Source organism: Eptesicus fuscus, chromosome 22, assembly GCF_027574615.1.
Source record: "Eptesicus fuscus isolate TK198812 chromosome 22, DD_ASM_mEF_20220401, whole genome shotgun sequence".
In the NCBI taxonomy this organism is placed as follows: Eukaryota; Metazoa; Chordata; class Mammalia; order Chiroptera; family Vespertilionidae; genus Eptesicus; species Eptesicus fuscus.
Genome location: NC_072494.1, coordinates 35,435,447 through 35,495,312, shown reverse-complemented (window position 1 = coordinate 35,495,312; position 59,866 = coordinate 35,435,447). Strand labels below are relative to the sequence as shown.

Genomic DNA, 59,866 nt, shown 5'->3' with positions numbered 1-59,866 from the left:
AGTGGGGTTTCCATGGAACAACCGGCGGCGGCTGTGTGCTGAACACCTGCCGAACGTCTTATACTTGTCACATCCATTTCCCGGGATAATCCAGATTTAAATATTTCCTGCTTTAGTTCCTTTAGCCATAAAAGTATCCCAGAAATGGCAATATTCTCAGATCCACACTCCGTTTACACTGTTTTTCCTCTTGGGGAGTAGGACAAAACTCTTCAGGCCCCATGATTTTCACTGTCAATAAATACAGCTGGCAGGTTCCGAGATGAACTCTAGAAGCAACGCATGTGCTAGGCTTTCCCATTTCCACCGTCTGGCGTGAGTAGTGTGTCCCCACTTACACTTAAACCTCCCCGAGCCGGCATCCGGCTCCCAGTGGCTGCTCACTGGTGTGGACTTCTAAAGAACAGTTAGTGACCCAGGAGACAAATACTAGGTCTTATTGCTTCACTGGAGGGTGTGGGAAGGGAATGAGAGAAACGCAGGAGAGAAGGGAAGAATGCTTTGCTGATAGCCCAAGACTGGCCCATTGTGCAAGGGCCAGGACAACAACCCCTCTCTTTCACTGCTGCTGTGTACATCCTGTCTACCTGAAGTCACACCAGCCCTTCCCTACAATGGAGCGTTGGAATAAGCCCTGCATTGTTCCCACTTTACCAAGAAATGCTGTTTACCTTGTACTTGGGCCAACGGTGTGGCTCCCTGTAGGACAGCTGGTTCCCCAACCACTTCTAGGACTACCTGGTTCATGTATGAACAATATATTTGCCTCAAAAACACTAACCTCATGGAAACTGTTCACAAACGGAGAGAGAGGAGGAGGAGGAGAAGAGAGATAAGTGTTAAATTAGGTCAGAGGCAGGAGGAAAGGCCCAACGGGGAGCGGGGAGTAAGTAACTGAGATGTGGCATGCATTAGATATGAAGTTAGGATACTGAAGCCCCAGATTATGTTCCAAGATCTAAATAGAATACCAATGAGTTCTTGTGACTCCTAAAGACACTTAGTATCTTATAAAAGAGCTTTGTTATAACATTATACTTTAGAAGCCATCTATTTTTTTAAATTTATTTTTATTGATTTCAGAGAGGAAGGGAGATAGAAACATCAGTGGTGAGAATCATCAATTGGCTGTCTCCTGCACCCCATACTGGGGATCAAGCCACAAGTTGAGTATATGCCCTAACTGGGAACTAACCCTTTGCACTTGCTTGCTTTTTTCTCATATCCTTTATTCTACTCGGGATTTAACCTTTTGCACTTGGATGTCGAGTGTGACTCGACACGGTTAGCATTAGAATAAAGGAATTGAGAAAAAAAGCAAGCGAGTGCAAAGGGTTAATTTTTTAAATACCCCAGATTTTACAAAGCGCGGCAGTAGAATAAAAAACTGGAGTTTCTTTTCATACAAACTTATTTATTTGGATTTTTTTATATTTCAAATTATTGATACATTCAAAGAGTAATTTGCACTCGACATCAGAGTGCAAAAGGCTAAACCTCGACCTCCTGGTTCATGGTCGATGCTCAACCACTGAACCACCAGCCAGGCAGTAAAGCCATATTTTAAAAATGCTTAGTATTTTAATCCATAGGCTAAATTAGTGTACAAGAGAACCAATTTATAGTCACAAGTGAGGATCCAGTGTATGTCACTGTCTCTGCACACTTTTTGGGTAAAGTCAAGTGTTCCACAATCTATTTTATATTAATTTTATGACTACACATTCAGTTTATTGTTGGTGAGAAGTTTTTTTTTAAATTTTGTTGTTTTACATCTTTTAAAAAATGTTTTGTTTAAAATTTTTTTAAAAAAATATTTTATTGATTTTTTTACAGAGAGGAAGGGAGAGGATAGAGAGTTAGAAACATCGGTGAGAGATATATTGATCAGCTGCCTCTTGCACACTCCCCACTGGGGATGCGCCCGCAACCAAGGTACATGGAATAGAACCTGGGACCCTTCAGTTCACAGGCCGATGCTCTATTCACTGAGCCAAACCAGTTAGGGCTTTTATTGACTTTTTTAGAGAGATGAAAGGAGAGGGATAAATAGGAACATCTATGAAAAAGAAATATCGATTAGCTGCTTCCTGCACGCCCCATACTGGGGATTGAGCCCACAACCTGGGCATGTGCCCTGACTGGGAATCGAACTGGTAACTTCTTGATTCACGGTTTGACACTCAACCACTGTTACACTGGTGGGGCAGTGAGAATCATTTCTTAGTGCATAACCAATCAGTTACCAAACTGGTAGTTATCCTTAAATTTAGGCCATCGTTTTTCTTGTTCCAAATGACTTTCTACCTCCTTCAGAGCCTTACCTAACCCATCCACCCTAATCTCTCGTAGTCAGACACATAGAGTACACATTCTTGTTCGTACCCAAAGTGGAAAAGTGTATCTATTAGATATGTTACATTCCATGTTAGCCAAGGATGCGGTCCCATACGTTCTAAAAGGACGTGTGCGCGCACGCGCGCGCGCGCACACACACACACACACACACACACACACACATATTCCACTTAATAGCTAAAACATTACCAATAATAGTTTAGGTTTATGTGTGTGTAATCTTCCTTGGTCTACTTATTCTGAACATTTTTAAACAACTCATTTCTGGACGCCAGCTTAGACCTAAATCAAAGCAAACTATTACTTCCAACATTTTGTTATCATGTTTTTAAGTAATTATTTGCTTTACTAAGATGGAAATTCTGGCTGCACCCTCTCACTCTCTGACCCCAGAATTAACACAGCATTTATTTCACAATATTTGTCCAGGACTTTAATATTGAAACAGGGGGCACACCTGCAAATAATTATTTCTCCTGATGGTGGCCCAGCCAAAACTTGTCAGACGGGTACCTGTCCATTCTGTCAAGGTATCGAGGGAAAGGGAAGCATGCCATCAAGATAAAGGGATACAAGCGACCACGTTACCTTGAAAACAAGTCTATTCACTGTATGTGAACATGCATCAGTGCTGCTTGTGCAAGAGACAAGTCTTTCTGAGCTGGAAGGCAATTTCAAAAGGCAACACCTGCTTCAAACTAAGGCCAAGAATTTACAGCTGCATTTTGAAATATCAACATGTGTACTTTAGTTTTGGGATGTTATCCACGTAGGATTTGGGAGTATAAAGAGAACATAAGCAGACAGATGTGCATGAACCAGGAGATCCTATTTTGCACTTAAAATCTAGAAAATATTGCTGCTGCATACACTAGGATAGTGGTCGGCAAACTGCGGCTTGCGAGCCACATGCGGCTCTTTGGCTCCTTGAGTGTGGCTCTTCCACAAAATACCACAGGCCTGGGCGAGTCTATTTTAAAGAAGTGGCGTTAGAAGTAGTTTAAGTTTAAAAAATTTGGCTCTCAAAAGAAATTTCAATTGTTGTACTGTTGATATTTGGCTCTGTTGACTAATGAGTTTGCCGACCACTGCACTAGGATGTTGAGTGGGCACACTGAGCACAGAACCTCTAACCCAAGTAGGGTGCCCAAGTAGGATACAGTGGGCACTGTGAGCCCAGGGGAAGGTATCTAAAAATGAGATGGGGTGAGCAGCAGGTTCACTAGGTAAGTATATGGAGGACAAACACTGCCCTCTACTGGCAGAGGGCTGTATAAACAAGATTTTCCTGTATAGTCACTATATTAAGACATCCGAAAATAAAAGCTTTAAACTAATTGAAGCTTCCTATCTAGGGACCACAGGGATTTTCAAGTAAATTTAAGTATTTAATAAGAATTTTTATCTCACTGAAAAGAATTTTTCCCATTGTCTTTGATGTAAGTCATTAGGCTGGTTCAAACATGTTACTCAAGAGATGCTGAAGGACAGCAAATTGCTCAAAAGGTTATTAGAAAGAAGGTTCAAGGGACCCATTTATACAAGATAATGGGAGCTGTGACAACTTCAAGCACACAGAACTAACGGCCTGATTCAAACCCTTGGGCCACACCTGCCATATCAAAGCACATCCTACCTGAACCCGTTTTTTTTCCCCCCAACCAACAAAATTGGAGGAACATCTGGCCAGTCTCACAGTTGTTGGGAAAACTGACCGAGGTAATATGTAAATTGCACTTTATGAATTACAAAGCACTGTACAGCCAGTCTTAAATTCCTGTATAGTAATGCTCACGAATACGAGTCGAGGGAGCTCCAAACGTGTTTTACCAAACCTGTTTGTCCCCTGGGTTCTGAAATCCTTTACACCGGATTGCATTTCTTCAGCATTTCACCGACACAGAAATCTGGTATGTTAACCATAAAACACCCACATATTTATGAGTAAGTGTCTGGTTACATTCTTCCAAAGTCAACTTTCACCTGGGACAAATAACTCTGTAAGAAATTAGCCAGAGGGACAAGAGCATGCAAAAAACATTAAATTTCAAAGTTAAGCTTAGTTTTTATGTTAATTAAATATTTGCATGACAAGCAAGAATGTAACTAAGGGGCAAGGCTGAAAAGAATAAAACCAGAATAGCTACAATATCAGCCCAAATCTAAATAGGACCCTCTACCATATTCACCACCTAAGTAGTATTTTATTCTAAAATTGCAATATAATGAAGTTCCTATGGGTACTTAAAATTGAATGCAAATGTTTGTTTTGTTGAGTATAATTATCCTAAATTAAGAATTTTGCCCTCCACACTTTGTAACTTTTTCACTTGAGACAAGACATACTTTTCTCGTTACCGACAAGATGGCCACTGTTAGAGCCTAAAGAATCCATTCGGGAAGCAGGTTTTCCCCAACAGGCTGGACTGGGAGCTGACAGGCCCAGGCGATCAGCTGTCAGTGTATTTGTGTGAGTATTCCAAGAAGTACACAGAGCACATATCTGGGTTATAAAAGCCCTTTTATAAAGCCATTTTTAAACAAAACAAAGTTTACAAAAGAAAAAAAGATACAGAAAAAGAATAACTTGCTTCATGTCCCCAAAAGAAAAAAAAAAAAGTAAAGGGGACAATGCCAACATGCTCAACAATAAAGGGTTCTTTTTCTTATTTTTTAATACAAAATACAAGCAAAGGATACACATACTTAAAACAGAGCTCAGGAGCAGACACGCAGTCCTGGAAACCCTTCCATAAAGAAAGCAGGAGTTTCTTTTTTCTTTGTCTATGCAGGTACATACAGAGACTGGGATATGTAAAAATTAAGTATCACAAAAGACCATCACACGTCTACCAATGTATGTTGCATCTATAATTCACGAACAAAATCATGTTCATTTCAACCCCATTTCATTTAAATTAAAAAAACAACAACACAACTTTTAAATAAAGTGGTTACATTCAAACTTGAATTTCCTTAGTACCATGCTGCAGATTTCAGCACTGTTAAGGTATTGCAAGAACGCCCAACCTTCTGGTGTCTGATCACATATCTAGCAACAATGCAGTATTAAGAAAGGGATGCCCCGGTCTCAGCCCATGGACTTAAAATTAAACTCATTTACGCAGGTTCCTCTTTTACCCTTCCTGCTCAGAACATAAAAGATTAAGGACTAAAATTAAGGAAGACTGGGAATTTTAGAGCTGGCAAAATGAAGTCTGAAAGATGAATCAAGGCAAACAATTACTGAGAACGTGGCTGCTGCTTAACCTGACAAGTCTTCAAGTCTTTCCTTAAATCTTACAGGAATTAGGTATTTAAGGTTTGCTACAACATGGTCATGGTAAACAAACTAAGTAGAGCTCTTATTTACAAATCTTGTAACAAATACTTCTGGAGGAAAAAAAGAATTCACTAATTTCCAGAAGACAAAGGTTTAATTGCCAGACATATACACACACTCACACACACACCCACACAATACTTCAGGGGTTTTTATACATGTTATTTAGGGGTAAGCTAAGTACTATACCCACTCCCCATCAAAAAACAAAAACAAAAAACAATTTTACCCTCCCCCCCATAAGTCTAGAAAACCCCCCCTTCAACCCTGATGTACAAAGTGTATGCACAATGGTGGCATTTCACCATCCACACAAAGCATGCTCCAATAGATGTCACCAGTTCAGTCACTCCGTTGGCATGGCAACAGGCAGGTTTAGGGGATTTTGTCAATAGTGGTTAATACACAGTCAGCACCTGTGAATTTTGTGAACTAGGCTTTGAAGAGAAAAAAAAAGTGTGACTTAGGGATTTGGAATTCAAAGAGTCATTTTATATCAAGTTTATCCCAAGACCAAGGGAAAATGGTTTGCAGATTGAAATTTGGCTGTAGATAGCTTGATGTCCCAATATTCAAATAAACTAACTCCTTTACAAATAAACCCAGCGCCAAGCACAGAGAAAAAGACAATTTTCTAACCTCAAGAGCAACCAGATTTTTAGCTTTTCTCTATCCCTTGGCAGGAAGCGTGTTACTCGTCTGCTTCAGTATCTACGCCTGAGGGCCATGGAGCCCAGGCTCTCCCTTTGCAAACTCCCGAGGTGTCGTTCCTGCTTCTCAGTGCAGCCCCAGGTGAAGCGGGCACAGAACCATTCCAACTCCCCTCCTTCCCAAGTGACAACGGCCACATGGCCTTCCAGAAAGCTTTCCCCGGCACTCCTGGTGTTAACACTCTCAAAGCATCTTCTAAACTGGTTTCTTTAAAGAACTATTCCCTTTCTCCAACCAGTACTCTAAAATTCACTTGTTACCTGAATGGTCATGGTTAAAAAAAGAAATGTTTTGGGGGAAAAAGTGTCACAAGTTCAGTTCAGCTGACCACATACATATATTCACAAGAGTGTCAAAAACCTTACTGGATTATAACTTCCAATTCCTCTTGATTAGTTACCTATAAGAAAATGCTATTTGAACCAGTACCAAGAATAAGTATTGAAATGAGGATTCAACCTGGGGCAAACAGTTACTGTGGAAAAGAAAATACATTAAACTTCCTTTATGGGAAATCAACTACTATTCGAGATAAAGACTCCCACTCATTACCTCCCTAAAGGAGGACACTCCCATTAACTTTCCTTTAGTGGAGATATGAAAGGCAGGTTTGTGGAAAGCAGGACAAATCTACCATTACTAAAATTAAAATGTATCCTTTGGGTCTACTCCATTGATTCCAATCTAAGGTGGGGAGGGCTAAAAGCAGCAGCAAATTATAGATAGACTTAAATGTAAACTACCCATGTCAAGTTGTGTGTGTGTGTGTGGTGAGAAGTCTAGAAAAAAAATCTTAAGAACTAGAATGTAGTGTCAGTCAGCATAGCTGCCGAAATCCATGTTTCAGAGGTAAACCTAACAGAGCTAACACAGAGATTTCCGTTAGCACAAACAAGCACCTTCAAGGTTAATGTCCCACTTCCTGAGCTCTGCAAACAAGGCCATGAAAGCTATTGCCATCTCACCATAGGCACGCCAGGGAAAAAGAGGGAAATTAGTCAAGAGTGGTGCCAATGGCCAGCCACTACCAGCTTATAGCTTGTAACCCAGCCCGACATCACATCAAGCCTGACTATTGAGCACCGGTTTCCAGTTCAGACACCACAGCTACCCTCCTATTTGCATGCATGATCTGAAGGGAAGACTAGAGTGTTTTAAATCAATAAAAAGTGGAGAAAATAAAGGTCATTCAGAGCCTGTCTCTCACTTGGGGACACAGATCCTTTTGTCCAGTCTATTAGAAATATAAATGTTTTTCAATTTCATGAATTAATTTTTAAAAAAGGGATTGCAAACAAAAAGCCCAACCAAACGCACACAAGGAACTTTGAAGACAAATTACCTCTAAAATATGTGCCTGTATCACATAGATGTTAGTGCAGATTAATATATTAAAGAGACTGTGTTACATAAAATACCGAGGCTAAAGTTTTAAAAGACCCCCTTTCCCACCACTGATTTTCACAAAACATAATCTAAGAAAAGCCCAAATGTTACTAGGAATGTAAGACAAAGTTATAAACCCCTATATATAGAAGTGCATGGTGGAAACACTGAGAGGTCTCTTGCTAGAAGAACACATACCTTGTTAAAATTGGGTACCTAAACAAACCCACTAAAGCAAACAGAATAACCTTTAGATAACAATCCAACTGCTACTTATAGTCAAGCTTTGCATTTTTGGCCAAGTACTAAAATCTTCAAATTCATTAACACACAGTGCAACAGCAAAGGGACTGTCACTAGGTGTTGTTGTGGTTTTTTTTTTAAATCACAAAGAATACTTCTTAAAGTGTCTTAATAATCAGAGTAAAACTATTCCTTAAATAACCTTTTGTTCTAGGAACATCTGTAAGAAAGCTTTGTTGTCCAAGAGTAAAATATGCTGTAATTAAAAGAAAATTGCATTAAGTAAAATATTGAGGAAGCAATCTAGATAAAAAGGCAGAGGTTAAATTTCACAAATTTTTCAACTTCTTAGCACACTAAGGCCCCTAACCCTTGCTTCCAGAAGCTCATGGTATCAGGATGTGGAGGATGGAACGCACAGGTCTATCTCCTGACTGCTTTCATAAGGCATGTCAAGTCTGTTAACCGCACAGAGGTCTCCTGAATGCATGCTTTCTCTAGCCCTGCGGAACCTCTTACACTCCAATCAAGCAACATGAGCAGTAAGCAGACACACCAGTAAAAAGAAAAACAGCAAATTAAACGCGTGGGAGCACCATTTAACACACTCCCATCAAGCACAGGACGTGAAGTAGGTGAAGACAGAGCCAGGAGAAATCATGTCCTCCAGCAGGGCTGGTAGGCACTGGGGGTGGGTCTGCATGGCATCCTACATGGTAGCAGGAAGCCGCGAGATGCGCTTCATACCATGGTTCTATGAAGAAATGGGAAGATCGGTGTATGAAAAAGAAAAGTTCTATCCGCAAATAAAAACAGCACAGTTCATGGAATCTGAATGCACACACATTTATGGCATAAAAGAATTTCAATTCTCTGTTTTCATAAAGGAAAAAAAAATCTCAAGTCTTTGTGAACAAGTTTCACATTAACCGGTAGTTTATTTGCTTATAACCTAAACATTGTCAGTTTGAGAAGAAATCCACTATGATATATAGATCTTGCCATTTAAATTCTAGGTTTCTTATTTTTTTTACCCTTGGTAAAAATTTATCCAAGAAACGGGATACATATATATATTTTAAAACATGAACCATCAGAGAGTAAACTAGGAAATTAAGCGTGATTTAAGTTTTGGCGCTCCTTGTTTTTTCCTTTTCTTTTTTTAAATTCCTTAAAGACGTAGTAGAATAAAAGGATCACTGGCTCTGAATCTCTTTGAGATAACAAGTGATGAAATTTAAAAAACCCCACACTCTCAAACAAGGTCAGGTTACCCACTCCCTGTCCTGCCTTGAAAGGTAAAAAATAAACTTGTATTAGATGACAATTGATTTTTTTTTTTAAGTCCAAGTAGAGAAAGAAGCAATCATTTTTAACTAAAATCCTTCTATGTTTTTTGATTACTGTTCAACCTGCTACTATTTAGCAAAAAGCAACATTTCCATAGTGTTCATCTCAAATCTTATTGCTTTACAACTGTGGTATACCATCCTTTAAAAATAAAAAGATGAAGCAGTCAATCCAGTGATTAATTTGACATGGCTTTCATTGAAAAAGGGAGGGAGAGAGGGTGGTAGCAAAGACAAGACCAATAGACAAAAAGGTAAATTAAACATACAAAGATTTTCTTAAAAAAAAAAAAAAAAAGTTAAAAAAAAGAGAAAGTTATTTTCAACAAAAGGGAAAAAAGCACTGAAAGCCCATGAGTCAAAGCCATAGCCAAAACCATGTTCTATCTTATGTAGTTTTCTTTTTTTGCCCCCCTTTTTTCCTTTTTTTTTCCTTTTCTTTTTTTAAATAAAATCTCTCCCAAACCATCATCACTTTTAATCCTCCCCAGATTGGGCTTCATCTTCGGACCCTTCATCCCCAGACTTCTCGGGCGGAGGGCTGGCAGAGGCTTTCTTCTCTGGAGGGCTCTCCGGCTCCTCGTCTTCTTCTTTGGGAGAAGGAGTCTTTTCCTTTGATACCTTTGAAGCTGTGGGGCGACCCACTTTCCCTTTGCCTTTCACAGGACTTGGCGTCACTGAGAGAAGAAAAACACCAATTTTGGGAAGGGAAGAAAGCATCTTTAATAAAAACTAGCTAGAAATAAGACAATCTACAAGAATAAAATCTATAAAGACAACACTCCCAACTTACTGGTTTCCAACACTTGTACCTGCACTGTAATGTTATGTTAGCAGTAATGCTTATAATAGACAGGATACTGTACATCAAGCATGTCAAACTCGGGGCTCACAACAAATATTTTTGCAGCCCAGCCAATATAACGGTATGTGAGAAATGTTTTAATAAAAATTCCGTAACTTAATTTTTACAATATCCTGTTATACATAATTATTAATAATGAACTACCACGTTCGCTAATGATTGATTACTATAATCGTGTCGCATTGATTTCCCTTATGTGCCTTACGCGCAGGCATGCCATTTCTCTCCACTAATACTAGCAGCGAATATTTTAGCAGCCATGTCATTAGTCTTGGACTGACTTGTTTGGTGTGCGCAATAGGAAATATTTCGCTTTCGGAGAACAAGAAAAATAGATTTATTTGCGCGACGCTTATTAATTTGTGCAGTTATTCAGTGTCTGGTAAGTTAATGTTCAAGAAAAAATATTAATTTTTATTAAAATGTTCTATTATTTTATGTTAACGATTACTCATTTATTTCAGCATGTTTCTATCAAAATAAACATACATTTCTAAGAAAATTGAAGCTTTTTGTTTGTTTTTTTGTGGCCCACATAAACTTAAACCTTGTTTATTTGGCCTGTGTTAGCCTTTAAGTTTGACATGCTTGCTGTACATCATCCTTAGTGGCTTGTGAACTAAATGGTGTTTATGTTTAAAAAGTGGGCTAAGAAGAAAGACTATGATAACCTGAGTAGAAACTGAAGCTATCAAATAACTTTTGACACTTCCAGGAATCCCAACAGTAAGAAGTGATGAGTAAAAGGTTTAAAAATCACCAGTTCCATTAGCCAGAATAAAAAAAAAAAAAAAAAAAGTAAACCTATCCTGGCTGGAGTGGCTCAGTTGGTTCAATGTTGTCCCATGCATTGAAGGATTGTTAGTTCGATTGCTGGTCAGGAAGCAGGTAGAAGGCAACTGATCAGGGTTTCTCTCTAGATATTCCCCCCTTTCTCTAAGCATGTCCTTGGATGAGGATTAAAAAATAGTAACATTAGAAAACAAAAGCTCATATTCATATTCTCAACAAAATATAAGTTAAAAAAAAAGCAAGTTTAGCTTTCTGGTTTAATGACAAACTAGCTCTGATTAGAACATTTGCCGGAAACTGCAAGGCCTCAAGGAAAATATGTGGTCAAGTGTGGTTTTATTCTGCGAGCACAGAGGATGGTGTAGGATCAAAACACAGAACTTAAATGAATTACTGTAGATGTACATTTCCACAATATCAAGTCTTTACTAACTGCTGGAGTTGGGATACTGGTGGGGAAAAGGGCAGTGATAGCTATGTTGATGCAGTATTTCTAACACTGTGCCTGACACATATAGATCATTCCCAAATCTTGCTTATGTTCAGCCATTGTTAAAGAACAGGGCTAAGTCCAGCCGGCATGCCTTAGTGGTTGAGCATCGACCTATGAATCAGGAGGTCATGATTCAATTCCCGGTCAAGGAACATGCCCAGGTTGTGGGCTCGGTGCCCAGTGGGAGGCATGCAGGAAGAAGCTGATCAATGATTCTCTCTCATCATTGATGTTTCTCTCTCTCTCTCTCTCTCCCTTACTCTCTGAAATCAATAAAATATATATATAAAGAACAGGGCTAAGCCACCAGGCTCTTGAATAGTCCGGAGTCCTTATTAATAAATAAGTGACACTTCTAGGTTTAGAAAACAGAATCCTTTCAGAATTCATTTATTCTTAATTAACTATGTGGCCAATGTCAAGCCTTAATGAAGAATTTCTGTAGAGAAAGTTTTTTAGTTCATGAAATTTTTCAAAGCAATAATTTAATTCTGCAGACCTCACCTGTAGCCTTTAGCCTGGGTTTGGGCATTTTCTTTTCTTTTCTCTCAGGTTTGGACTTCTTAACCATCTTTTTGTTTTTCTTTTTTGAACTGCCATAGTCACTATCATCATCATCTTCCATTAGAAAATCTTCATCGCTGCCGGAATCTTCTGAGAGGAAAGAAGAATTTCAACGTCCAACTTAATGTATATATCCTTCCAAGTGAACAAAGGGAGAGAATGCTAAGAATGACTGGAGGATGGGATCTGGGAGTCAAACACTCTTGGATTCTATTTACAGCTATACTACCAGTTTGGTTGGAGTTGTCACTGGCCCCACCTGTAAAATGGGGTTAGCACACACATGAGGGTTACATGACTGACTTGAAGAGTAGGTGGAAAACAGGAAGGGATAAAACTTAATCTGAATGAAAACTGAAGCTATCAAGAACTTTTGGCAATTATATCATTCCCATATAGATCGGTGAGACCAGAGAAATGAAACGGAATCAACTTAAGTGGGTTTGGTTCAACTATGAATAAATGAAACAAGAAAACTATTCATCTGAGTAACCTGTGAAACATCTCAATTCTGTTATTAACACTTTTTGTCAGGGGAGGTCTACACCAGGCCAAAATGCAAATCTTAATCACAACACCTGCCATGGAAATATTATTCTAACAACTGTTTATTAAATATTTGAATACAAACGATGGACAGCAGTCATGAGAATCTTTGAACCTTTACAAAATCAACAGATGTTAAGACCATCATCTCTTCTAACAGTGAATAATTTAAGGGACTGTTTGTAACATCGAGCATCCCCCCCAAAACGCCAAAATAATCAAGATCACATACTGCAATCATGACCAAAGCAACAAGCCAATGTTACGCACTCTCCTGGAACTGTGCCTCGTCCTCTTCTTCCTGTTCTTCTTCACTGCCCACATCTTCCAAGAGCATCTCTCTCTGTTTAGAAGCTGCTTTAGAGGCTGCCTGCCGTTGCTGGCGCACATTTTTATGATCTTCCTTTTCATCCTCACTGTCCTCTGCAATATCAAAATTATGATGCACTGATCTAAGAGTTGTGTTTGACAACTACCTAGAAAAGCCAATGCAAACTAGCTCTGATTAGAAGAATATCTGCCAGAAACCACAAAGCCTAAAAGAAAATAAATGCATGTGGTCAAGTGTGGTTTTATTCTGCGAGCAGAGGATGCTGTAAGGATCAAACTCCCCCCTGCCCCCCACCAAAACCTTCACAGGTGACTGTAATACGCCACCGGGAATGAAAATCACTATGAGCTTTTCAAAGACGAAAGCATCTTTGTAATGCCAGTATTTACAATGCCAGGCGTTACTATAAAACCACTTACTAAAATGTCCACTAAATAAGTACATAAAAAGAAATACTGTTTATTACCTGCTGAGTGAGAATCATCCTTCTTAGTCTTCACATCTTTTTCTTCTGAGTCTTCACTATAAAGGGAAGGAATAAGACATTTAAGTTACTAGATCAAAACCTAAGTGAATATAGATCTCTGGTATCTGACTGAGGAACACTGAAGAAATTCTCCTTTATATATAAAATTAAAATGATATTAAGGAGTTTCCATTATTTCCCTACTTTACAGGGATGCTGGTAAGTAAGCATAATTTTTATCTACTTTTGGAAAATACTGTTTCCAAAAACCCAAAGGGAAAAAGGAAGGCATCTCAACGCAGGCTGAAAATCTCTCACCTGTAGATATTGCCTAGCTAAAAAAATACTTAATAAAAATATTGTTGTGTCCTAGCTGGTTTGGCTCAGTGGATAGAGTGTCGGTCCTGGGTTCAATTCCGATCAAGGGCACATACCTTGGTTGCAGGCTGCTCCCTGGCCCGGGCCCTGTTTGGGGCTCGTGCAGGAGGCAAACAATTGATGTGTTTCTCTTACAGTAATGTTTCTCTGTCTTTCCCTCTCTCTTCTACTCACCTTAAAAATCAATGGAAAAATATCCTTTGGTGAGAATTAACAGAAAAACAAAAATTCTGTTATTAGAGGAAGACTATAAAAATACTACAATTTTATATAAATATGCCTAAATATCTAAAACAAAATATTAACTATATATTTTTTTGCCTCTGATATTTCTACACATCAGAAACATGAGCACATGGGTCTGCCTTGTATCCTGGAGAAAATAAAAGTGAGCTGCAAAATAAAATAAGGAATTGCAAAGTTCAATGAGCCCTGGCCAGGTGGCTCGTATACCAAAAGTTTGCGGGTTCGATTTCTGGTCAGGACACATATGGGAGACAACTGACTGATGTATATATCTTTTTTTTTTTTCCCCAAGCCTTGCCAAAGCAAGGCCTCCAAAAATTAGGTTGCCTCCCCGCCAAAACTGGGAGAGTATGACTGATGTATCTTGATGTTTCTTTCTCTGTCCCTCTCTAAAAATCAATAAAAAAATATCATCTGGTGAGGATTAAAAAAAAAAAAGCTCAGTGAAAAGTACTATAAAACAATTTTAAAGCCACAAAAATGCACATTTTATGTCCTCACAAATTTTAGCTCAGTAATCTGGTTTTCAGTGTCCTGTCTTTGTCATTAATTAGTTTTATGATCTCAGGCAAATCACTTGGTACTCTTCAGTGCTAAAATTTTATGTTTCTATGAGAAATTCTGACAAAGAAACAAAAAAAGTCATACATAAGCTTTTCTTTCTTAAACAGCAAGTCTTGTAAATCTCTTTTGATATTTCCCATAATCTAGACCTCATTCAAAAGACAAGCTACAGAACCCAAGATTCCTAAGCAAAGAGAAAAAACATATTTCTTTACTAAAGCAATCTAACCCTAGAAACACTGTAATTCTGAAACTTGTGACTGTTCTATATAAATGTTTTATGCAAAATGAGCATTTAATCTCCAAGTCTATGACAATGATGAATAATTATATCATTTTTCTCTAGTTCCTTTATTATTGAGTTTATAGAAACCATTGATCCTTGAGTCACATTACAGCAAAGCCAAGTAAAAGCTAAACTTTTACATAGAGACCAATGGAAAAATCAACACAATATGGTCTGAGGGGCCCTACTCAGATGAGCTCAGTGGATATCGAGTGTTCACCTATGAACTGAAGGGTCCCGGGTTCGATTCTGGTTAAGGGCACATGCCCAAGCTGTGGGCTCAATCCCTAGTGTGGGGCATGCAGGAGGCAGCCAATCAATGATTCTCTCTCATTATTGATGGGTTTTTTTCTCTCTCTCCCTCTCCCTTCCTCTCTGAAGTCAACAAAAATACATTAAAAAAATATATATATATATATATAGTCTGAGGGAATCCTATCTAATAAAAGAGTAATATGCAAATTGCCTGCTAAGGCCATGGAGCTGCAGCAAGCAGGAGGCTTGGGTTTCCTTGGCAATGGAGGAAGCCAAGCTTCCCTGCAGCCCTGGCCGGCCCAGGCCTACACTCAAGGCTACAAAGTTTCAATTATAGAAGATAAATAAACCCCAGATACCAGGGCCTTGGCTTGGGTTGCGGGGGGGACGGGGGGGGGGGGGGGGGGGGACGCAGCCTGAAAACCACCACAGGCCCCTCGCCCAGGCCACCCCACATTCCAAGGGAACCCCCACCCTGATCCGGGACACCTTTCAGGGCAAACTAGCCAGCCCCCACCCGTGCACCAGACCTCTATCCTATCTAATCCTATATAATAAAAGAATAATATGCAAATTGACCATCACTCCAACACACAAGACGGCTGCCTCCATGTGGACACAAGATGGCCGTCACAAGATGGCCAGCAGGGGAGGGTAGTTGGGAGGGACCAGGTCTGCAAGGGAGGGCAGTTGTGGGCAATCAGGCCAGCAGGGGAGGGCAGTTAGGGGTGACCAGGCTGGCAGAGGCAGGAAGTTGGGGGCGACCAGGCCTGCAGGGAAGGGCAGTTGGGGGGGCACCCAGGCCTGCAGGAGAGAGCAGTTGGGAGGGCACCCGGCCTGTAGGGGAGGGCAGTTAGAGGCAATCAGGCTGGCAGGGATGCAGTTAGGCATCAATCAGGCTGTCAGGATAGTGGTTAGGGGGTGATCAGGCTGGCAGCAGAAGCGGTTTAGGGGCAATCAGAAAGGCAAGCAGTTGGGAGCCAGCAGTCCTAGATTGTGAGAGGGATCCCAGATTGGAGAGTGTGCAGGCTGGTCTGAGGGACACCCCCGCCTCCCCAGTGCATGAATTTTGTGCACTGGGCCTCTAGTAAACATATAAGTCACTTAATACAAACAACAATCAAACCTGTATTTATTTCAACCACTCCTTACATGACTACAACAACAAAAAATTTAGACTAGATATTAATTACATCGAGGGGACATTATAACAGGCTACAAAAAAGCTCAGCCCTAGCTGGTTTGGTTCAGTGGATAGAGCACTGGCTTGCGGAATGAAGGCTCCCAGGTTTAATTCTGGTCAAGGGCACAACATTGGGGTTATGGGCTCGATCCCCAGTAGTGGTGTGCAGGAGACAGCCAATCAGTGATTCTCTCTCATCATTGATGTTTCATCTCTCTCTCCCTTCCTCTTTGAATTCAATAAAAATATATTTTTTTAAAAGCTCATTCCTTTGGAGAAATATAATCAATATAATAAAAGATAGTTCTAAATTAGGCTGCCATATAAAACAGGATTAGAGAGATATACTATGAAACTATGGAAGACTTGTTTCCCCACAGTACAACTGTCTTATTTTCCCCCAAAATCACATTTCTGAATTCTCTAGAAAAGAAAATATTAGATGTTAGCAATATAAGGAAACATAAGGTACTAGGTAAATGTATATATTATTTTAAAAAAATATTTTTATTGCTTTCAGAGAGGAAGGGAGAGGGAGAGAGAGAGAGATAGAAACATCAATGATGAGAGAGAATCAGTGGTGGGCTGCCTCCTGCATGCTCCCTACTGGGGATCAAGCCTGCAATCTGAGCATGTGCCCTTGACCGGAATCGAACCTGAGACCCTTTAGTCCACAGACCGATGCTTTATCCACTGAGCCAAATGGGCTAGGGCTAAATATATGTATTCAGAATCGTTATGTCTGCAAATTTAGCATCCTGTAAATTCAGAATGGGAAGACTTCTGCCTAGGACTTTATTATAATGACTTTATGCTTGATGGTAAATATCTTTGAATAACTAGGTTAAAAAATAGACCCCAGAGTCCAATAGACATGGTTTCAAAACCTGTTGGTCCAAAAACAAAAACTAAACAAACAAAACCCTCTATTGGTCCATTTACTGGGTAACCTTGCACAAACCACTGAACCCTGCTTAAGTTAATATTACTTTGCCTAATTAGATGTGTTGTGAAAATTAAATGATAATATATATAAATTAGCACATAATAGAGACTAGCACATGGCCATCATAAATGGTAGCTATCATCATCACCATCATCAAGGAATTTTTGCCAAAGTGAGTATGAGAATGTATGTGCATACTTATAAGAACAGAAGAGAAAGCTACAGCATCCTGGTCTCCTGAGGCAATTTTAGTTAAAATTACAACTCATCTGAACTCATTTATAAAACTAAGGGAAGGGAAACTGTCCCAAATTATTAAATTATCTAAACAAAGGAGAATTGATTATAGACAGTAAAACTCGGCAGACTGTATCTTTAAATTCTATAAGCTTTAGTTATGATTCTACCAGTGATCTGTGACTGAATGTGAAAGGTCACTCATTCTTTGCTATTACTACAATGAAAATGTCAATACTAACCTTCGGTAACAAATTACATACTTAAAACAATCTTTCTGCTATGTTCAGAGGTCTGAGGTAGCAACAAAGGCATTCCCAGAGATCACCTTGGATTCCAGGTTGAGTTCAAACAAGCCACATGACTTTAAAGAGATCAATGTCTACACTCAGAAGCCCTGCCTAAGTTAAGATAAAATATGCAAAAACAATATTAAGTGAACCCATAAGTGCCTTCCCAAAAGAAATGAAGATTCTCCCAATTTAGAGATCAGAAATTATCCTATCAGAGTGGTTGACAGAGTAATCAGGAACCAATTAATAATGCTTCTTGCCAAAAACAAAACAAAACAAAACAAAACAAAACAAAAACAATGTTTTTTACCTATCTTCCTGTGAATTCTTTCCAGATCGCCTTTTATTTTTAGCTTCTCGTGGAGATGATCGAATTTTCTTAGCTGGAGGACCCGAATCTCTTCCGTAATCTTCATCTACACAGCATTTTTCAAAAATCAATAAACTATATTATGATTTGTACATGTAGAAATTACCAATGCATTTCCTGAGATAATTATCTCCCATGCTCTTTAAGTAATGAGGGACAAGATTTTTCAAGTAACTTTTTTTTCATGAAAAAATAAAATAGCCTGGCCAGCATGGCTCAGTGGTTGAGCGTAGATCAATGAACCAGAAGTTCACCGTTCAATTCCCAGTCAGGACACATGCCCAGATTGTGGGTCCAAACCCTGGTGTGGGGCATGAAGGAGGTAGCTGACAAATGATTCTCTCTCTCTCATCATTAATGTTTTTCTCTCTCTCTCTCCCTTCCTCTCTGAAATCAATTTAAAACACACACACATTTTAAAAATAAAGTTTTTCTTTCTCAGTCTCACCACCTTATCATTTCCATTTCTGTATATATCCTTAGCCAAATATCTCATCATTTGCATATCCTACCCTTTTAATTTATTAAAGATTCCCATGTTTCCACATCTTTATATTTATTTGAAAACTATTACAGTAATAAGGTATAAGCATTTTAGAATGTAAAGAACCTTGATTCTACAATGCTAATACAAGTCCTATTATCAAGTACATTACTTTTAAATTAAAGTAGTAAGTATAGTATACTCTGGCACTTAAGAAAAATACCTCCAATTTCTTTCTTTTTAAAAAAATTTGATATTAGCCCAACTGGCATAGCTCAGTGATGGAGTGTTGACCTATGTATCAGGAGGTCACAGTTCTATTCCCAATCAAGGCACATGCCGGGGTTGCAGGATTAATCCCCAGTAGGGGGCATACAGGAGGCAGCCAATCAATGATTCTCTTTCATCATTGATTTTCCCATTCCTCCTTCCCTTCCTCTCTGAAATCAATAAAAATATATTTAAAAATTTGATCTTAGAGTAAAAGAGAGGGAGAGAGAACCATCGGTTTGTTGTTCCACTTACTTATGCAAAATAACTTCAATTTCAAAAACCCTATTACACTAAAGAAAATTAACCCACCTTAAAAGGTGATTATTTCCAAAAGTGTTACTACACCATTATATACAGAGCTTCAGCAATTATTAAAAGGTTGGATACATTATAAATTCCATTATGGAATATCATACAACCATTAATCCGAATTTTTCAAGTAATTTCTAATAACAGGAGGCAGATACTAATTAGGGGGGGTATAGTAAGTAGGGGTGATATGATAGAGGGAGAGAACCCAAAAATCCTACAGCAAGACCTCAACTAGACTTTTAAAGGAGTCAGTGTGGTTCAGTGGTTGAGCATCGACCCATGCAACAGGAGGTCTCTGGTTCGATTCCTGGTCAGGGTACAATGCCTGGGTTGCTGGATAGACCCCGGCAAGCACGGTTCAGTGGTAGTAGGCAGCTGACGGATGATTTTTCTCTCTCATCCATGTCTCTATCTCTCCCTCTCTCTCAAATATCAATAAAAACATTTTTAAGGGGAAAAAAGTCAAAAGCTTTTTCAACAAAATGGTTAAAATGGCCATTTGCTGGCTAATGGGTCTTGAGTAATATCTTTGCTTCAGTTTCGTTATCTGCAAAATGGAAATAATATATATCCTATTTTAATAGCATTGTTCTGAGGATTAAATTTATAAATGCAAACATTTAGCAAGCATTTAATAACCAGTTAACTGCCACGCATCCAAAGACACTTTTATCTCACTTGCGTCTATAGACACTTATGGCATACAAAGGAGTAAATGTTAGTATTCCCTCTGAGAGGTTGGAATGTGTGGGTTTAAAAAAAACAAAAACTCTTCCTTATGCATTTTCTAAGTTTTCCCAAAGAGCACATATTATCTTTAAAAAGTAAAATTAGAATAAGAAAAAAGAAAAAAATAGTAAATGCATCTGGAATATAGTAAGATTAGAAACACCATATTCTATAGAAACTTGTTATGGCTAAGATTTAAGATACACTACTCATTCTATAATGAGTCAGTTCACAAATCAAAGTTGTTTCACAAAATACTCATCTTAGTTACTTTATTACACAAAAACAAAAATACTACCTATTAAAAGGTACAAGTTTAAAATGTGATTATAGCAGGATACATTAACTAATAAGCACGGCATTAGAATAATTGCACACTTAAACTTTGGACTGAAAAACCAAAAAAAAAAAAAATATTATTCAATGTCTACATGAGTAATCTACTAAGGAAAACTTAAAATCCATGCAAGTTCAAGTTTTATTTTGGGTGACATAGATCTTGATGTAATTTAGATACATAAACAGTCTAAATATGAAAAATTAAAAACTTATTCCAAAAGCCTTATAAAAAGTGCATAAACCAGTGATTCTTCCACTAGTAGGGTCCAACTCATAATTTATTGAAATCACAAAACTTACCAGCATCATCAGATTCCTGAAACTGTGAATAATCAACGACCTTCCTATTTCTGTAGAAAGAAAAATTCTAATTAAGATAATAAAAATGTAGGACTTTCCAAGATATTAGCATACACATTTCTTTTTCCTAAAACAATTAGAACTATCTCTCCGAAAGAAAATTTTTCAACCAATTTCCATCTCAGCCAAAAGACTTCACATATATTTTTGTTTTGTTTTTATTAATTGATTTTAGAAAGAGAGAGGAAGGGGCTGGGGGAGAGAAACATGGATTTGTTGTTCCATTTATTTATATATTCATTGGTTGATTTTTTATGTGTCCTGACCAAGGATTGAACCCAAAACTTTGACACATCAGGACGCTCTAACCAATGAGCTACCTGGGCAGGGCATATATGTTTTTCTTACTGCTATATACACATATGCATGTATACCTGATAAACAAGGTTATTAATGAGTTGTTTCAAGATTAAGTGATTTTTAAATACTATAATACAATTACATTATAAGATATAAATCGTAGTGAAAGTAAGTTGCCTTACGAAGAGGAAGAAAAAACCTGACCCATTCAAGATTCTTACAATCTTAAACAAACCTTAATTTGAATTTCCCTACTTTATATACAGGGTGGGGCAAAAGTAGGTTTACAGTTGTGAATACTCAATATACAGTTTGTTCGTGTATTATTATTTTCCATACAAACCACTATAAACCAACTTTCGTCCCACTCTGTATAAAAGTGTCCATGTAAGTATCCAGATAGCCTGGCTTTCAAAGAGCCTTAGATGCACTGTAACTAAATGATATTGAACAAGTGAACTGAAAAGATTAAGAGAAACAAACCACCAAACACTGAGCAGAGGGTTTTATAATAAAGATTAAGACACCACTTAAATTCAGACAGGATGGTCAAAATCCAAGGACTGGTAGAACTACTACATAATATGCAAAAATGATAGGTGTAGGAATGAATTCTGATAACATGTATGGAGTGATGTTGAACGGTATAGACACACCCTTGGCTTTAGAGAAAAAAGAAAGACTCTTAAGAAATGTTGCCTTCTGTTTTTCTTTATTCTACCAACAATGAATTACCTTCTCAATTTACTGCCTCAATGAGTCAAGATACAAAATTTAAAAATATGTTCCAATTACAGTTAACCCTTTGCACTCGCTTGCTTTTTTCTCGAGCTGCTACCGATGCTAACCGTGTCGAGTCACACTCGACATCCGAGTGCAAAAGGTTAACCTTGAATAACATGGGTTTGAAATGCATAAGTCCACTTACAATTTTTTATCTTGTAAACAGATGACATAAATTTACGGTATTAATAGTATAGTGCTGTAAATGTATTTTCTCTTCCTTACTATCTATAATAATAAAGCATAGTATGCTAATTAGACTAGGACGTCCTTCCAAACGACCTTCTGGATAAAGCCTCGGCGGCCGGCAGGGGCCCAAGCCCCTTGCACGAATTTTGTGCATGGACCTCTAGTTTTCTTAATAACTTTCTCTAGCTTACAAAAATCACATGATGATAGCAATAGATGCAGAATAAGCATTTGACAAAATCCAACACCCATTTTTGATAAAAATTCTCAGCAAAGTGGGAATAGAGGGAGCATACCTCAACATAATAAAGGCCATATATGACAAACCTACAGCCAACATCATACTCAATGGGCAAAACTAAAACCATTTCCCCTAAGATCAGGAATAAGACAGGGATGTGCACTTTCACCACTCTTATTCAACACTAGAGGCCCGGTGCATGAAATTCATGCATGGGTATGGTGCCTAGACATGGCCGGCAATCAGGGCCAATCTGTGGGGTGACTGGTGGGGCAATTGGGGGGGCTAGGGGTGGGCCTCTGCTGGCACCCACCTTAGCCAGCCTAGCACCACCCGCTCGCCAGCCCTGCCACCTGCCACCGCTGCCGGTTGTCTCCCTCCCTCTGTGGGGCGACTGGTGAGGCAACTGGGGGGCCCCCACCTTGGCTGGCCTGTGGTCTGCAGGCTGGGGGAAGCTCCTGCATTGAGCGTCCACCCCCTGATGGTCAGTGCGTGTCACAGCGAGTGGTTGTTCTGCGGGTTGTTTCGCTGTTTGGTTGATTTGCATATTAGGCTTTTATTACATAGGACTAGTGGCCTGGTGCATGAAATTCGTGCAGGGGGGTGGAGTTTCCTCAGCCCGGCCTGCACCCTCTCTAATCTGGGACCCCTCAGGGGATGTCCGACTGCCGGTTTAAACCGCAGTCAGACATCCCTCTCACAATTTGGGACCGCTGGCTCCTAACCGCTCACCTGCCTGCCTGCCTGATTGCCCCTAACCACTCTGCCTGCCGGCCTGCTTGCCCACAACTGCCCTGCCCCCGTTGGCCTTTTTGCCCCCAACCGCCCCCCCTGACAGTCTGCTTGCCCCCAACTGGACCCCCCTGCCAGCCTGCTCACCCCCAACTGCTCCCCCTGCTGGCCTGATCACCCCTAACTGCCCTCTCCTTCTGGCCTGATCGCCCCTAACTGCCTCTGTCTCGGCCCCACCACCATCGCTTTGTCTGGAAGGTCTCCTGGTCTAATTAGCATATTGCCCTTTTATTAGTATAGATAGAAGCCTGGTGCACAGGTGGAGGCTGGCTGGTGTTCCCTGAAGGGGGTCCTGGATCAGGGTGGGGGTCCCCTTGGGAGATGGGGCTGGTCTGGGGCAGTTTTCAGGCTGACCATGCCCCCACCAGGGTGGGGGTCCGCACTGGGGGTGGTACCATTCTGGGCGAGCGGCTGGGGTGGTATGCAGGCCAGCCACTCCCCCATTGTGATGGGGGTTCCCGCTGGGGGGGCGTGGCTGGCCTGGGTGAGGGGCTGAGGGCTGTTTGGGAGTGGTTTGCAGGCCGGCCAAGCCCCCGGCTTTGTCCGGAAGGACGTCCGGAAGGTCTCCAGAAGGTCTCCCGGTCTAATTAGCATATTACTCTTTTATTAGTATAGATAGTACCAGATGTCCTAGCCACAGCGATCAGACAAGAAGAAATAAAAGGCATTCAAATAGAAAAGGAGGAAGTAACTCTCATTATTTGCGATGACATAATATTGTACATAGAAACCCTAAAGATCCCATAAAAAAACTACTAGATTTAATAAATGAATTTGGCAATGTAGCAGGATACAAAATCAACACCCAAAAATTGATGGCTTTTTAATACACCAATAATGAATTCTCAGAAAGAGAAACTAAACAAGCAATCCCACTTACCATTACAACAAAAAAATTAAAATACTTAGGAATAAACTTAACCGAAGAGATAAAAGACTTGTACTCAGAAAATTACAATACAGGACACTGGAAAAAGAGATAGAGGAAGATATAAACAAGTGGACGAATATACCGTGTTCATGGAGAGAATTAACATCATTAAAATGTTCATACCACCCCCAAAAAAATCTATAGATTCAATGAAATCCCTAGTAAAATACCAACAGCATATTTCACAAATCTAGAACAAATACTCCAAAAATTAACATGGAACCAAAAAGACTCTGAATAGTCACAGCCATCTTGAGAAAGAAGAACAAAGTTGGAGGGATCACAATACCAGATACCAAGTTATACTACAAAGCCCCGTAATCTAAACAGCCTGGCACCTGCACAAGAACAGGCATATAGATCAATGGAACAAAACAGAGACCCCAGAGACAGACCCAAGCCATTATGCTCAATTAATATTGGACAAAGGAAGCAAAAGCATACAATGGAGTCAAGACAGTCCTTCAATAAATGGTGTTGGGAAAATTGGACAGATGAAAAAAAAAAAGGCCTGTCAGCATAACCATTATTGCTTGTTTCATTTTTGGTTCTTATAAGTGTATTTCTAATAGCACATGATCTCACTCATCTAGGGGAAATAATGAACAACATAGACTGATAAACAAGAACAGACCCAGAAACAAGGAGGCATGGATCAGACTGTCGGGCCTCAGATGGAGGGGAGGGGGGGGGAGGGTGGGGGTAAAGGGGAGAGATCAACCAAAGGACTTGTGTGCAAGCATATGAGCCTAACCAGCGGTTAAGGACAACAGGGGTTGGGGGCATGTGTGGGGAGGGGTGTGGGCTGGGAATGGGGGGATGAGGACAAATATGTGATACCTTAATCAATAAAGAAATTAAAAAACAAACAAACAAAAAGAAAAAAAAAATGAAGCTAGACTACTAACTTAGACCATATACTCAAAATAGATAAAAGACTTAATGTAAGTTGTGAAACCATAAAAATCCTAGAAGAAACTATAGGCAGCAAAATCTCAGACATCTCTCATAGCAATATGTTTACAGATACATATTGGGACTACATCAAAATAAAAAGCTTCTGCACAAAAGAAACCATCAACAAAACGGTTTGGCTCAGTGGATAGAGCATCTGCCTGCAGACTGAAGGGTCCCAGGTTCAAATCCAGTCAAGACACATGCCGGGGGTTGCAGGCTTGATCCCCAGTAGGGGGCGTGCAGGAGGCAGCTGATCAATGATTCTCTCTTGTCACTGCTTTTTCTATCTTTCTCTCCATCTCCCCTCCTCTATGAAATCAATTTTTAAAAATGCTCAATTAGAAGAAAAACAAAAATTATGGGAGAACATATTTCACGATGATACATTTGATAACGGGTTACTATTCAAAACAAGGAACTCATACAACTTAACAAAAGGAAAGGATCTAATAGACACTTCTCCAAAGTAGATATTCAGATGGCCAAGAGACATATAAAAAAATAGTCACTGATCATCAGAAAGATGCAAATTAAAACAACAATGAGGTATCACCTCACATCTGTCAGAATGGCTACCATCAACAAATGACAAGTGCTGGTGAGAATGTGGAGAAAGGGAACCCTGCTAGTGGGAATGCAGACTGGTGCAACCATTATGGAAACCAGTATGGAGTTTCCTCAAAAGATTAAATATGGAACTGCCGTTTGACTCAGTGACCCCACTTCTAGGAATATATTCTAAGAAACATCAATCAGAAAGAATGTATGCATCCCTATGTTCATAGCAGCACAATTTACAATAGCTAAGATCTGGAAACAGCCCAAGTGCCCATCAGTAGGTGAGTGGATAAAGAAGCTATGGTTAAAGAAAAAAAAAAAAAAGCTGTGGTACATTTATACCATGGAATACTATGCAGCTGTAACTAGGAAGGATCTCTTTCCCTTCGAGACAGCATGGAGAGAGACCTGGAGCATACTATGCTAAGTAAAACAAGCCCATCAGAGAAAGACAAGTATCACGTAATCTCACTCATTGTGTGGAATCTAATGAACAAAATAAACTGATGAACAAAATAGATCCAGAGACATAGAAGCATAGAACAGACTGTGGAATCTCAGAGGGAAGGCTGGGAGGGGGATAGCAGTGACCAACCAAAGAACCTGTATGCATATGTGCGTAACCCATGGACACAGATAGAAGGGGTCAATGGGGGGGGGGAGGGAGGGAGCAAACATCTGTAATACTTTCAACAATACAGATTTTTTTTAAAACACAAAAATAAAAGATCACTTTTTCAAGCTTAAGCACTCACAAAATCTATCAAAGTTTGGTGTGTGTGGAGGTGATGGTGGTAGGGTGATATGATGCTGCTGCCGTGTGTTATTATATATACTAGGCCAGCAGTCTCCAACCTTTCGGACCTCACGGACCAGCGGTCCAGACCACCGGTTGGCAACTGCTGTACTAGGCTATTGGACTTGAGACAACCTAATCCAACCTTATCCATAACTTATCCTACCAAGGGAATAACTGAGAACCTCCCTTGATCTCCCAAGGCTGCCTGTTCTAAGAAAACTCCAATAATGAAACAATTCTCAAGGTGGTGGAATCTGCCTCTGAAGTCCTCTCACCGATTCTATCTTGTCTACCTTCTGAGATTTACCATGGTCTAAATCTAACCCCTCCTCCCTTAAAAAATATATATATGACAGTTTCTACTTTTTCCTTCAAGACTAAATAGAGTTCCTTTTAACTCTTCCTTACAACATATTTCAAATATCCTCATGACCTAGTTGCTTTCCTCCACACCACTTCAGATTAAAGTCTATGAACTAGTGCCCCAATCTAAACATAATAATATGGTTTTAAAAAGGTGTGTGGAGGAGGGGGAGCAGACCAGTATTATGACCTTACTCTTCCCATTCTACTCTACATTTGTACTAATGCAATCCAAGATCTCAGTTGCCTTTTTGGGCTGTTATATCACAATGGACTGGATATTGCAATTAAAATGACTAAAACCTTCTTTTCCCAAAATCTAAATCTTTTTTGTATACCGATACTTCAACATATTTTTATCTTTCTCAAATTTATATTATCTGCAAACTTAATCAGCACAGGCCTTTTAAAGCATCAGTGGAAATATTTTTCCAGGTTGATATCAATCTGTTAATCAGCCTTCTCTGGGTATGGCTACTGAGGCCCAAGTCCATCACAGAAAACTATCATTCTGCCCACATTTCTTCATTTCCCCCACAAGGACCTCATGTGAAGCTCTGTCAAAATTCCTGTTGAAAGAGAAACTCATTTTTAAGAATATTCTTTTACTCTAATAAAATTTTTAAAAATTTTTAAATTTATTTTTATTGGTTTCAGAGAGGAAGGGATAGGGAGAGATAGAAACATCAATGATGAAAGTCATTGGTCAGCTGCTCCTGCACGGCCCCTACTGGGGATCAAGCCGGCAACCTGGGCATGTGCCCTTGACCCAAATCGAACCTGGGACCCTTCTGTCTACAGGCCCATGCTCTATCCATTGAACCAAACCGGCTAGGGTGTCTAATAAAATTTTTAAAAAGCAAATGAGGTTGTTTAATGATAGTTAAAATGTTTTAGAAATAAACCTTTTTTGTTCAAACAAAATATTTCCAGGAACCACAAAAATTAAACACAGCGGGGGGAGGGGGTTGATGACAAATATGTGATACCTTAATCAATAAAGTAATTAAAAAAATTAAACACAGCTAATTATAATAATAATTTTGAGAACATAAATTTATCTTATTTAAATTTTCTAACTTGTGTTCTGTAAAGATAGGTTTTCTAAAGGTTTCCTGGTCAGATCAATTTAGATATTATAACCTTCTTAAACACGTTCAAGCTTTGAAATACTTGCATTAAAGAAACATACTAAATTACCTATGTTGTAAAAATAAAATTTGAATCAAATGCCTGAGACATCCCTTAAAGCGAAAATTACGAAAAATACTGATCTATGAGACTCGTTTGTGAACCAATGCTGACTTTTATCAATCATTACAACAGCAATTACTATGTGCCAGATATTTCACCTAAATTCTCATTTAAGAGCGCTATCCCTCTGGAGCACACCCACCAGTCCTTTTCACCTCTTCTTGCCCCCAGGCTGGTTACCTTTGCTTTTCTCTCTCCTAAGCTCCAAGGGCCCTTATTCTGCCTCTATAACTTGTTTCCTGAGCCTACACTGCCCATCTGGCTCACTTCTAACTCTGTAACTTTTAAAATAAACTTAAAATCCTAATTTAATTCTCACAATAATTTCCGGAGGAGCTAATTAATATCAATTTAATTTTATCTGAAGAATCTAAAGCTCAGAAAGGCTAAGTAACATGACTACAGCACAAGCCTCAAAATGGTAGTCAATTTTCCAACTCTAAACCCCACAGGGTACTGTTGATACTTGCTGCCTCTCAAAACTTCCTGTACATCCATACAAATCTAACTACACTATAGAACTGATGTCATTGAAATTTCTGCATACTAACTACTAGAGGCCCGGTGCACAGATTCGTGCACTGGTGGAGTCCCTTGGCCTGGCTTGTGCCATCTTGCAATCCGGGACCCCTCGGGGGATGTCAGACTGCCAGTTTCGGCCCGATCCCCACAGACCAGGCCGAGGGACCCCCAACTGGTGCACAAATCCATGCACCAGGCCTCTAGCATGCATATAAGATCTTTAGTTAATTTCTTCCTGCCCTCCCTCCTTTCCTCCCCTCTAAGATTCATCAGTCTGTTCCATGTTTCCATGACTGTACGTTAAGCATCTGCCCCCAGGTGGCCAGTGCGTATCACAGCTACTGAACAGTCAAAGGGTCACTTAGGCATATATATATACACCCACACACACACATACATATACTAGAGGCCCGGTGCACGATATTCGTGCACAGGGGGTGTGTCCCTCAGCCGCCTGCACCCTCTCCAATCTGGGACCCCTCGAGGGATGTCTGATTGCCCGTTTAACGGGCAGTCAGACATCTCTCTCACAATCCAGGCAGGACTGCTGGCTCCCAATTGCTCGCCTGCTTGCCTTCCTGATTGCCCCCAACTGCTTCTGCCTGCCAGCCTAATTGATGCCTAACTGCTCCCCTGACAGCCTGATTGCCCCTAACTGCTCTCCCCTGCAGGCCTGGGTCCCCCCCAACTGCCCTTCCCTGCAGGCCCGGTTGCCCCCAACTTCCCTCCTCTGCCAGCCTGGTCACCCCTAACCTCCCTCCCCTGCAGGCTTGATCGCCCACAACTGCCCTCCCTTGCAGGCCTGGTCCCTCTCAACTGCCCTCCCCTGCTGGCCATCTTGTGGTGGCCATCTTGTATCTACATGGGGGCAGCCATCTTTGACCACATGGGGGCAGCCATCTTGTGTTGAAGTGACAGTCAATTTGCATATTACTTTTATTAGATGGGACTAGAGGCCCGGTGCACGAAATTCGTGCACTGGGGGGGGGGGGAGGTTGTCCCTCAGCCCAACCTGCACCCTCTCCAATCTGGGACCCCTCTCACAATCCAGGACTACTGGCTCCCAACTGCTCGCCCACTTGCCTTCCTAATTGCCCCTAACCGCTTCTGCCTGCCAGCCTGATCACCCCCTAACCACTCTCCTGCCAGCCTGATTGATGTCTAACTGCTCCCCTGGCCAGCCTGTTTGCCCCCAACTTCCCTCCTCTGCCGGCCTGGTCACCCCTAACTGCCCTCCTCTGCTGGCCTGATCACCCACAACTGCCCTCCCTTGCAGGCCTGGTCCCTACCAACTGCCTTCCCCTGCTGGCCATCTTGTGTCCACATGGGGGCAGGATCTTTGACCACATGGGGGAAGCCATATTGTGTGTTGGAGTGATGGTCAATCTGCATATTACCAGGATAGAGGCCTGGTGCATGGGTGGGGGCCAGCTAGTTTGCCCTGAAGGATGTCCCAGATCAGGGTGGGGTTCCCTGGGGTGTGGGGCCTGTGGTGGTTTGCAGGCCGGCCACGCCACCGGCAGACCCAAGCAGAGGCCCTGGTATCTGGGATTTATCTTCTACAATGAAACTTTGTAGCCTGGAGGGAAGCCAAGCCTTCTGTTGCTCCATGGTGGCAGCCATTTCTGTTGGGATTTATTTATCTTCTATAATTGAAACTTTGTAGCCTTAAGCAGAGGCCTGGGCTGGCCAGGGTGTGCAGAAAGCTTGGCTTCCTCCATCGCCAGGGAAACCCAAGCCTCCCTCCTGCTCTCCCCTGGCCCCAGCCACCTTGGTTGGGTTAATTTGCATACTCACTCCTGATTGGCTGGTGGGTGTGGCTGGTGGGTGTAGTGGCCCTTTGTTAGAGAGGATATCTAATCTAATAATAGACAAATATGCAAATTGACCGCACCTTCGCTACACCTAAGCCATGCCCACCAGCCAAGCCACGCCCACCAACCAATCAGGACGAGTATGCAAATTACCCCAACAAAGATGGCGGCTAATTTGCATATCAAGACAGTGTCGAAAGAAGCCAAGAGCTGCAAAAGGGAGTAAAGCTTCGAAGAAGCAAGCAAGCCAGGGGGGCGGGGGGAAGGAGAAGGGAGGAGCCAAGTCAGGGCCGGGGGCGAAGGGAAACGCAGGCGGGCTGGAGGAGAAGGCGGGGCGGGTGACAAGGGAGGAACGGAGGCGGGGTAGAGTGCAGCAGGAAATCCTATTGCAGGATTTTTCCTGCAACGGGAACGCTAGTATATATATATATAGATAGATTTCCCCCCTTTAAAACTTAGGACATTTACCTATTTACCTTTCTCCATTCTTCTACCCCTCAAAGATTTTTCATATGCCAAATATTCTCAGAATATAAGAATATTAGTTAATAGAAGCCAGGATATTTGAACTGAATTCAGGGCAGTTTTTTACAAATGCTTCATTTATTTTGAGCTTTAAGTTCCTTTTGGCTAAGATATATTGTTCTCACCCTGGCTGGTTTGGCTTGGTGGATGGAGCGTCAACCTGCAAACTGAAAGGTCCCAGGTTCGATTCTGGCCAAGGGCACATTCCCGGGTTGTGGGCTCGATCCCCAGTGGGGACTGGTCTATTAATTATCCTGATCCATGGTTCTCTCTCATCATGGATGTTTCTATCTCTCTCTTCCTCTTCCTTCCTCTCTGAAATCAACAGAAATGTATTTTTTAAAATAAGATATATTGTTCTCAACGCATATCACTTACGTTATTAAACACAAAATTTAAAAAGTCACAGGATATAAGGCAAAAAGTAAAGCATATAAGCAAAAAAAAAAAAAAAAAAAATTATAGCAAAGAGCTCCTAAAAGTTTTCAAATGGAAAAAGCAAGTTTCTATTTTCTGCAGAAAAGGGAACAGAATGAAGTTCTGAATGATAAACTAGGCACATCCATTTATTAGATAATTGTCCAAATCCCTTACTAAACCTTTTTTTAAAAATATCAACATAGCCGAAACCGGTTTGGCTCAGTGGATAGAGTGTCGGTCTGCAGACTGAAAGGTCCCGGGTTCGATTCCGGTCAAGGGCATGTACATTGGTTGCGGGCACACCCCTGGTAGGGGGTGTGCAGGAGGCAGCTGGTCGATGTTTCTCTCTCATCGATGTTTCTAGCTCTCTATCCCTCTTCCTTTCTCTCTGTAAAAAATCAATAAAATATATTTTTTAAAAAATATCAACATAATGTCTTAGTCCAGATGAATAAATATTAACTCTTGTACGGCACCCCTTTTTCCCAAAATAATCAAATTCTCTCCATATAAGAAAATCTATATATTTTTTATTTCAGAGAGAAAGGAAGAGGGAGAGATAGAAATATCAGTGGTATGAGAGAATCATTGATTGGCTGCCTCCAATTGGGGACTGTGCCCAAAACCTGGGCATGTGCCTTAACAGGGAATCAAACCTACTGGTTCATAGGTCCACACTCAACCGCTAAACCACATGGGCCTGGCAGGAAAATGTTTTAAGTCATACAAATTTCAGTGAGTATAAGATCAAGTACTACATAAGTAAAGTGGGCTAGATTTTTACCGACAGAAGTTTAGTGCAAACCACATACGTTTAGGGACAGAGAAACCTCAAGCAAATGAAACTTAAGGGGTATCAGATGGGCACATTACCAAGCAGAGTCCTGTCTGTAGTAGAGAGGGTGTCTGAAACCTCAGTGGAATATTCCCTGTTGTATTAACCCTATCCCCAGGGACAAATCTGTAGCTCTACAAAGTCAGGTTTACTGACTTATACAATGAAAGCAAAGACATCATAAGTGTGGAGCATCTCACCAAACAGGAAAAAAAACAGGATTTGGGGAAAGGTAGAATTTAGGTGAAATTTAAATGAAGCAGTGTCTTGATAGGCTCAGTAGGAAAATAGGGCTGTGTGTAAAGGGGTTAACATTAAGTCTGGACTGCAAAGTGGACCATTCACCGAATTTGTTAGCAAAGTTAAGGTAGATGTGGTATATGTGTCCAGCAACCCCTCCTCTGAAGCTCTGAAGTTGTAAATTGTGGCTGGTTCTCCATGTCAAAAGGACTTTGCTCTTTCTGACAAATGTGTGATGTTTCCTTTTTTTTTTTTTTTTTTTTAAGAATGTTGGGTAGTACAGTCAGCCCTATAATATTCTCCAGTAAAGGCTGCTCTCTCCAACCCTTTTTTTTAGGAGGATTGTATCAGCAGAGTCTTGCTTCATCAGACTCAGCCTTCTTAGTCCTCCAGGATGTTTCATTTTTATTGATCTAATTTCAATCAGTCAAGTTTGATAGTCTCTGATTTTAGAGAATCACTATAGATGCAGCATGTCTGGAATTCAGAGAGCTGTGTCTATTAATTATTCTGACCCAATGAAAAGCAGGTGGATTTTTATTTCTCAGTCAAGCTAATTTTTAGTTTCTTAAGCAGTTCATCTTCTGGGTCATTGTGTCTTGAGAGGTAAAACCCTTGTTTAGCAGGTAACTGAACAGGTGCACAATTTGAAAAATAGATATGCACTAAAAAGCATCTGAAAATGTTATACCCAGTTGAAACGCTTTTGGCAACCTGTGGTCTCTTCACCTAAAGTATTCCAAAGGCCTATAATTATAGCTATTTATGTAGTAGTTATTTAAAAGCATGGCAATGCAATTCTTTAAACAATTAGTTCCACTTTCTAGAATCTAGATAGTAATACATTTTTAAAGACAAAATAAAGGGATGCTCCAGTTTCACCAAAGTAGTACTGTGGTAAATGTTTTCTTCTATTGTGTACAACATAGCAGTCACCTAAATTAAGATTCTCTCTCTAGTCTCAACAATCCAAGAAGATACTTCTTCATCTAGAGTAATGAGTCACATTTACTTATTTATTTATAGTTAAGACTTTAAAAAACAAATAGAACACTTCACAGCATGCTCAATAACTTCTTTGTTATTAAATTCAAGCAACCAATTTTGCAACCCATCTGGACATGCAGACTCTAAATCTTATTAACTCCAGAGGGGCACCATTCACATGGACTATAATGTAGATGTGATATGGATGATGTCCCGGAGATACACAATATGGCGGCCTTGTTTTATATTTCTGGAAGTAAATAAAACCAATCTCCCTTCATTCAGAATTACTTTCTCCTTCATACTAGTTTTTAGACTTGAAAGAAACCTATGAGACAAAGTTTAAAGATTATAAAATGCTTTGTAAATGCATTTCCATTATATAAACCTAAGCAGAAGTTGGGTTTCTTTTGCTGTACCATGTTCCTTTCCCACAACAGTTCCAATGCTAATTGATTTAAAACACTAAAAAATGCAACAACTTACCTTACTTTGTAACTTTTTTTCAAGCTCAAACAACTCAATTTTTAATCTTATTTTTCTTCTAATTATAATGTACTAATGAGTGTTATAGGTATTGAATCTTTTCAAATGCCATGGATTTTCTCTTTTAGTCTTTTTTTATGATGAATCAAAAAAAAGAAAAATCTATCTATTTATGATAGATTTTAAGTTTTATTCCCGGGACAAATACTAATTAATCATATATATTTTAATACACATTGTATTCAGCTAATAATCCTGTTTTGCATTTTTGCATCTATACTTATACATAAAATGAACCCATTAATTTTCTTTTTAAAAAAATATATTTTATTGAGTTTTTACAGAGAGGAAGGGAGAGGGATAGAGAGTTAGAAACATTGATGGGAGAGAAACATCAATCAGCTGCCTCTTGCACACCTCCTAACTGGGGATGTGCCCGCAACTAAGGTACATGCCCTTGACCAGAATCGAACCTGGGACCTTTCAGTCCGCAGGCCGATGCTCTATCCACTGAGCCAAACCAGTTAGGGCAAACCCATTAATTTTCTTAGCATATTCTTTAGGTGGGTTTGGAATCTATTCACTTATTTTAGTCAGGAGGAAATGTCCTTGTATTATAAAATGTATAAACTTACTACAGCAATACCACTTACTTAACATTCACATTTCTTCCTACAAAAGCTTCATACTACACTTCACATTTTCCTCTATATTCAGGTATCTTTCTTTAATCCCTTCACATATTCTTCCACTCCTTCCAAAACAATTTTTTTCTCCACCGCCCTCCCTTCTCCCAAACTCACTTTATATTTTTAAAATATAGTTATTGATTTCTAGAGAGATAGAAATATGGGTGAGAGAGAAACATTGACTGCCTCCTGCACACCTCCCAGTGGGATTAAGCCCACAACCTAGACATGTGCCCTGTCTGGGAATCAAACCAGAAGCCTCTTGGTGCATGGGTTGACACTCAACCACTAAGCACAGCCCCCCTGCCCCCTCCAGTTCACTTTAAAGTTGGTCTTCCCTACAAAAGTCCTATTATGAACTGTAACCCCCTCCAGAGAAAGCAAAGTACACTACTACCATGAAAAGAGTAATGCTTCATGGCAGTATCTCACAGGAAAGACCATTATTGGCTTTGGGTTGGCCATACTTGGATTTGAATTCCTCCTTCACTTCTTAATAGTTAGGTGAACTGGACCTGGCACTTAAATTTCATCAAGCCTCAGCTACCTCACATATGAAATAAAGACAATATATATCTTGCCTTAAGAGTTATTTCAAGATTTTGAAATACATTAACATACCTGGCAGAGTATTTTGGTACAAAGAATTGCTTAGTAAGTGACAGCTCCACTGAGTTTCAACATTTTATTTTTAATATATTTTTATTGATTTCAGAGAGAAGGGAAAGGGAGACAGAAACATCAATGAGAATCACTGATTGGCTGCCTCCTACACGCCCTCTACTGGGGATTGAGCCTGCAACCAGGCATGAACCCTTGACCGGAATCGAACCCGGGACCCTTCAGTCCGCAGGTGGACACTCTATCTACTGAGCCAAACCAGCTAGGGCAACATTTTATTTTTTTCTAAAACTGAAGGTTGAGAAAGGGACTTCTGCTAAAGGTCCAAAATCTCTACTGCTCAATTTAGAAATTCAAGAAGTTCTCAAAACCTACTTTTTCCATAACTTTTGTGGTGGTAAACCTGATTTGACTTAAACAATGAGCGCATGTGTGTGAAAATTCCCAAGTTTTATGAGAGTAATGCATTAGATAGGAGCACTACCTCAGACTCACTGGTGATGGTACATTAATACAGTATAGATATCCTGTCACTTTTTAAATTTTTGCAGAAATATGAACTTACAAATATATACAGCCCCAATGTTTTCAAATGAGGAATTGTTTACCTACAATACATTCTATATGAAATCATCAGTAAATGTAAATCTAGTAGAAAGGAGGACAGCTAAAACTCATGCCGTCTAAATTCAGCTTTGCTATTATGTCTACACTTTCATTCCTTTGGTTTCAGTCATCAATAGTAAACTGAAGGAACTGGATTTAATTTCTGAAGTTTTATAGCTTAAAAAGTTTTTAAATTAAAAAGTACCTCTGAAAATTATTTGAAATTAGTTGAACAAATTCCTATTTAAAACATTTGGGCCCTGGTCAGTGTGGCTCAGTAGGTTATTCCCTGCACCAAAAGGTCACAGGCCTGGTTGAAAGCTTGATCCCCGGTAGGGGGCATGCAGGAGGTAGTCGATTGATATTTCACTCTCACATTAATGTTTCTCCCTTTCTCTCTCTAAAAATGAAAAACAAAAACACAACACGGGCACATTTTCCGTATAACATTTTCTATAAAGAATAAAAAAATCTATGCATGCAGAATATACTTGCCACCGAAGAGATTACTAGTAACATTCGTTAAGCTTATGTCATCATCTGTTATGTAGGAATTAAAAAAAAAAAAATCCTACCTTACAGGGTTGTAATGAGGATAAAACAAGTTAAAGTGAAAGCCTCTAGCAAAGTGACTCTATTTTCAGTAAACTACTCTAAAATGTTGAACACTTAAGTGTTGTTATAAAATTAATTCCCCCTATTATTCAGGCTTTATCAATTATGTGAGATATTTTTGAAGGTAAAGTCTACAGAAGAGTTTACATCTTAGAGGAAAATGACATGTAAGTAGTGATTACTGTACAGAAAGGGGGAGGGGAAGGATGAGCAAGACTGAATGAGAAATCTAGGTTCTAGACCCAATCTGGCACCCACAAGAGTGTGATACAAGGCACTTCATTTGTTCAGGTTCCCATTAAGTCCCTTGAAAAATAAACTTGCCTAAATTTTTTCTAACTCCAAGACTGTAATTTTATGCTGTAAATTTGAATCCAAGGCCTAAAATACTTGCGCTCTCATTTATATATAATGAGTTAGATACTGTAAAAGCTAAGAATAATACGGTATGTTACACACATCTGTGGAAAACCGTGCTGTAGCTTATTCCCATTTGAAAACTAGTGAAAACAGCTATTAATAAATATTCTTTAAATGCTTAGGTTAATATGAAAATGAAAATGAATAATATTTACAGTATTCTGAAAACCAGAAAAACCTCAAAATTACATATAGGCCTAAGAGAAGAAACATACTCCAAAAGAAGATGCGCTGATACTATTCTTTTCCAAAATGATTTTTTTAAAACAAGGCTGATTATTCTGAATCAATGTCAACTATTAATTTTTTTTATTAAATGCCCTCAGGTACATAGATCTTCAATTACACCCTGAAGCAAAAGCACTTCCCTAAAAGGACTTTTTAAATTGCAAATTTAACAAACCACCAAACTCAAGTTTAATTATTTCTGCTTTATTATTGGTCATGAGTATATTAAAGACTTCAAAAAATAGTTACAAACAGACTTTGTCACTAAAATATATAATAAAAAACCAAGTTGCTTTGAAATAATTTGAAAGTGATCCCAAAAAAATCCCACAATATATTAACCTCATTTGTCATTTAGGAGCAAATACAGAGTTAAAATTATTTTTAACAACATACTGAGCAAGAAAAAAAGTTGTGCAGAAATCCCAATGCCTCCAAAAAACTTATAGAGCATGCTTAATATATTTGTCTCCACCTGGTGATATTAAAAATCCAGTTTTCAAGTAAAATAAAGTTCTGTTTGTGTTTCAGTATTCAAATCTGGAAACACAAATTCAGGCAGATAAGAAAGTCACATTAAAGCCATCATCAAAGCCTAATTAAAAAGCAGAGAAAAAAATAACAGTACAGTTTCACCACACAGTAATTTACTTTGAGGAAGACAGAAGGTCCAATCCAGATGAAACAAATATTTGATAGTCTATTTGACCTGATCCTAAAGAAAATATTCTACATAAGTGGATGGGATACACAGGTAAATTTTATGCCAAAAAAAAGTATGCATGCTGTAACCTGGAATACCTATTCAGACGCCTTGCAAAAAGTTGGCTAAACTCTTCCCGGTGGTGATGGTGAGTTATCAGAGACGTGGGTTGAAATTAGAAGGCAGACAGGCAAGTCAGGCAGTTAGAACTCATGCCCATCCCGAGCGCAGGGTACGCAGTGCTATACCACCACCAGCTGGACACGGACGGTCTAGTCAGGAAACAGAACCGAGTAGAACAAAACCCTTTCCGGGGGGCTCCAGACCCCTTTACAGCTCCAGGTCAAAGTACTTCCGTTTCTCACAAAACTTGGAAGAGGGGAAGCAACTCTTAAAAAAACATTTAAAAACCATACCTTTACGTATTGATCCAGAAAACACTATGCAAAGTAGCCAATTCCTTACATCGCAAAGGTCACGGACATCACATGAAAAGTAACACTTGCCACAGCTCCCCCTTTCTAAGGCCTCCACCGACTGAATTGAGCCACACCCCTCCACAAATGGCACATTCCCTACAATAGCCAGGAGGACGGCAAAGGACGATTCCACCGTCCGCGGGGGAACGGCAAACTTGTTGAAATTCTCCGAATAAAGTCTAACGGTGCACTGAATGTAAGCCCTGTATTATTAAAAGTTACTGGGTAAAGAGAGGGTTACAAAAACCTCGCGACGTGTGCGCCGGCGAGAGCGGAGAGCTAGCGGGAACGAGAACCACACGGGATCTGGGTCGTGCTGTTCACCCGCACCTCCCGGAAGAAGGGCATTTCCCCGAGGAAGGACACAGCTCGTCGGGAGGGAAAGGGCGACCTCGGGGGCTCTCCCCCGCTCAGAACTCCCGAGTTGGGGGAGAGGCAGCAGTCATTTCCCAGCGACCGGCTCGGAACTCACCCGGGCCAGAGAGGGGACGGGACGGGCCCCGCCCACGCCCGATCCCGGAGGCGGGGCCCGTGGCAGAGCTGCCCTCCTCCTCGGCGTGGAACACTCCGGGCCGCTGGAAAAAGTGCTGTGCTCCCCAGCCCCCCACGCAAGCAGAGGCGGGGAAGGGGCAAGACGGGTGTCAGCGCTCCTCCTCGCTTAAGGTGGGGGGAGGGCCCCCCCAAGCCCGGGTCCGCCGCAGTCTCCCCGGCGGGCTCCAAGGGGCCGGCCCCGAGGAGGTGGGGCCTGGGTGGGGGCACTGATTTCACACCCCTCCCCCTCCGGCCGCTGGCGGTTCAGGGAACACCCCGCCCGCTCCAGTGCAGCGGGTGGGGGAGGCAGCCGAACAGCCCGGAGCCCTGCAGCGGAGCGGGGAGGGGAGGAGCGCGCATGGGCGCACGGCCGCCACCCCCACGCAGCACTGCGCGCCAGCGGGGCCCCCCACGCTCAAGGGCGCGCGCGGGCCCCAAAGGGAGGAGGCCGCGGGTGGCAGGGGAGAGCGCAGACCCCAGGTCTGTGTCCCCCCCACTCCTTCGCCGTTCACCACCACCCCCCCACCTCTCCAACCCGCTCCAGGCCTCAGACTCCGCACTGACCTGACAGGCCGAGACATGTTCGCTGTCGAATCAGGACCGAGTTGAGAAGCCAAAGACCAGGACCCCCCCCACCCCGCGCGCTCGGCGCCCCACCCCCCCCAACTTTGGCCGAGGGGGCCGATACCGCAGAACCCCGAGCTGCTGGCTTCTCAAACAACGCCGCTCCTCGGTTCAGAGGCCCGTAACCAGACGAAGCCCCCGTTCCCCCGTCTCTTCAAAATGGATGAATCAAACCAGCCGAAAATGCGCCAAAGCCGCCGTGCAACCAAACCCACTAGGGCTTGTGGACTCCGCCCCCAAACGCCCGGTCATTGGCGGCTTTTGCCAGCTGCGCCGAGCTCATTAGTCCATTTGAATCATCACGTCCCCTAGGCCCCGCCCCACGTTTTCATAGGCCCCGCCTCCCCCACTGGGTCCTGTTAGTCAAGATGCTCTGAGAGCGCACGGCTGCAAAACAAAAATGGTCGCGACGCAGCCCGCCCCCTGGTTTCCACTCCAGAGTTGCAGATTCGTCTTGGGTCGCATCTTGGAAGGACTAGAAAAAAAGATTTATAGAGGAGATAATGTCACTTAGTGTTAGTTTAACTATCTTTTATTCCGCCTGCTTGATCATCTGAAACCACACTAATAGCAGAAACCACACTAAAACCTATGGGATAGGCTGCTGATTCGTCACTAAAGGACTGTTTCAGAATTGGAGGGAAATTCCATATGTTCAAAAAATGTTATCTTAAACCCGTAAGCCCCTTCCCCTGGTTTTAGCATTTAGCCCTCAGGGGTCCAAACCCGCTGCTGGAGCAGAAAGACAGGGTCATAATGAAGGAAAAACTTTACCCCCAATTTCCATTCTGGACCTTGAGATACACTTCAGGGTCACTAAAGTCCCGATCTTGGACATTACTTCGGGGGCCTAATGACTAGAAGTATGAACTCTGGGGCCAAAGGTGTTTTGGTTTGAAGGTCCACAGCTTAATAGCTATATAACTCTGTGCCTCAATTTTCTTATGTGTAAAATGGGAAACAATAATGCCTTATAGGGTTATTCGGGTTAAATAACTTGGTATATGGAAAATGTTTAGGACAGTCTCTGGCACACTAATAAACACTATATAAGTGCTTAAAATGGTTAAGCTCAATTTTTAAAAGGTGACCTGATCCCTAGGTAGAGATAGGTGGGACTGGTAACTTAGGGTAGCTCCGATCACCCCATTAAAATCCATGAACATTTGTTGGATGCCTTAACTCTCAGAGGCAGAGCTCAGGATCCCTATGGGAACAGAAAGGTTTACCCCACCATTGTAAAGTAGACTTGAATCCCTGACACAGGCAGCCTGTTGATAACCAACTGAAGATATACGCCCGTATCAAACAAACCCACCACGTCTGTCCCCCAAAGTGTCCTTCGTAAACTCTGGTACAGTATTCTAAGGGAAAAGACCAGCACAGTGACCTAGTGAAGCATTCAAGTTATCTTCTGCCTTTTCCACACCACTCCACTCTTACTCCCTTGAATGTTTCTTTTGTTGTAAAAAGATTCATAACACAAAATTCACCATTTTAAATGCATAGTTCAGTGGCACTACTAGTAAGAACATTCATTCACATTGTGGTGCAACCATCACCACCAACCACCTCCAGGACTTTTTCATAAAACCCAGCGGAAACACTAATTCCCCATTCCCTCTTTTCCCAGCCCCTGGCGCCCACTAGCCTACCTTCTGGTCTACTGGCTACTTCTCAAACTTGTGTGAGAATTCTAAACTCCGTTTCTTCCCAACCTGAAATGCTAAACTCCCTTTCTCCCCACCTCTTTCTCAATTTGTATCCAAGTCCTACTTTCCTTTAAGAAGTCTTTCTTGATCTCTTTCTTCTTTGAACATCTATGGCACAGATCTTGATATCCCCCATAACTCCTATGATAATACTAGACACATAAAATGTATGTAATCGAAAATGATTATACAACTATGTGAAAAAAAAAATCTTTGTTTTAACAAATTGATGGGAAACGAACTTATCAAAATGTAAATTAATGGTGATTTGGACTTTTCTTCTTTCCTCCATTTCCCTTGATAAGTAGATTTAAGTTTTCATTATAAAGGTATTAGCATACCTGTATGCCCATTTAATAAATTACTCTTTTGTTTCCACCATACTGAAAAATCATTGTATGGAAAAACTTCAAGAATGCCACCACCAAAACACACACATATAAAAGGGGGAGGCAGTGTAAAGGGCCCAGTTTCTGCAGTCATACTACTTAAGCTTAAAAATCAGTTTTGCCACTTGCTAGCTATCTAACCTTGAGCAGTGTTGGTTTTTTTGTGCCTCAGTTTCCTTATTTATATATACCCTAGGGTCTTTGTAAAAATGATCTATGTGAAGTGCTCAGACTACTTGGTTTATGGCAACATTCAGATGTTAGCTGCTGGCAGCAACACTTGAAAATGGAATGGCTGCTAAAATTCCTACTTTTCAACAAGAGAGCTAATATTCAAAATTAAATGAGTCACTGCATTTCGGTGACATATGTTAACAAGTGGAACTTGTCACTTAAGCATCATATATCTGTGCATGCTATTCAAACTGCACTAATTTGGCTCCAAATTTAATTACTCATTCTCTATTCCCACACATGAACCTGGCCTCAAAATCTAACACAAACCAAGAGTCTCAAACACAAAAGGGGTCAGTTCTGTTCCTCTAACTGCCTGAGCTTGTTTTCTAACATAGGTTTTTTTCAGGTTAGATGTTCCCCAGAAACCTGAAGGGCAGAGTGAAGATGGGGAATTAGAGGACTTGCAGTGATGTCTTGGCTTCATTACAAATTCAACTCGCTGCCTTTCAGACAGTCACATTTAGAGGCATTTGTTCCCTCAACCATAAAATGGGAAGAACTGTTTGCTTTATTTCCAAGATAGTGTAATAAGCACATACAACTTACATATCTGAGGAAAGAGTTTAATACTAAACCGGACATTGGTACCCAGTGCTACCCTTCTGATATCGTGATAAGTCATAAAAGCCTACCTTGTCCCCTTCCTCTTCCTATTTGCTTTCTCCTCTTTATTCCCACTGAGTTCCTAATCAGATGGACTTTGAGTACGAGTCAAGTTAGAATGGAAAGGAAAGGTACCAAAAGCACCATTATATGGTAAAGTACTATTAAGTGCATGTGGTGGTTAATTTTATGGTAAAAGCACCATTATATGGTAAAGTACTATTAAGTGCATGTGGTGGTCAACTTGATTAGACCCTGGGGTACCCAGATATTTGATCAAATGTCATTCTGGGTGTTTCCGTGACAGTATTGTTGGATGAAATTAACACTTAAATCAGTAGTCTGAGTAAAGCAGATTGCTTTTCCCAGTGTGGGTGGGTCTCATCCAATCAGTTGAAGGCCTAAATAGAAGAAAAGGTTGACTTTTGGCTGAGTAAGCAAGAATTCTCCTGCCCGATGGTGTTCTAACTGAAGTATCAGCCTGCCAGCTGTGGGATTTTGACTGGGATGTCAGGACTTGCAGATTTTTGGATCTGTTAGCCTCCATAATTGTATAAGCCATTGAAATAGTAAATTACTTTAAATATACACTGAGTGGCCAGATTATTATGATCTCTGAATGCATAATAATCTGGCCACTCAGTGTAGACTGACCACAGAGTTGGGATTTTAAAATAAGGTTTTTCCATGTGTAAGAACTGCATTGTGGGTAGTTAGAAAGAAGCAGAGGACTTACTAGCCAGAGGCTGGGGACCACTATCTCCTGGTCCCTTGACATATCAAGATTTGCAAGCTTTCCCTTATACATAAGTACACTGAGTGGCCAGATTATTATGCGTTCAGAGATCATAATAATCTGGCCACTCCCACAGCGCAATTTTCAGTCCTTCCCTGGGTCTCCTAGAGCATACTGCAGGGAATGCTTGTTTTCTTTTGGGCCATAGAGCAGCTGTGGTTGGAGACATCTTGTCTCAAATACGGAAACTTCTCTAGGGAAGGGCTACAACAGTATCCATGTTCCAAACAATTTTACCTGAGAGGTGGCATCCAAATGATAAGATCTAATTATTTTTAGTATAATCATATTTCAAGTCACGTAAATATTTTCTTCTTCCTTAATTGTTTTCCCTTTTCTTTATGGATAGAGAGAAATTAGTTATATTTCAAATTTCTTCTTCAATTAATTTCAGGCCTATACTTTTCACCAATTAGGAGAGAAAAATCCATAAGGGCTGGCAGGCCAGCTTCAAGCAATGCTTGAAAAGGCAGGTAGATCTTGAGTCAGCAAATGGGAAAAGAAAGGATATTCTATTTTTTAAAATGGTCACATTTCTGAGGAGTATTTGGGATGTTACATCAAGTACTGAATTGGTATTAGGCGACTGGTACCAATAAATTAACAGAAAAACATTTACCTTCGTTTTTAAAGAAGGTATTTAAAAAATAAAGTCTCTATGTCCACAATACTCTTGACTAATCAGCATAGACTAACTTTTTGTTTTGTTTTGTTAATCCTTACTGGAGGATTAACAGAAGGTATTTTTCCATTGATTTTTAGAGTGGAAGGGAGAGGGAGACAGAGAGAAACATCAATGTGAGAGAGACACATTGATTGGTTGCCTCCCGCACACGTACATGCCCTTGACCAGAATCGAACCCGGGCAGAATCCATTGAGCCAAACCGGCTAGGGTGGGATAGACTAACATTTTAACAGACTCACATTAAAGGCCAATAACTATCATGAATACAAGACTTATTTCCCACTTATTTGATATTGCTGGGGTTGGAACCAGTGCATACAAATCAATGTTCTTCTCAAATAAAAAGAATTTGTTAACCCACTATTACCTTCAGAATCATTGTAATAAAAACCCTACCTGAATCTCCAAGGTCTCCAAACATTGTGCAAAAGTTATAATCAGTATTAAAAACAGACTGAGATCTGTCAGTCTGTTCCATACCTCTGGATCTATTTTGTTGGTCAGTTTATTTTGTTCATTCGATTCCACATATAAGTTAAATCTGACCAGTCAGACTTGGGAACCACTGACTTAGGATACATTTAGACAAGTGTCTCTCAAAGAACTGTAGGCCTCCAGGTTCACTAAGAATATTCATAATTTTGGGTAGGTTATAAATCACTATCCTGTGAGAATTTAACAAATTATACTGCTTAAAAGCGATTTGATACTAAAAAACTCTCCCTGATTTAGCACTTAAATTAGCTAATGATTTCCTGTCTGTCTATTCCCACCCCCAGGCAAAGATCTGTACATAATATTCCTGTGGCTGTTAAGTGCTAGCCACTCAGATTGCTCATAAGCAAGCTGCTCACAGGGTTTTGTTCTATTAACCTCTCCCTCTTCTTCCATTCAGATTCCCAGAGCTTCGAGGATCAGACAACTGGGCACCACATGAAGCATTATGCATCAAAACATCAACCCAGAAACCTGCAGAAACGGCAAACCCCTCCCTTACCCTACTGGTAGGGAGACAATTAGACCACACTAATTCCTTTTCAGAAAGAAATGCTGGCATCACACAAGATAGATCATTTGAAAGCTTGACCTTTTTTTTTTTTTTTTTAGAGGAAGGAGGAGAGGAGAGAGGGAGGGAGGGAAGGAGGGAGAGAGAGAGAAAAACATTTATATGGGAGAGACACACCACATTAATTGGTTGCCTCCTGCTTCTACCCTGAGCAGGAACTGAACTCACAACCTAGGCATGTGCCCTGACCTGGAATCGAACCTGCAACCTTTCCATGCAGGAGATGATGCCCTAACCAACTGAGCCACACTGGTCAGGCCAAGCTTGATTCTTCTTGAAGCCAAGACAAGAGAAAGCTAATTATGACTTTAGAAGCTTCAAAAATAACAGTGACTTTTGGGTCACCTCCAGTAGTCCCAAACCCAAAGATATCAAGCCCCACTCTTACTGCATCTTGGAATCAGATCTTTAAATTGAAAGTCCAAGACAGAAAGTATCTGAAAGTCATGACCTATAAGGGAAATGACCTTTGTTTTCATTTTCTTCTCAATCTGAAGTCATATCAGATTGATATCTCAACATACATCAGATGGAAAAATAAGCTCAAAAGCAGCTGAGAATTGTGATCCCGATTTCTAGTCCTACCCACAAAATCCCAGATCACAAACTGAGTGATCAGATGACCTTTCTTATACAAAAGGCACTAACTGTACAGATGATATATTGTAGAACTGTGCACATGATACCTATATAATTTTGTTAACCAGTGTCACCCCAATAAATTCAATAAAAAGGGGATGAGTGGGAAGGCACTAACTGGACCACATGCGTCAGCAGCAAGTGAGAACCAAGTTTCAGGAGATGCAGAAAAGCACATGGGTCCCAGGTGTCTTTTCTTAGTGATGACGGCCCTCCTTACTGGACAGTCAGCAGGAGACGGTTCAAATGTACTTAATCAAACTGCTGGGTGGGGAGCCAAAGGGAAGGAACTGGAACCTGGAGGGAAAGCAGGCGTAACATGACTAGCAGCAGCCCCAACTATAGGAAGGCTTGGCTTGTAGGTTGATGTAGTCCCCTTGGGTGGACAAAGACATATCTTCTTTGGAATTGCTCATCATCTTCTCAATGAGGACTCTAAAAAACAAATAAAAAATAAGCCTGAAAAGCTGAATTGAGGAAAGGGAGAAACAGCAGACACTGTCTGTCTTAGCGCCAGATGGCGTTCACTAAAGCCGCCGCGTTTGTCCCCAGTTATCTCAGGAGAGAGGACAGCATCTCTGACCTTCAGAAGCTGGCATTCAAGTGGCCCAGTCTGTTCTTATTTGCTCAGAAACAAGAAAAAAGGTACCATGGGCTGCCGTGGAAGATGGGTACATCTATTAAATCTATTTAATTTTATCAGAAATCTGTGCAAAGTGGGTAGATTAAATAAACAAGAGCTACATGTTTCTTGTTGGCCATCCACCTGCTATTTGTTACTGATACCATAGCATAGTCAATTTGATGTGGTTTATTTGTCTGAAAAGGAAAAGCTTATCTTTCGTTTGGGACACAGAAGCAAGCTGAATCCTGATCTGTGTTATTTCAGTGTCTAGTTGATTTGTACTTGAGGTTTCTGGGACACAAAACTTCGTTTCTAAATACCTGGCAGAATCCCACTGTGAGGTTCAGGGACCAAAAGATGGAGTAAGATCTCCAGTTTGGTATTTCAGAAGATTAACCCAGAATTACCTTTGCTGTCAAGTAAAAGAATTCAGTTCAAGAAACATTTATTAACCTTTCGCACTCAGATGTGGAGTGTGACTCGACACGGTTAGCATCGGTAGCAGCTCGAGAAAAAAGCAAGCGAGTGCAAAGAGTTAAGACTTGCTATTTGTCAGGCACTGTTCAAGGTTCTGAGAGTATAAATCAAAAATATGCTCCTGATTTAAAAAAAAAAGAAAAAGAAAAGAAGGCACAACAAGCTACAGTGGAAGATGGGTACATCTGTGTGCCCATAAGCTACTCACCTCATGGCCTCATTCACATTTTTGTTCTCCTTGACTGATGTTTCTGTCCAGCCCGTGAAACCGTTCTCCTTACTGAAACGGTCAACCTGGTCTCGGCTCACTGCCCAAGGGGAGAGATCACACTGGCAAAGAGAGTGAATAAAAGGCAACACCATAAACTTCCTGGGATTAGGAACACAGCTCAGATACCTGTGGATGAAAAGCCTTTCCACCGATGGCAAAGAAGAGAAGCATCTAAAATCTACATTCAACATCCTTCCCCAAGAAAGCCTCAACATCGCCAAAACCGGTTTGGCTCAGTGGATAGAGCGTCGGTCTGCGGACTGAAGGGTCCCAGGTTCGATTCCGGTCAAGGGCATGTACCTTGGTTGCGGGCACATCCCCAGTGGGGGATGTGCAGGAGGCAGCTGGTCAATGTTTCTCTCTCATCGATGTTTCTGGCTTTCTATCCCTCTCCCTTCCTCTCTGTAAAATATCAATAAAATATTTAAAAAAAAAAAAAAAAAAAGAAAGCCTCAACATCCCTTGAAAGGAGGTAGAGATGATTTTGCCAACTTGAGAAGGGAAAGTGGATCACAAGAATGGAAGAGCATTTTATTTTATTCTTTTTAAATATTGTTATTGATTTCAGAGTTGAAGGGAGAGGGAGAGACAGAAACATCAATGATGAGAATCACTGATTGGCTGCCTCCTGCATGCCCCCATGGGGGACCGAGCCCACAACCCTGACATGTGCCCTTGACCGGAATCGAACCCAGGACCCTTCGGTCTACAGGCTGACGTTCTATCCACCGAACAACAACCAGCGAGGGCTGGAAGAGCGTTTTAGATAAGCTTGCCCTCTCACCGCTGATTGAGGCCAGGAACCGTTTTCCTAGGTTGACCACGTACCTTATTGGCCAAGAGCAGGCAGGGCACAGGCTCTCCGTTGGGCAGTGTGAGCTTGCTGTCCAGGTCCTGCTTCCATCTCTGGCTGTTGCTGAAGGTAGTGGCATTGGTAACGTCAAACATAATAAGACAGGCAGAGGCATCTCGATAGTACAGGCGTGTCATAGATGTGAAGCGCTCCTGCCCTGGGAGGAGAGGAGAGGTCCCTAGAAGGTGATCCTGAGAACCAGTCCCAGAACCCCCCCCTCTTACATCCTGTCCTTTCTACCTTCGTTGTGGGAGAGAAGGCAGCATGCATGGCGGTTAAGTCCAGATTCTGTACCCAGGTTGTCCAAGTCCAAATCCCTGCTCTGTCATTTACGATCTATGTGACTTTGGACAAGTCAAGCTTTCAAGGCTAAATATTTCCCACCAGAAAAGTGGAGACAGAAGCAGAGCAGTGGCTTTATCATAGGGTCATTGCCAGGATTAATGAGTCAGTGAATAAAAAAAAAAAAATGTTTAGAAAAGCGCTTGACACATAATAAGGGTTAGCTATCATTATTGTCTCTATTTCCCGAGTATCTTGTTTCTTACCAAGATCAGCTGGAAAAAGCACCCTCCCCCTGCTGTGGGAGCATCCACCTGTGGCCTGGACAATCCACCACCTTGCCAGCCCCTCCCCACAGAGACTGCTTTGCATTTACAGGGCGAGACATCTGCAGAAACATCTACGAAAGTTCTGTGTCTGTTCAGCTCGCGCATCCTCAGCGCAGCTCAATCATCGGGAGCACACTCCTGGTTTTCCTGCCCCACTTTTTCCCTGGGAGCTGGCTGGTTACCCCAAAAAGTCTCCCTTTGTTCCTATTTTGTCTTCCCAGCCTACCTGCAATATCCCACAGCTGCAGCCTCACCATCTCGGAGTCAGACCACTGGAGAACCTTCAGAGCGAAATCCACTGAAAATACATGTATAATGTAGTTGAATAAAACTTACCTTTAAACAATCCACAGAAAACCTCAGATCAAATCTGCAGTTTCAACACTAGGGACACACAACTCCTATTCATTCATTCATTCATTCATTCATTCAATTTTTAAGTCCTCGGCGAACTGAGATGAGCCCACACTCAGGTATTACAGCTCATTCATACTCACTCTCAGAAGGGAGTCTTTAGCTTTTACTCTCTTATCAAACCAATTTATTTGATACTATTTGTCCCCAAGGCTGGAACGAGGAGGGTGGGGGTAATTATGAAAACAATTACTAATCTCAAGTTAGACAGTTTCTGGGAGACTTAGGGTGTTTTCTCAGAGAAGGGATGATAGGGGGCAAAGGGGAAATTAAGCAAGTGTGGTGGCTTTTGCCTCTTTCACATTCAATTTCACTCTTGGTTCCTAATCAAGTTGTATTATGATAAAAACGCACTCTGGGGAATTCTACATCTTCCATAAGGCTGTAGGAATTACCTTGGGCAGGAATGGGATAGAGTGACAAGGTCCCAGAGGATTCCTAGAAAGAAGACAATGCATAGCCCCGAAGGTGTGGCTCAGTGGTTGAGGGTCCACCCATTAACCAGGAGGTCAAGGCACATGCCTGGGTTTCTAGCTTGATCCCCTGTAGGGGACAGGCAGGAGGCAGCCGATCAATGATTCTCTCTCATTGCAACCATATGCTTTCTAGTAATCTTCTGGAACCTTGTCATCCCATTCCTGCCCAAGATAATTTCTAATTCTGTCTCATCACTGATGTTTCTATCCCTCTCCTCCTCTCTCTGAAATCAATAAAAACATATTTAAATGATTGTAAATGCTTGTTAACGTTTTAAAACTCCGCGTAATGAATACCAGCACACATTTGCAAATTTTACATGGGTATACATTTTTTTCCCTTTAAAAAACGTGTTTTTTTCTCCCGCTCCTCACTCTCCCCCTCTTTCTCAGAACCCTCTCCAGCCCAAGATCCAGGTCCCCAACCCACTTGAGAGAAAATTCACACCCTTCAACCCCTTCCCAGGCGTCCCGAGGAGGCGCTGGGTGGGGGTGTGAGTGGGGAGGGGGCAGTGTTTCCCGGGGTCCCTTCGCATCCTCCTCCCCCAGATGTGCAGGGGGAGGGGAGCGCGGGTGGGTGGAATCGGGTGTGGGGGGGAGGGGATGAGGGCGCGGAGCGGGAGGAGTGGAGGAGCGGGAGGAGGAGGGGTGTGTGTCAAAAAGTGTGTATTTTTTTTTAATGGAGATAAATAAATGTTTGTTACTCTCCCACTTCACCAGCTCTGCCCAGCTAAGCACCTTCTATTTAACAAAAAGGCATTTCTACTCCTGGAAAAAAAAAAAAAAAAAAAACAGTCCAAAGATCACACCTAGAAAGAAATGAAAAAAAAAAGAAAGAAAAAGAAATGATTTAACTCTTAAGGTGTTCTCTTCCTTCCTCCCTAACCCAGTTTAAGAGAAAAAGGGGTGGGAAAATAGGCCAAAGAAGTGGTGTATTTCCGATCCTTGAAGAATCCCGAGGTTGCCTTTCTTTAAGCAATCAATGGACAACAAACACAGAGCTCATCTGCCCCGATAAACGTGATTGTGTGGCCTCCGGCCTCGCCCACGCAGGCATCCCCCTCTCAGCCTGCATCAGTCCTCAGATAGGTTTTTCATTATCTCTAAAGGTTTTCTGCAGCTAGGCCAGGGCGAATGCCTTTCTGCTCCTTCAACAGCTGCCTGGGACGCAGGACAGCAGTCCCAGCTGGCCCCTCGCAGGCCCTCCACGGGGTCTCAGCGGCCTCTGCTGCCCAGGACCGCTTGGACGGCTGCCCGCGCGCAGAGACCCGAGTTCAGAGTTCCCTGGCGGACGCAGCAATTGCTCCTTTTCTCCCCCTCCCCGCCCCGCGCCTCCTCTTCACACCTTCGCCCCATTTCTTTCCAGGCAGCCAGCTCAGGTTAGGAAAACCTGGCCGGGGGAAACCCCAAACAGGCAGGCAAATCAAACACCCAGCAGTTATTCCCTCTAGGATCCCCAGACACCTACTTCCTGACCCGAGGAAGGACCCCACGACACGAGATCCCCAGCTCCCCACCCCCCCTGGAGCCCCCAGCTGGAGTCCGCGGCCCGGGTCCCCCCTCGACGGCTTACCTCCCACCGTGGACTTGTAGTGTTTGCTGAAGCTGTCCTGGGAATACCTCTGCACCAGGGACGTCTTGCCCACCGCGGCGTCCCCCACCACCAGCACTTTGAACATGAGGTCGCGGCTGCCCATGGCGAGCGCGGTGGACGTTTTATGGAGGCGGGAAGCGGGGGGGGGGGGGGGGGACTCGCTGGTTTTAACCTCTGTGGCTCCCGACCCCCTTCATGCTGAGGTTCGGCATTCCGCCCACCGCCTGCTGGGGCTGCACTGACGAGAAAGCAAAACGGGAAACTACACTCAACCTTTGCGCGCTTCCTCCCCCTGAGGCCGCAGCTTGGGTGGAGCGCGGGGCGCGGGGCGCCGGGCGCGACCTCCGAGCCCCAAGGCTGATCGCACCTTCTCCCCCTGCCCGCCCCGCTGCCGAGAAACGGAATGAAGCTAGGCGGTGCCGCACCCGCCGGGACTTCCCCGGAGCGGCTAGAGCGAGCGACTAAGCCGGGCCACCTCACTTCCCGGGCTGGGCCCGAAGATGGGAGCCCTCCCTCCACGGAGCAAACCAAACTCTGAGGCAGCAGCGGCTCACACCTCGGCTCCCCGGACTCCGCAGGCGCGGTCCCTCTGGTCTCCTCGGCACGCGTCACGTGCTGGTGGTTTGGAGAACTACATTTCCCAGCTCACCTCGCCGTGAAAATAGCAGTGGAGTGCGGAGACACGCCCGCGAGACCTCCTGGGAAGTGTAGTTTACGCAGTATTGGTTTATTAAAACTTAGGCTTGCGAACTCCTTCAACTTTCGGAATGTTATTTTAAAAATCATTCTGGAATAGAAAAGATTCTTAAGAGGGATTTGTTCGACGTGATCTCATCTGCCTGAATCAGTCCTCAAGATAGGTTTCTCATTATCTTCAGAGGTTTTATGCAGCAAAGATTAAAAATTATTCCACAGAGTTCATAAAATTTTCCACTAATAAAAGCTCAAGTGAAATCCATTTCCTGTTCTTTCACTTAGGTAGACAAACCCAGGATCTTTGTGAACAGGATAAAAGCCAACTCCTACATTTCCCTCAGGATCCCAATATCATATCGGTCAAGTTCAGGGACACTTGATCAAGAGACTGACCCTTACAAAAACCCATGCTGTTAGTGTAAGTTGTGAACATTTAATTAGTCAGAACAATAAAGATAGATAGAAACCTCGCCCTAACCGGTTTGGCTCAGTGGATAGAGCGTCAGCCTGCGGACTGAAGGGTCCCAGGTTTGATTCCGGTCAAGGGCATGTACCTTGGTTGCTGGCACATCCCCAGTAGAAACAGCTGATCAATGTTTCTCTCTCATCGATGTTTCTAACTCTCTATTCCTCTCTCTTCCTCTCTGTAAAAAATCAATAAAATATATATTTTTAAAAATAGATAGAAACCAAGAGGCAGTTCGTCATTCTCACTTCCACAATCCGTAGTCTAGCTACACTACTCGTATATCCTTTGAGCTGGAAGCTAATTGGAGTAGTGAGTCCTCCTTTTGTTGCCTCTGTTGCTCATGAATAATAATAATTAAACTATAGCCCTAGCTGGTTTGGCTCAGTGGGTAGAGCATCGGCCTGCGGACTGAGGGGTCCCGGGTTCGATTCCGGCCAAGGGCACATGCCTGGTTTGTGGGCTTGATCCCCAGTGTGGGGTGTGCAGGAGGCAGCTGATCAATGATTCTCTCTCATCATTGATGTTTCTATCTCTCCCTTCCTCTCTGAAATCAATAAAAACATATTTTAAAAAATAATAATTAAACTATAGTTTTGCAAACAATTTTAGTTTTTCAACCTGTAACTTTTTTGGTAAGAGTTAAGAGGATAATGAGTTTCATGGCAAGCAAAATAAGCCCCTTTCCTATGCTTTTCTCAGGAATGTTAGAGAAAGCAGCCGGGCCATGGGAAAACAGCCCTGCCCAGGTTTCCTGACAGAGAGGCCACCACTTACTTTTTGAAGAAGGAACATCAGTGTAGTTCACAACTTCTTTAGCCCAAAATGTTTGTTACCTAGGTAGGGGAGGTCAGGCTGGGCTACTCATATTCCAGGGTATCTCAGACCTCACAAATGGTTTTTACTCAAATGTCATTGGCTTTTACATAGTTGACCAATTTCTTAATATGTTTTTATTTGAATATGTTTTTTAAAAGTATGTTTTTATTGAAACATAGAGTTGAGGGGAATGGAAAGGGAGAGAGACAGAAACATCAATGATGAGAGAGAATCATCGACCAGCTGCCTCTTGCACACCTCCCGGGGATAAAGCCTGAAACGTAGGTATGTGCCTTGACCTGAGTCGAGCCATGATCTCCTGGTTCATGGTCGATGCTCAACCACTGAGCCACACTGGCTGGGTGCCCACTCTTTTAAATTTGTTTCTCACATGGCTTCGCGACACAGTTCTTTCTCATTTGCCTCTATTTTTCTGATCATCTTTTTTCCTTCATGGTTTCTTCTCATCCCGTCAAGCCCTAAGTATGTTTTCCTTGGGCTCAATTCTATGTCCCCGAGCTGATTGTCCTTTAAACTCTTTATTTAGTAAGTTGCAGTTGGCCTCAAATATCTCTCGGAGTCTTGTCTTTATTTATATCTTTCTTGCCAATCAATTATGTTCCACTGCCATAAAGGTACATCCACTTGGAAGGCCTCTCACTACCTCACCACAAAAACAGCTCCTTTTCTCAGCTTCCCTATTTCTGTTCTCAATATTTCTTTCCTCTACTCAGACTTCAGACCTCAAGCATTTTTAAAAAATTATTTTATTGCAGGAGACACTTAACGTAAGATCTACATTCTTAATAAATTTTAAAGTGTGCGATGTAATACAGAAAGATGCAAATTTTAAAATGTGCAATATGAGTACAATGTTGTACAACAGTTCTCCAGACTTGATTCATCTTGCTTCACTGAAACTTATGCCTCTTGGTTAGGAGCTCCCTATTCCTCCCTCCCCCATCTCTTAACAACCACTCTTCCACTGTTTGATTCTATAAATTTGACTGTTTTATTATTTTATTTGTTTCAAATGTGGACGAAAGGGGCCACATGCTAACCTGACAAGCTCAGGGAAGGCCTGCATGGAGGTCTTGCAAACTCAGAGACCTAAAGTAACCACAAAGGATGGTCTGAAATTAAACTTTAACTAAACGCAGGTGTGGTGGGTAGTCAGTCACCTCCTAGGCTGGAATCTTCACTGACAAGGTCAGCCTTTACCTTTACTGAGCCTATCTGTCTTTTTGCATCTATGATAACATGTCCTTGAAATGTCTGGGTAACTTGTAACTTCCCTTTTTTCAAACCCCTTGGGGCACAACCCAATGTGTCTGGGTACCAGGACAGAGACCACAAATTCCTTCATTGTAATTGTTATCATGTTAATTGTTGACTGTTATGTGTCTATCATTTTACTCTTTATCCAGTCCCAGAGGTTTCCCCACTTTGCTTTCTCCTGCCTCTCTAATCAACCAGCAATGGATTTTATGCGTCCCCTCCTTTTTTAAAAAAAATATTTTTTATTGATTTCAGAGAGGAAGAGATAGAAACATCAATGATGAGAGAGAATCATAGATTGGCTGCCTCCTGCATGCCCTCACACTGGGGATCCAGCCCGCAACACGGGCTTGTGCCCTGACCGGGAATCGAACCGTGACCTCCTAGATCACAGTTCGACATTCAGCCACTGAACCACGTTGGCCAGGGAACATCCCCTCCTTTGATTGCTATGTATAAAAATAGATGAAAAACCACCATTCTCTGGAGCATTATCCCAACCCGTTGAGATTCTGCTTCCCCGCAATTGTCCACAGTTTGGCTCAAATAAACTCACAAAAATTCTTTACATGTTTGAATGTTTTTACGTTAACACAAATTATAAGAGAAAGTTTATTTAGAAAGTTACAGAGGTAGTAAAAGTGAGCCATAGAAGAAATGGGCTAAGGAAACAAGTTACAGAGGCACAGAAGAAGGGCCTTTGGAGCTTAGGAGAGAGGCAAAGGTGATTCTCCTGGGGGAGATAAAAGTGGGTCCGTGGCCGAAACCGGTTTGGCTCAGTGGATAGAGCGTCGGCCTGCGGACTGAAAGGTCCCAGGATCGATTCCGGTCAAGGGTATGTACCTTGGTTGCAGGCACATCCCCAGTAGGGGTTGTGCAAGAGGCAGCTGATCGATGTTTCTCTATCATCGATGTTTCTAACTCTCTATCCCTCTCTCTTCCTCTCTGTAAAAAAATCAATAAAATATATTAAAGAAAAGTGGGTCCGTGCTGCCTGTCACTACTTGAGCCAATTAAGCAGAGACAGAGTTGAGTCATATGTGAGCCTTTATTCCCATATTGCTGGCAGCACGGGAGAGCAGCAGGTCATCCACAAACATCTGCTCTGCAGCCCCCCATAAGCCAGCTGCTTATACAGAGGAGGACAAGGATTACATGGGGAAGTAGGAGGCTGAGGTGGGACTCCATTGTTGGGAAACAAGGTTGTTCATCTTTCCGGGATAATAGGCAGTTCTTAAATGAGAATGGTTCCAAGGTTGACTCCCAGGTCCTGGGGCATACAACTCCTAGCCAGGTCAGAATATAACCAACACAAGGCAATCATGGTTAACAGAGCATGATTAATATTTCCCATAACCATAGCTAGTCCCCAATATTCTATTTTTACCCCTAACTGAAAGGCATCCGACTGCTACCGAGACGGTAGCGCTCGAGGGTAGGATTAATTTTTTTTAATCCTTACCCGAGGATATTTTTCCCATTGAGTTTTAGAGAGTGGGGGAGGGAAGGAAGAGTAGGGGAGGGGGGGAGAGGGAGAGAGAGAGAGAGAGAGAGAGAGAGAGAGAGAGAGATGTGAGAGAGACACATCGATTGGTTGCCTCCCTAACATGCCCTGACCAGGGCTGGGGGTTGAACCCACCGCCCATATACGTGCTGTTTGTGATGCCTACAGTATGAATTCAATAAATACTAAAGGAGTGGCCCAGCACCAGCAATCTTCTAAGGACTTGGGAGCTTGGCCTCAAATAGAAGAGAAAGAGCGTCTATGATCTGCAGGGGGTCCTCCCCCGTCTGCTAACCGGGCAGAAAATGCTTAGTAGCATGCAATGAGACCGAAGTGACACAGGAAGTGGCCTGGCAGCATGGAGAAGGGTGAACCCAGAGAAGGGGGAGGCCATGGGGCTCCAGCTGTCTCTCAGCCCCAGACTCCGGGCTCATTTAAATAATCTCAACTTTCTGGTGATTGCTTCGGGCACAGGAAGCGTTTGGTGAGAAGCTGGTGACCCAGCTAAGCATTCAGCTGGAAGGCTCAGGAGCGAGGTGCCCTAGGAAACGCTCCAGAGACGGAGCGGCTGGCAGGCTCCTGCCCAAGCGCCAGGCACCAGCTCTGAGCCTGGGGCCATCTGCAGCCACAGTTCGAGGTGGGGAATATCCCGCCCACCGTGTAAGGACCCCGAAATCAGTTGGTCGGCCCTGCCCAGGCTGTAGGGGTGAATTAATTACATGTTTGACCAAATATAGCCGGCTAATTTTTAAGCTGATCATTCTGTATGGCCCTCGAATGATGTTATAAATATCCAAATGGTCCTTGGTAGCAAAAAGGTTCCCCACCCCTGATAGGGAAAGCATCAAACTAGTTTTTACTGCTTTTGTTGTCACATTTGTCTCCTTCCATGGATAACCTCCTTTCCACCCTAAATAAGGACCAGGGGAACAAGATAGGAAAAGGGTGGAAGCTAGAGGGGAAGTTTTGGTTTAAAAAACTTGAGTGTAACTTGGCTGGCATGGCTCAGTGGTTAAGTGTTGACCTATGAACCAGGAGGTCACGGTTTGATTCCTGGTCAGGGCACATACCAGGAAGGAGGGATGAGTGGGGGAGGGGAGAGAGAGAAAGAAGAGAGAGAGAGAGAGAGAGAGAGAGAGAGAGAGAGAGGTGAGAGAGACCCTATCCGAAGTGTGAGGCATGCAGGAGGCAGCCCATCAATGATTCTCTCTCATCATTAATGTTTCTATCTCTCTCCCTTCCTCTCTGAAATCAATACTAATATTAAACAACAACAACAAAAAACAGTGCGTGGTCCCACTGTCCATGTGGCACTGGGAAAGTCGCACCTGTAAAGTGAAGGTGTCCCCTTTGAACACAGATGAGTCTGTTCTAATTTCCTACGTCTTTTCAACTTTGTAAGAGGTGAGGAAGGCAAAGATGTATCTAAAGGCCATCTTAGTTACAACACCCTCCTCCCCCAAGAACTTGGAAATACCATCTTTTCCTAACCTTCTCAGAGGTAAACTCTTAATAGACATGTAATGAGAGGTTCCCAGGCAGGAGACTAGGTGGACTGGATGTGGGAACATACCTAAGAAGGAATGAAACTACTGGCCATACATTTGGGCTCTGTTGGGCGGAGACCAGAGTCTTACGGGGAATCATGGAGACTCATGCGGTCGACTAACAAGGCCTGATGCCATTCTATTTTCAAGTTATAAAACGAATTTCTCTGTTAGGATCCCAAACTCTCCAGGTACCTTCTGATCGTCTGCCTTCCCGAGCAGCTTCCTTCCAGGCAGTGCATGTGCTGCTCAGGACGCACGTCTGTTGGGCCCATTCACCATCTGAACCTGTATGGAAGGATGATTTGGTTTTTTTGCCTGGCAATTGGGAGATCTTAGTTAATATTCCATATTTGACAATTCTGATAGGTTAGTTATTCTCTGAAAGCTTTAGTTTCTCTTTCCATGGATTTCTAGGTATTCAACAACTTAGGTATGTACGTGAAAGTCACACATATGACAGTCTGTGGTAGTCAAGGACAGATAAACATGTGGATGTCCCAGGCAGGCCACAATTTGGAGCTCCTTTATTTTTTATTATTATTTTTTAAAAATATATTTTATTGATTTTTTACAGAGAGGAAGGGAGTGTGATAGAGAGTTAGAAACATCGATGAGAGAGAAACATCGATCAGTTGCCTCCTGCACGCCCCCTACTGGGGATGTGCCCGCAACCAAGGTACATGCCCTTGACAAGAATCGAACCCGGGACCCTTGAGTCCGCAGGCCGACGCTCTATCGACTGAGCCAAACCGGTTAGGGCTGGAGGTCCTTTAAAGCAATGTTCTCTATCTACTTGTCAATATTTCTTTGATAGGAACAAAGAGAAAATAATTTCTATAATGATCAAAATAAGGAATTTGTTCTAGTATGTTCAAAATAAGGAATTTATACCACACACTGAATGACATAACATTTAAGCTTATTTTAGAATTATTTTCACTTAGCTTAAAAAACCAGCAATAGCTAGGTGGTATTAGTTATCCACACTGAACTAAACATGAATGTAGCCAGGACGTCTTTCAAATGGTGTTTAAAAATTCTCTTCTGGCTGGCCAAACTATCCTCACTTTTTTTGGAATTTCTGTTTCCTAGTTTTAGGTGGGTTTTGTTTGTTTGTTTATTTTTTAAAATTTCCAAGGCAGACATTTCCCTGGGAGCTTATATTTAATTAATGTAATAAAATACAGTTTCGTGCAGTAAACAGTACCATACTGTGATTTATTCAGCTTCTGAATTTTAGCTGGAGAAGACGGCAAACTTGAGGAGGCCGTCGGCTGGCTGATCGCAGGGCTGGCAGTGTTGCCTGTAATTATGTTGCAAAAATATCCTGAGAGATGGCGGGCACGGGGGAGGCATGTTTTCAAATGTCCCCTGGAAGATACTATGTCAGTAGACAATGGACATTTTGCCGTAATTCAAGGTGTCTCATGAACAAAACTAAGAGGCACCACATTTCTGATCATTTCAGGCGTGTTTTTGTGTTCCCTGCACAGGGCAACTTGGTCAGCTGGTTCATTGGGCTTGAGGCATGGAGGGAAGGCCCCAGGCTGAGAGAAACCTGGGTGTGAATATAGGTCCTGGGGCAAGACACTTAACTCCTCTGAGCCTCAGTATCTCCCTCATAAAATGGCGATAATATCTACCTTGTAATTACTAGAGATACTTTTGAAGTTGTAAATGAGGCTATTATTTAAAAGTACCAGAGGCCTGATGCACGAAATTCGTGCAAGGGACTCAGCCCCCCCCCCCCCCCCCGCCGCCGCTGTGGCTTCGTCTGGAAGGTCGTCCGGTCTAATTAGCATATTATGCTTTTATTATTATAGATACTGTACAGTATAATATACTGTATATTAAAACATTATATACATAAAAATATTACACGAATAGTAACCAACACGCAATTGTCCTCTTTCCATTAACCCTTCTTTCCATTAACCCTTAGTAGCCTTATTAATATTGCTGCTTTGAAGAGTTAGTACTAGAGCTCAGGCTTGTTATAAAATGCCAATTTCTTAAATGTTATCATCAGAAATAAGGAGAGGGAGTAAATATGGAAAGTAATGGATGTGTTAATTAACTCGATGGGGGAATCCTTTCACAATGCATATCAAATCATCACCTTATACACTTCAAATATGTTATAATTTTATTTGTCAGTTATACCTCAATAAAGCTGGGGGGGGGGGAAGCTAATTACGGAGATGGCTAACACTCAGCATTCAGTATATACTATATAATAGTGCCACATCCTGTGGGGACGCGTCCTGGGTCCAGCGGTTCCAGCATAATCTTTGGAGTCCGACAGCCTGGGCGACTCTGCTTTGTCACAAACACGTGTATCTGCCTCAGAAGGTCTGGTGCCGTCGCCTCTGTCCTCCAAACTCCAGTGACACGGAACTCTTTGTAGTTTCCCAAAAACCAGGCTCACTCCCTGCTTATTGTTCCCCTACAGATGGCGCTTCCTTTACCCACTTCCCAACCCCTGGTTCTCCAGGCTTCCGCCAAGAGTTCCCTGATCCTCCAGGCCTGGCTAAGTGTCCTTTCCACCTGCCTGCTCCCCTAGCCACCTTCGATTTATACCTATGGCCACTGTGCTGACATTGCCTAGTCCTTGGCCTTCTCCCCCACTTTAACATTGACTAGTATTTTTGGGTTTACTATGTGCTGGGCATCCTTTTTTTTTTTTTTTAAATATATTTTATTGATTTTTTTTACAGAGACGAAGGGAGGACAGTTAGAAACATCGATGAGAGAAACATCCATCAGCTGCCTCCTGCACACCCCCAACTGGGGATGTGCCCACAACCAAGGTACATACCCTTGACCGGAATCGAATCGGGGACCCTTCAGTCCACAGGCCGATGCTCTATCCACTGAGCCAAATGGGTTA

The 59,866-nt window shown here is 41.9% G+C and overlaps 2 protein-coding genes and 1 non-coding gene across 4 annotated transcripts; all 3 read right to left on the bottom strand.

The window, feature by feature from the left end:
* Positions 1 to 4,860: 4,860 nt before the first annotated feature.
* NUCKS1 (nuclear casein kinase and cyclin dependent kinase substrate 1) lies at positions 4,861 to 39,419 on the bottom strand. 2 transcript variants are annotated; one of them, XM_028129271.2, is made up of 7 exons: positions 39,155 to 39,419; positions 20,643 to 20,692; positions 18,146 to 18,251; positions 13,448 to 13,503; positions 12,921 to 13,073; positions 12,045 to 12,191; positions 4,861 to 10,067 (listed from the first exon to the last, which is right to left on the bottom strand). In XM_028129271.2, exons 1-7 carry the CDS (start codon positions 39,169 to 39,171, stop codon positions 9,868 to 9,870), a joined length of 729 nt encoding a protein of 242 aa, XP_027985072.1. In that variant the 5' UTR covers positions 39,172 to 39,419; the 3' UTR covers positions 4,861 to 9,867. The 2 variants fall into 2 exon arrangements, with proteins under 2 accessions (XP_027985072.1, XP_008152416.1); XM_008154194.3 differs by having other exon boundaries at positions 12,045 to 12,194; positions 39,155 to 39,418.
* LOC114227328 (small Cajal body-specific RNA 4) lies at positions 32,491 to 32,619 on the bottom strand. The gene has a single exon (XR_003613367.1). It is a non-coding gene; the product is annotated as a small Cajal body-specific RNA 4 (non-coding RNA).
* A 3,608-nt stretch (positions 39,420 to 43,027) lies between the features above and the next one.
* RAB29 (RAB29, member RAS oncogene family) lies at positions 43,028 to 50,803 on the bottom strand. Its single transcript, XM_008154192.3, has 5 exons — positions 50,643 to 50,803; positions 48,406 to 48,477; positions 47,544 to 47,725; positions 46,653 to 46,774; positions 43,028 to 45,777 (listed from the first exon to the last, which is right to left on the bottom strand). The coding sequence occupies exons 1-5, from the start codon at positions 50,764 to 50,766 to the stop codon at positions 45,666 to 45,668; spliced, it is 612 nt and encodes a 203-aa protein (XP_008152414.2). The 5' UTR covers positions 50,767 to 50,803; the 3' UTR covers positions 43,028 to 45,665.
* Positions 50,804 to 59,866: the final 9,063 nt, after the last annotated feature.

Excerpts from the sequence above, each read along its gene's own strand:
- NUCKS1 (XM_008154194.3), bottom strand. Across the intron at positions 18,252-20,642 it reads TCAGGAATCTGATGATGCTG|ATGAAGATTACGGAAGAGAT; the intron begins GTAAGTTTTGTG and ends AATGCTGTGTAG. Across the intron at positions 10,068-12,044 it reads ACCCAGGCTAAAGGCTACAG|TGACGCCAAGTCCTGTGAAA; the intron begins GTGAGGTCTGCA and ends TTCTTCTCTCAG.
- RAB29 (XM_008154192.3), bottom strand. The coding sequence starts at position 50,766 with ATGGGCAGCCGCGACCTCATGTTCAAAGTGCTGGTGGTGGGGGACGCC. Across the intron at positions 48,478-50,642 it reads CTACAAGTCCACGGTGGGAG|TGGATTTCGCTCTGAAGGTT; the intron begins GTAAGCCGTCGA and ends ATGTATTTTCAG. Across the intron at positions 45,778-46,652 it reads AATGTGAATGAGGCCATGAG|AGTCCTCATTGAGAAGATGA; the intron begins GTGAGTAGCTTA and ends TTTGTTTTTTAG.